General features: G+C 42.5%; 2 protein-coding genes across 2 annotated transcripts in view; both read left to right on the plus strand.

Moving 5' to 3' along the window:
* The first annotated feature begins 2,801 nt into the window (after positions 1 to 2,801).
* Positions 2,802 to 60,562, plus strand: tcirg1b (T cell immune regulator 1, ATPase H+ transporting V0 subunit a3b). The gene is made up of 20 exons (XM_028812280.2): positions 2,802 to 2,972; positions 7,609 to 7,732; positions 13,987 to 14,065; positions 16,315 to 16,562; positions 16,672 to 16,760; positions 23,772 to 23,898; positions 27,663 to 27,745; positions 32,623 to 32,716; positions 32,796 to 33,008; positions 37,042 to 37,192; positions 42,442 to 42,581; positions 42,997 to 43,154; positions 48,338 to 48,428; positions 48,526 to 48,644; positions 51,200 to 51,413; positions 53,745 to 53,855; positions 55,681 to 55,788; positions 55,872 to 55,989; positions 56,944 to 57,115; positions 60,315 to 60,562. Exons 2-20 carry the CDS (start codon positions 7,616 to 7,618, stop codon positions 60,409 to 60,411), a joined length of 2,529 nt encoding a protein of 842 aa, XP_028668113.1. The 5' UTR covers positions 2,802 to 2,972; positions 7,609 to 7,615; the 3' UTR covers positions 60,412 to 60,562.
* Positions 60,563 to 65,863: 5,301 nt separating this feature from the next.
* Positions 65,864 to 72,089, plus strand: part of mrpl18 (mitochondrial ribosomal protein L18) — an 8,542-nt gene continuing 2,316 nt past the window's right edge. The window contains exons 1-2 of the mRNA XM_028812283.2: positions 65,864 to 66,112; positions 69,255 to 69,444. Of these exons, the coding sequence (XP_028668116.1) occupies positions 66,034 to 66,112; positions 69,255 to 69,444 (269 nt within the window). The 5' untranslated portion in view covers positions 65,864 to 66,033. The remainder of the gene's footprint in view (positions 66,113 to 69,254; positions 69,445 to 72,089) is intronic.

Raw genomic sequence — 72,089 nt, forward strand, 5'->3', positions numbered from 1 at the left:
TCAAAACATAAGGTAAACCACCACAGTTATGCAGATGGCGCACAGCTTTACATATCTATAACATCTGATGTCCCTGAGGCTCTGGCCTCCCTGATCCAATGCCTCATTTGTATTTTTGAATGGATGAGTAGTCATTTTCTCAAGTTAAATAAGGAAAAACCAGAAATCTTAGTGGTTGGCAAAAATGGAAATAGTGAAGGTCTTAGAAATAAACTTGATTCTTTAATCTTAAAAGTCAAGGCGGAAGTAAAAAACGTAGGTGTAATTATGTCCTAAACTTGAAATCGCACATTAACCAGATTACTAGGACTGCATTTTTCCATTTAAGGAACATGTAAAAAATTAAACCTCGTATACTGTAACATTGCAAGTTGCAGAAAAATTAATTCACACTTTGTTTTTAGTCAATTAGATTACTGTAGTGGACTAATAAGAAAGTCATGTAATCCTTGTAGTTCGTTAAGAATACAACAGCAAGAATCTTAACCAGAAAAGGAAAATGTGATCACATCTCATCAGTCTTAGCATCGTTACATCAGTTACCCGTGTCCTTTAGAACTGACTTTAAAATACGACCCTATCCCAAACCCCACTTTCTAAGTCATAACCTTAGATCTTCTATCAGTGATCTGCTTACAATTCCAAGAGCTAGACGTAAAATAAGTGGTGAGGCGGACTTTTGCTGTTAAGCACCAAAAATTTGGGGTGCTTCACCAATAGAGATGCTCTGGGCTAACACTGTCGATCATTTTAATAAAATCTTAGAAACACTCTTTTTTAATTTGTTTTTTTTGTAGCTACATTTTAGTTAGACTATACATGCATAGAATTATTGTATTCCATATTGATCTGCACTCATCGTTAACCTCTACTTTTCTCTGTTTTCTTTTCCTGTTGTCAGTGGTGGCATTTTGCACCACCACTTGATCTGCACACTGTGTGGCTGCCTGTGATGCTTGTATAAAAGCAGATACCCCTACTTCCCATGAGGTCCACTTCATCAAATCCCATAAGACGAAAAAAAGCAATAAGGGATGACTTGGGTTCATTCATTTTTGGTAGAACTCTCCGTGAAGGGTTGGTGGGCTGTTTCATTTTGACCTTGAACCCCAGCAGATTTTTTTTTTTTTTTTATCCTCCAGCATCTCGCCCCTGGAGTTTATTTTTTATTTTTTCTGTCCACCCCAGCCATCTTACCTTATCATCAGACTCATCTTTAGAGGCGTAGAAAGTAATTTGATCTTTATATATAATATGCTACCATGGCTGTTTGTTTGTCTGTCCAGGATTTTAAATCACCTGTACCTTGCAAACTGTTTGACCTATTGACCTGAAATTTGGTACACATATACTACGTGACGTCTACGATCCACTTTCAGGGTGATGATTGACCTCCAAGGTTATTCCTCTTTTTATTTTTATTTTATTTTATTGTAGAATCAGCTCTCAGTAGCAGCCAGCAGGGCAGGCCATGTGGCGCATGCGTACAGGCGCCGTTCTCATTCCCTACCACCTTCGCCGTCACTTCCTCTACATTTTCATATCCTAAATCATTCTTGATCAGACTGAAAACCTATGTGCCAGCTTAAGTGAAAAATTAAAGAAAACTAAGCAATTGTAACACAAACACTGACTTAATCAGTTTTAACGCAAAAAGATGCTGACGAAAGAAGAGAAGAAGCGGGCCGCTAGGGTGGAGAAAAGAAGAGCTGCTCAGGAAGCAGCAAGTGCATCAACCTCTGAGCAAACGAATGGTAAACGTACAGAGAAAAAGGAGGAAAACTAGGAGTGCTCAAGTCAAGTGTATTCACTGCACGTTATCGTGCTGTGCACCGTTACTGGTATATAATAACTACTTTTCTTTTAATTACAAATCTGTTTTGTGTGATTGGGTATTGATTTGTTTTTTTTTGTAAGTTATTATTCATTATTATTCTTATCCAATTGAATTTGTTTTCCTGCATCTGTTTCTTTGACATCTTGTAAAGCAGTAAGGTAATACTGTACAGTATGAAAGTGTCCTATACAGGGCCGGATTAAGAGCTTTGGGGGCCCGTAGCACATTTCAAATTTGGGGGCCCTTTTGGTCTGCATCATCTGAAGTTTAGATTCTGAACAGTTCAAACCGGACTAAATAATTATTTTACTCTCGATTATAATAAGAATCTTATAATATTTATGTGAATTTTATGTGTTGGGCCCCTAAAGTTTTGTTGTGTAAGAAATTTACAGTTTAAAAACGTAAAGATAATATTTTTAAAGACCAGTTTTTCAATGCTACACTTTTTCATTAAATATTGGGTCCACCATTAGGGGGGCCCCCGAAATTGCGGGGCCCGTAGCATATGCTACATGTGCCTATTGGTTAATCCGGCAGTGGTCCTATAGAAATAAATGCTGTTGTTGCCTAATGTCCTCTGGATAATACTATAACATGAAATTCTTATTTAAATAGGTTGGATGAAATAGGTTGTTAAAAGAATTACATATGAGTTTATTTGAAAGAACACTGTTGTTAAAATCAGGTCATTGAATTAATAATAAATTAATTTTTAAAAGTACAATACTTAGAACTGAAAATGGAATCGCCTTAATGATCAAAGGGTCTTCTTTTAGACTAACATTAAAAGTATATTTCAAACAGAAATCTTGAAAAGCAATAGATTGCCTTTGTTATCCGATAAGTTCACTACAGACCAAATTTCCTGCTCGATCCCGCAGAAGATGAATAATTAACACCACTACGAGGCAACTGTACGGGGCAGGGAGGCGGGGGCAGACGTCATGTGATACGAGCACATGACCGTTTCTTGACAGCGCCAGACTTTCCAGGAAGTTGCGCCCCGCGCTTCAGTTAAAACACTGACTGGCGGTGGGGCGGACGTGCAGTTTGCTTTCGTACCGGCGGCTCTTCTCTCTCTCTCTCAACAGGAAGCCGATATTGACCGAGTGGCGGGGGCAGAGCCGGGCAGGTAGGCACCCGCCGACATTTACTTAACAACTAACTGTTCAGCAGTAGCGTACTCGTAGGTAACGTTCACGCTGCCGTGCGCGCAAACTTATTGAAGTTGTACATTTCAGCCCGTCAGACGTCCACAGACGCTCAAGTAAAAGTTGCAGCCCTTAAGTATAGATGTGATGGTGTCGGCGGTCTAGATGTCCAGGCTGGCTGGCTGGAACGCTCGCTCGTTGTTGGGTGTCTGGATTTGTTCACAGGCACCGACCGGCTAGTGGGTCACATGGCATTATGTAGACACGGTAGAGATAGACTGGCTCATAAGCTTCACACCCTCAAACACCCCCCTATCACCCCCCCCCCCCCCCCCCCCCCTCAACCTAAAGAACAGTTGCGAGATATGTTCGTAGATGTCCGTTTAGAGTAGACAATGATAGCTGAGTTCCAGTCATCGTGGCACTCGAACGATTGACGCCGATCAGACTGGCCAAGGTAATTTAAACGGCTCGGGTGCGATTCGATTGACTAGACCGACAAGCGGCATACAGCAGACCAGACTGACGCATTGGCTTGGGTTTTAGCTGCAAGTAATCAGGTAGGAGCGTCTGCTTGGAGGTCGGGAATTGAACACGGACAACGACCGAGGCAAACCGAAACGTTAGTGGTCGCCAACCTGGCAGACTGACGCCCGTGCCCGAACAACATATCAGTAATTACCTGGGAAATCTATAAATGAATTGATTGTCACATGTATTGGGGGAAACAAAGTAAAATCAATATCTGACAGTTCTGTCAGACATAACTTTAAATAACTTCCCTTTGTATTAAAAAATACGTATTTATTGTCTGTTTAAAAGTCTTATGTTATAAACATTACATTACAGTAATAGAGAACACACAACAAATAGATAACATGCCAGAGTTGCATTAGGAGGATATTACACAAAAACATTAAAAAGTTTAGAAATACTAATAGTTTTTAAAGCTCAACAATTTGAAGTTGAAGTATTTCCTTTTCAAATACAAGAAACAAAGGTGTCTTTTAATAACGTTTAGTTTTAGGAATATGAAATTGTGCCAATAGAGTAAGAGTAAGTAATTTTCTTTCTCCTTCTTTTAAACTTCTAAAAAAATGTATTTGAAGTTGTAATGGTCTTAACACACAATTTAACTTAATTTTCAAATACAGTATAAGAAACCGACATTAACGTTGGATTTATGAATAAGAAATTGTGCTGATAAAATAAGATTAGATAATATTTGTTCTCTTTGCATCTTATGAGAATCCCATAGTTTTAAAAGCTTTCCATTTATTTGAAGCTGAAATGTTCCTAACATACAATTCAACTTCATTTTCAAATATAAGAAACAAAAGATTTCTGATTGTTAGCATTTGATTTATGACTATGAAATTGTGCCATCTTTACATCTTTTAAACTTATAAAAACCCATAAACCCATTTTTTTTTTAACTTTAGTTACTTGAAGTTGAAATGCTCTTAACTTACAATTTAGCATCATTTTCAGATATAATAATAATAAATAATAATGCATTTTATTTATTCGTAGGTGCCTTTCTAAACACTCAAAGACACCGAACAATAGATGAAACACACATTAAATACAGAACTAAAATACAAAAATTAAAATCAGACAGAGCAATTGTAATTAAAGAGAAAAAGCAGTCTTAAACTAATGACTTTTAAGTTAATATTTGAAAAGTGAAAATGATTTAATATTTCTAAACTGAGATGGTAGTGAGTTCCAGAGCTGGGGAGCAGAGCAACTGAGAAACAAAGGTGTCTGATAATGTTAAGAGTTATGAATATGAAAAGGTCTTATAAATCTTTTAAACATATAAAATAATTTATAAGACTTTACAGTTATTTGAATTTGAAATGTTAACATAAAATTTAACTTTGTTTTTGAATATAAGAAATAAAGGAGTCTGATTGACAGCGTTAGATTTATGAATATGAAATTGTGCCAATATGATACGTGTAGATAATATTCTTTCTCTTGTTTTAGACTTACAAATACTGTATTAGGTTACTAAAGATTTCTCTTTATTTTGTAAAGATATCCTTTCTTTTGACAACTTGAGTGTAGGATGAGGCCCAAAATAAATGTAAAGACATTTCTTTGCAGATCTTACAAAAGGAGCCACTTCAGTCAATATCTTTTTAAAATGGAGTCATGTGCTTGGTAGGATAATACATATGGAATAATTTAAAGCCAATTTCTGTAACATGTTTGTAATTAGATACTTAAATGGGATGATTTATACTTTCGGCAAGGCAATATCTGCAGTAAAATTCTCCCATTGAGACAGTACATAGGAAATGGTTACACTATTGCTTGTATTTTTTAATAAGTGTAAGCCATATACCGGTGTCATCATCTGCCACAGTGATTTACAGCAGATTTGCCACCGATTCCAGGAAGTGGACCATAATATAATTTTCCAGGTCTTTTCTTCAGTCCAGTGTTGTGCTCTTTCACTCATATTAAGCTTTTCTTTGTATTTGCCAGTTGCAGATTGGCCTCCTCTAAGACCAGCATCCCACAATCCTCTTCTCTCTGTTGCCCATGACACAGCTTTCACAATAAACATGGCGCTCTATTGAGGTTTTTTTTTTTGCAGAATGAAGAGTATTCCATGTGACAGACTGTGTGAAGTCTTCAGTTTCTTGGTAAAGGTGTCTATTATTGTTACAAGAGAAAGTAGGCAAACTGGAGAGAAAAAGAAGGGGAAGGCTCTTCCCGCAACCATCTTTTACTCTGTTGCAAGTGACACTGGAGTTTGGTGTAAATTTAAGGAAGAAGCCAACTGAGGAGCTGTCAGGCAGTTGTCTCTCAAAATACAGCCTCTGATGTTCTTCTCCTCTTATGCAGTTCCCTTTCTTTTTCTATCCTGGTCAGATCCAGTATGCCCTCTTTTGTCAAGACGGCAACAGGCACCTTTGTATAAAATCTTCAGTTTCTTGGCAGTCTTGTCACATGAAATATCCTTCATTCTATCAAAAAAAAAAAAAAAATCAACAGAACGAGATGTTTCTTGAATAAGCTGCTTCATTTTGGCCGTGTGTGAACCCAGAACTGAACTTTAGTAATGCCAGGACCTGGCCACCCAAGGTTTCAACGGTGCTGACGCAGTTAGAAAGGTCTCAAAAATAACCAATTAGAATGTAAACTCAACTAATTAAAGTCAGTAAGGGAGGTGACCAATAGGACACTGAAGGAATGGCTGCTAAGAATGAGGCTTGGAAGTCGTATGTTAATAATAAATTACAAATCGGTCATTTCAAGCAATAATAGCCTATAGAAACAGTAGTACTGTATTGTCTGTATTTTTTTTTTTATCAACTAGGGGGCTATGCCCCCTGTTCACTTTGCTCGCCCACCCCCTTACCCCCCTAGGGTGCGCCACACGCCATCCACTTTGCATCTCTGCCGCTCACATTGTGAAGGGGGGGGCCGAACACACGCTAAGCAGATGCAGACGGATCAGCTGCTGGCTTTCTGCTGCTGCTGCCGAGCTGTGTGTTCCTCTTTAAAAGCCTGTGCGGCAACTGTCCTTTTGTCTCACTGCCTTGTCTTGCAGGACGTTAAAGTGTCTCTGAGAAAATCGCGTATCGTCTTTCCAAGATTTTTTTTTTTTATAATAGAGAGATGTAATGGTATCTTGATTAAAAAAAGGTGTCAATTCCTATGAAAAACATTAACATTTCTGAATGTGTCCAGACTTTTTGCTAATAATTGTAATAATTATTAATAAAAATAATTGTGAATTTCCCCTTGGGGATTAATAAAGTTATCTATCTATCTATCTATCTATCTATCTATCTATCTATCTATCTATCTATCTATCTATCTATCTATCTATCTATCTATCTATCTAATAGTGTATATATTTAATTAATATGTATGCTCTCAGTTTACTTTATACACCTTTTTTTTCTTCATTGTTGACTTGACACAGTGCTTTTTTCTTGTATTTATGAATTTTGTTACTATATTAACTAGGGGATGCACAAACCAGTGTGTTTCTTCGTGCCGGTCCCAAGCCCAGATAAATGTCAGGAAGGGCATCTGGTGTAAAATTTTGCTAAATCAATATGCGGACAACAAAGATGATCCACTGTGGCAACCCCTAACTGGAGCAGCCGAAAGAAGAAGAAGTTGCATATTAACTATCCATCCATCCATTTTCCAACCCGCTGAATCCAAACACAGGGTCACGGGGGTCTGCTGGAGCCAATCCCAGCCAACACAGGGCACAAGGCAGGAACCAATCCCGGGCAGGGTGCCAACCCACCGCAGGACGCATATTAACTATGATTTTTTTTTTCCATTACTATCTTTTTCTATTGTATTATTATTTTCAGCTGCTCATAGTTGTTTGACTCTTCAGTTCCCTGCTTGTTCCTGTTCACTCTATGATGCTTTTCTATATTTACCTATGGACACTGAGCAAGCTCTGCCACCCGATGATTTATAAGCCCATCAGTTACTTGTGTGTGTTTTTCTGCAGTTGCTTCAGGTTCCTCTTCCTTTTTCACATCCCCTTTCTCACTGTGCTCTTCCCTTCCCCCAGTTTGTCACCTTCCTTTTTGGATGTACTAACTGCTTTGTTTTCTCTGTGCCCACCAGGTGTGAAATGGGGTCCATTTTCCGCAGTGAGGAGGTCTGTCTCACCCAACTCTTCTTACAGTCTGCATCAGCCTATGGTTGTGTCAGTGAACTCGGAGAGATCGGATTAGTGGAATTCAGAGATGTAAGCACAAACCTCATTTGCTTGCCATATAAACACACACAATTTTGTTTTAAACTTGCACTTCACTGCAATGGCACAGAAAGTGGGGTGTATGTACAGTGGCTATAAAAAGTATTCACCTCTTGAACGTCTTCACATTTTATTGTTATACATCATTGAATCCCAGTGGATTTAATTTGGCTTTTTTGATACTGAATAACCACAACTGATTGTTTAATGTCCAAGTGAAAACAAATCTCTGCAAAGCAATTTAAATTAATTAGTATTATAAAACTCAAAATAAGTCGTCCTCTTTAATATCCATCCATCCATTATCCATCCCGCTATATCCTAACTACAGGGTCACAGGGGTCTGCTGGAGCCAATCCTAGCCAACACAGGGCGCAAGGCAGGAAACAAACCCCGGGCAGGGTGCCAGCCCACTGCAGGGCACACACACACACACCAAGCACACACTAGGGACAATTTAGGATCGCCAATGCACCTAACCTGCATGTCTTTGGACTGTGGGAGGAAACCCACGCAGACACTGGGAGAACATGCAAACTCCATGCAGGGAGGACCCGGGAAGTGAATCCGGGTCTCCTAACTGCGAGGCAGCAGTGCTACCACTGCGCCACCGTGCCCCCTCTTTAATATGACATATCTAAATCATCACTGGTGCAGGCAGTTGGCTTTAGAAATCATAGAATTAGTTCAATGGAGGTCACCTGCCTGGGGTTTCAATTGACTGTAGTATAAAATGCATCTGTGCGTGGAAGGAACAACTTGTGGTGATTCAGTGCAGTGGCCTAAACCAGGGGTCGCCAACTCCGGTCCTGGAGGACCACCGTGGCTGCAGGTTTTCATTCCAACCCTTTTCTTAACGAGTGACCTGTTTTTGCTGCTAATTATCATCTTTTGAACTAATTTTAATTGACTTGCTCTTGAAGACTCAGACCCCTTAATCGTTTCTTTTTCCTTAATTAGCAGCCAAACAATAATCCATCCATCCATTCTCTTCAGCTTATCCGAGGTCAGGTCGCAGGGGTAGCAGCTTGAGCAGAGATGCCCAGATTTCCTTCTCCTCGGCCACTTCTTCTAGCTCTTCCGGGAGAATCCCAAGGTGTTCCCAGGCCAGTCGAGAGACATAGTCCCTCCAGCGTGTCCTGGGTCTTCCCCGGGGCGTCCTCCCGGTTAGACGTGCCCGGAACACCTCACCAGGGAGGCGTCCAGGAGGCATCCTGATCAGATGCCCGAGCCACCTCATCTGACTCCTCTCGATGCGGAGGAGCAGCGGCTCTACTCTGAGCCCCTCCCGGATGACTGAGCTTCTCACCCTATCTTTAAGAGAAAGCCCAGACACCCTGCGGAGGAAACTCATTTCAGCCGCTTGTATTTGCGATCTCGTTCTTTCGGTCACTACCCATAGCTCATGACCATAGGTGAGGGTAGGAACATAGATCGACTGGTAAATTGAGAGCTTCGCCTTGCGGCTCAGCTCCTTTTTCACCACGACAGACCGATGCAGCGCCCGCATTACTGCAGATGCCGCACCGATCCGCCTGTCAATCTCACGCTCCATTCTTCCCTCACTCGTGAACAAGACCCCGAGATACTTGAACTTCTCCACTTGAGGCAGGATCTCTCTACCAACCCTGAGAGGGCACTCCACCCTTTTCCGGCTGAGGACCATGGTCTTGGATTTGGAGGTGCTGATTCTCATCCCAGCCGCTTCACACTCGGCTGCGAACCGATCCAGAGAGAGCTGAAGATCACAGCCTGATGAAGCAAACAGGACAACATCATCTGCAAAAAGCAGTGACCCAATCCTGAGCCCACCAAACCGGACCCCCTCAACACTCTGGCTGCGCCTAGAAATTCTGTCCATAAAAGTTATTAACAGAATCGGTGACAAAGGGCAGCCCTGGCGGAGTCCAACTCTCACTGGAAACGGGTTCGACTTACTGCCGGCAATGCGGACCAAGCTCTGGCACCGATCGTACAGGGACCGAACAGCCCTTATCAGGGGGTCCGGTACCCCATACTCTCGGAGTACCCCCCACAGGATTCCCCGAGGGACACGGTCGAATGATTTTTCCAAGTCCACAAAACACATGTAGATTGGTTGGGCTAACTCCCATGTACCCTCCAGGACTCTGCTAAGGGTGTAGAGCTGGTTCACTGTTCTGCGACCAGGACGAAAACCACACTGTTCCTCCTGAATCCGAGGCTCGACTATCCGACGGACGGAGGGTCTCCAGAACCCCCTAATAGACTTTTCCAGGGAGGCTGAGGAGTGTGATCCCTCTGTAGTGTGATCTCCAAACAATAATGAGATATAAAATGAGCCAAAACAACTGGTGTCCATCATACAATATCTGAAAATAAAGAAAGATGAAGGTCTCGGGATGCCCAAAACATTTTACCAGTGCTCTTAGAAAGATAAAATCAACAGTTTCACAAATGTCTGCTTATGCACCACGAGAGCAGCAACAAGCCATGAATTAAAGAACGGGTTTAATTAACAAGAATCAGCACCTCATTAAGCAACTGGTTGGAGTGAAATTGGTTGGAGTTTGAGGCCCTGACTTAGTTGGTCTTCTGTTGGCTCACTCACTTCACATTTCATGTCTGTTTGGGTGCCATTTAAGGAAAGAAATGAAGCAACTCAGAGGAACGATGAAGAAATTCAGGGGAACAAATCTTAAAAATGCAGTTCAATTAAAATGAATTCACAAGAAGTTAATTAGCAACACAAACAGGGCACTCTTTTAAAAAAGGGTTAAAATGGGAACCTGCAGCTTCAGTGGTCCTCCAGGACCGGAGTTGGCAACCCATGGCCTAAACTACTGTCCTCCTGGCATTGCAAGCAATCTTTGCTTCCATTTGGGAGACTGGCATCATCCCAACTGACTGGAAAACGGGACTTGTCATCCCTATCTGGAAAGGGAATGGTGATCGCCTGGATTGTAGCAACTACAGGGGGATAACGCTGCTGTCAGTGCTGGGTAAGGTCCTTGCTAGGGTCATCCTCAATAGGATCCGTGATCACTTGCTCACCTACCAGCGACCGGAACAGTCTGGTTTTATGCCTAAGAAGTCTACAATCGACCGCATCCTGGCACTGAGGGTTCTCATTCAGCGCAAACGCAAATATCCGCAGAGTTTCTTTGCAGCCTTTGTTGATTTTCGCAAAGAGTTCGACTCAGTTGATCGAGCTGCCCTGTGGGACGTCCTGAGGATTTACAAGATCCCCTCAAGGTTGATGGATATCATGGCCGGCCTGTACACTGGTACTGTGAGTGCTGTGCGGAGTGGAGGCAGGACCTTTGTGTTTTTCCCAGTTGATTCTGGGGTTTGTCAGGGGTGTGTTCTTGATCCTACTCTGTTCAATGCTTGTATGGACTGGGTGTTGGGAAAGATAGATAGATAGATAGATAGATACGGGTCGTGGGGTCCAGCGGCTGTGGGGCATCTGTTGGTGAAGAAAGGTTCACGGATCTTGAATTTGCTGACGATGCTGTGATCTTCGCGGAGTCAATGGAGGTTCTGATCGGGGTGCTCGAGAGACTGAGTGAGGAGTCTGAGTGTCTGGGCTTGCGAGGGTCCTGGATAAAAACCAAGATCCAGGCCTTTAATGACCGCTTGGGCACGGCCATCAGCAGTGTGTCTGTCTGCGGAGAGAGTGTTGACCTTATTGAGAAGTTTACTTACCTTGGCAGTGACATTCATGTCTCTGGTGACTCTTCCTATGAAGTCAGTAGATGTATTGGGAGAGCATGGGGGGTCATGAGGTCACTGGAAAGGGGTGTGTGGCGCTCCTGATATCTATGCAAAAGGACGAAGGTCCAAATCTTTAGAGTCCTGGTGCTTCCTGTCTTGCTATATGGTTGCGAGACATGGACACTATCCAGTGACCTGAGACAAAGACTGGACTCCTTTGGTACTGTGTCTCTCCGGAAAATCCTTGAGTACCGTTGGTCTGACTTTGTGTTGCTCATGGAGTCCCAAATGAGGCACATTACCTGCATTGTGAGGGAGTGTCAGTTATGGCACTACGGCCATGTGGCGCATTTCCTTCAGTGTGACCCGGCTCGTAAGATCCTCATTGTTGGGGACCCGAGTGGCTGGACCAGACCAGGGGGTCGCCCAGGTAACACTTGGCTGCGGCAGATAGAGGGTCATTTCTGGAGGGTGGGACTGGACCACGTGTCTGTCTGGATGGTGCAAACCGGGATCCTGAGTTGTTTCGTTGTGTAGTGGGTGCAGCAATACACTGTACCAGTGCATGCTCCCCAACTTGACTTGACTTGACTTTATATTTGTAATTAATTTAGGTCACTTTGCAGAGATCTATTTTCATTTTGACATTAGTCGTTTTTCTGTTGATGAATGTCACAATAGCCAAATTGCATCCAATGTGATGTCAGTGTTGTGTAACAATAAAATATGAAAATTTCTAAATGGGTGAAAACTTCCTGTAGGGTCTGTATACCACGCATTTATGGCTAACATGTTTGGAACATACTTTTCCTATATTTAAAATGTATCACATTATAAAATTGTACTACTTTCATTATAAAGTACAGGTAAAATTCCGTTACAACGAACTGCCAGGGACCTAAAAAATATTTTGTTGTAATGAAAATTTCGTAGTAATGAGATTCTGTATTTGTCACTATAGTGCTTCCTTTAACTTGTGTCCAGGTGTCTGCGATCATTTCAATAGCTTCTTTTGCGTTAATTTTACTCTTCTCCTGTCTACAAGTTATGCTGACAAGAATTTTTCTCAGCATTTCCTTGCGATAACACACTTTCAGGGTGCGAATGATGAACAAATGCAATGCCTGAAGCACTGCTGTGCAATTGGGTGGGAGGAATTCAACGTGAACATTATCTAAAAGTGGAAGCATGTTGTGGGCAGCACAGTTATCAATCAGAAGCCGAATCATCCTTTTCGTCTTCTTCATATTGTGAGGTTTCTGAACTCTTTTGGGACCATACTCCCCACCCAACGGGAATGACACACTGAAGTGCGTCCCGAAGCGCGATTGCCACGTCTGTGGAAGATTATTTGTCTGTTGTGAGTTTTGAAACCTCACATTTTCTTGAATGAGTGCCGCATTAATAGGAGTGTTTCACATATAAAAATGGCTTTTTCGACGTCTTGAAATGCAGCAGTTCGCATATGTTTGCAACCCAAGATTTTTCTTCTTTTTTTTGCTCGGTCTTTGAAGAAAGTTGACAGTGTCGATGGTGAAATTCTGAATTCACTGGCAACATCTTTTTGCCGCAATCGAGAGCTGCAAAAATGTAGTTTTTTTTTTTTTCTAATATGAACTGTTACCGTTTTTTCGTGTCTGCCGTTTCTATAGGAGGGTGACAATGAGTTAAATTCCAATGGAAGTTTTTCAAATTTTGACGAGCAATAAGCAAAAGGTATCGCTGAAAACCACCGAAAACAAAAACAGCAAAAAAAAAAAAAAAAACAGTACGAGGAAAGTCTGAAGAAAGAAAAAAAAACAATTAGTGTTTCTGTTTGGGGATCGTTGTGCACAACTGAACTGCAACCACAGAACTAACTGCTCTGTGGATGCTTCATTCAGGCATTTCAAGGTCTTTTGGGCACTTCGTTGTAATGAAAGTACAGTATCTGCTGAATGGGCTTCGTAGTAGCGAGACTTCTGTAGTGTCATATGGGGAAACTGTCAGGACCATTTTATTGTAATTAAAATTTCGTTGTAACGGAATTTTACCTTTATATATTATCCATCCATCCTTTGTGAAACCCACCTAATCCAGTTTAGGGCTGGGGGTGTGGGAACTTCTGCCAGCAGTATTGTGTGCACCCCTGGATGGGGTAATAGCTCTCCCGCTCACCCTAAAACAGTCGTGTGCACATTTTTAGATTTTTCTGGTCTGCTGGGGTTGTGGTTTTGTTAGAGAGACATGAAGTAGATGGAATGGCTACTGTGTAATTAAAAATTCTATAGGTAAATAATGTGGGAGCATTGATGCGCTTTCCATAAAGTGTTTCCCAGAAAAGGAGCTAAACGTTTCCCTTCACCTTGATTTTGCCTAGTGACTTTGCACTCCAGAGTGTTTCACTTTCCAAGGCTGCTTCTATTATTTATTCTCCCCAAAAGTGGGTACGTAATATGGCTGTACGAAAAAAAAAAGCCGAAGGGGTGAAGTGCAGTGTTATCATGGCAAACGGGCACATTGATGACAGTTGTGTGTTGACAACAATGCTTTGTATCTTGTTTTTGCAGCTCAACCCCAATGTAAATGCCTTCCAGAGGAGATTTGTGGCTGACGTGCGCCGATGTGAGGAGATGGAGAAGACCTTTGGTGAGTGGAGGAACTGTGTTGTGGTATGCTCACTCTCACAGATCACGTCAAAGCATGTTACCTCATTTCCTCATATCTGATTGGGAAAGAAGTGATAGTCCTATCATACCCCACCCCATCACCATTTTGTAGATAAAACGTTGTCTTTGACAAGGTTGAAAATATGCAAGACAGGATAATCTTTTAGTGGTGGCCTCTCCTGACTTTTAGCAAATATTTCCACAAACGCTTCTAAAGTATGTATGCTTGTTTACCACATTCTGATCAACTATCATAGACCCGTAGATTTGGTGACATACAGTGGGTACGGAAAGTATTCAGACCCCCTTCAATTTTTCACTCTTTGTTATATTGCAGCCATTTGCTAAAATCATTTAAATTAATTTTTTTCCTCATTAATGTACACACAGCACCCCATATTGACAGACAAAAAAAAGAATTTTTGAAATTGTTGCAGATTTATTAAAAAAGAAAAACTGAAATATCACATGGTCCTAAGTATTCAGACCCTTTGCTGTGACACTCCTATATTTAACTCTGGTGCTTTCCATTTCTTCTGATCATCCTTGAGATCACCTTCATTTGAGTCCAGCTGTGTTTGATTATACTGATTGGACTTGATTAGGAAAGCCACACACCTGTCTATATAAGACCTTACAGCTCACAATGCATGTCAGAGCAAATGAGAATCATGAGGTCAAAGGAACTGCCTGAAGAGCTCAGAGACAGAATTGTGGCAAGGCACAGATCTGGCCAAGGTTACAAAAAAATTTCTGCTGCACTTAAGGTTCCCAAGAGCACAGTGGCCTCCATAATCCTTAAATGGAAGACGTTTGGGACGACCAGAACCCTTCCTAGAGCTGGCTGTCCGGCCAAGCTGAGCTACTGGGGGAGAAGAGCCTTGGTGAGAGAGGTAAAGAAGAACCCAAAGATCACTTTGGCTGAGCTCCAGAGATGCAGTCAGGAGATGGGAGAAAGTTGTAGAAAGTCAACCATCACTGCAGCCCTCCACCAGTCAGGGCTTTATGGCAGAGTGGCCTGTCGGAAGCCTCTCCTCAGTGCAAGACACATGACAGCCGGCATGGAGTTTGCTAAAAGACACCTGAAGGACTCTGAGATGGTGAGAAATAAGATTCTCTGGTCTGATGAGACCAAGATAGAACTTTTTGGCCTTAATTCTAAGCAGTATGTGTGGAGACAACCAGGCACTGCTCATCACTTGTCCAATACAGTCCCCACAGTGAAGCATGGCAGTGGCAGCATCATGCTGTGGGGGTGTTTTTCAGCTGCAGGGACAGGATGACTGGTTGCAATTGAGGGAAAGATGAATGCGGCCAAGTACAGGGATATTCTGGACAAAAACCTTCTCCAGAGTGCTAAGGACCTCAGACTGGGCCGAAGGTTTACCTTCCAACAAGACAATGACCCTAAGCACACAGCTAAAATAATGAAGGAGTGGCTTCACAACAACTCTGTGACTGTTCTTGAATGGCCCAGCCAGAGCCCTGACTTAAACCCAATTGAGCATCTCTGGAGAGACCTAAAAATGGCTGTCCACCAACGTTTACCATCCAACCTGACAGAACTGGAGAGGATCTGCAAGGAGGAATGGCAGAGGATCCCCAAATCCAGGTGTGAAAAACTTGTTGCATCTTTCCCAAGAAGACTCATGGCTGTATTAGCTCAAAAGGGTGCTTCTCCTAAATACTGAGCAAAGGGTCTGAATACTTAGGACCATGTGATATTTCAGTTTTTCTTTTTTAATAAATCTGCAACAATTTCAAAAATTCTTTTTTTTGTCTGTCAATATGGGGTGCTGTGTGTACATTAATGAGGAAAAAAATTAATTTAAATGATTTTAGCAAATGGCTGCAATATAACAAAGAGTGAAAAATTGAAGGGGGTCTGAATACTTTCTGTACCCCCTGTATATGAGGGTTCTTATTGACTCATGGAATGATGCATTAGTAGTCCCCCATCTGCAAAAGACATCTTTTTGTATCATTTGTGATTCTGACTTGGGGAAAGTGATTTGTCCCTTAGCTTCCTAGTTAGTGCCACTCTGGGGAACATCCTTAGGAATGGCTGATCTTAAAAGTGTTGTGCCCACCATCTCCTCTGTGTCTGTGGTATTGGCTCGGTTGGTCTAATTGAGACTTTGTTGTTTAATGGTGACTCTTACCTGAGATTAAATAAGCTAAATCAATGACCCTAATGGCCCTCTGTTGTGCCAATTGTGCTTGCTGCAGTGTTTTTGGAGAACGAGGTGAAAAGGGCAGGTTTGGAACTTCCACTACTCCTTCTGGACAGGCCAGCTGAAGTTTCTGCACCAGCCCCTTCTATCCGTGAGGCCAACCGTATACAGGAGGATTCAGAAAAGCTGGCCCAGGAGATCCGAGAAGTTACCAAAAATAGAGACTCCTTACGAAGTCAACTGCGGGAAATGAATGAGTACCGAAATATGCTGATCGAGACCGAGAGGTTCACCAGCCTTGGGGTAAGTAGTGATTTAAGAGCCGCAAATTTAATTTGTATTCGGCTGATATAAACGCTGACCTTGTTAAGTTTCAGAAGTCTGTGTTGTGAAGAATGTGTCTCCTCTGCAGGTTCCCAGCTCTCCACATTTAGCCTCACGGTCAAGCCAAGTTCTGGATTTGTCCCAGTCCTTGCCCCCTACTCTGGATGCAAGGCTCAGGTAGGTAAAGAAGTACCTGCATTCCTCCTTCATCAGCAGCTTTCCCTTCAGGACCAGGCTCTTGTCTTCTGCAGTCTTTTTCCCTTTTACTTTCATGTTGACGGACCACCACTAAAAGCCTTGTGACCGTCTAGAAATTCTGTACTAACTAGCTTTATTGAAAGTCTGCATTATAGTTCTCAAAGTTTTTTAATGAATGCCTGTGTGGTATAGCGGGTCTGCGGCTTTAAAATATAAGGGCCAGGTTTTAATTCCGTATAGCCGTGTCGTTCTCCGTGGGCGCAATTGCACGACCACGGGGAATCAATGGGGTAGTTGGAACGAGTCGCACCTGCACGTGTGGGTGCGATCATTCTCAATTGCTTCATTGGCTTCCTGCAGCCATGGAGGCACGGCGGTATGTATATATACGAGTGAACACCAGGAAAGGGGGATATAGATGGATCAAGGAAAAGAGGAAAAAAAAAAAGGTTAAAGGACGGGAAAGAGCAGTCTTAGCTGGAGGATCTGGCCATCTGTAAGGAGGAGACAGCACGAGCTGGGGCCCCGCGAACGAGTGTTTGTTGGTAGCACTCCAGGGGCTAGTTCACCCCACTGAATGTTCTGTTGGAGTGAGCAAGGCAGGCGTCCTCCCGAGGGATCTGAGGAGCGACTGCGTGAGCGCAAAGGATGAAGGGAGGACAGCCGACCTCGGACGGGGTGGCAGTGATGTCCGTAAGGAAGCCAAGACGGAGGTCGGCTGGAAGGAGCTCGTGGCTGTTGGGTCTCTGCCGGCTGCGGGAGCAATGGGTGAGCCGGGGAGAATGAGAGACGGAGGTGGGCTGAGATCGTAATAAGAGAGACTGCATTTTAACTTCTGATTTTAACCTCGGATTTTAATGGATTTATTTATTGATAATTGTTTTTATCCCCACTTTGCACTGTTTTTATGGAATATTTATTGAAACTATGATGGATGCACTGCACTTTTTGTTTGGGCACTGTTGTTTTGAAATAAAAGCACATTGGCACTTTTGGAAATATCCCCTGGCGTCATTTGAGAATTGTCCTCATATGTCAGCTCATCTCGGTGACATTACCGACGGTGTCGGGTTAAGAGCTCCCAGCAGTGAGATGGGAGCGTGGAGCGGACCTCCATCGTCACAGCCTGCCTGCCCTCTGTATACAGAGACAGCACCGAGTCTGATTTGCAATGTCCTTTCATCTCCTTCTGTTCAGATAGCAGCCTTTTTATACAGTGCTGCCAGCTGCTTGCGTTAAAAGTCTCTAGGGCAGCACTTTAGTGCAGTTAGTAGTTCCGCCATCTCACACATCCAGTGTCATAGGTTTGAATATTGCGGTTACATGTTGTCTGTGTGCAGCCTGCACATTCTTAGCGTGTCTGTGTGGATTTTCCTTTCACCTTTCTAAAAGCATGCATGTTTATGTGAACCGGTGATTCCAGATTTATCCCGTGTGAATGTGAGGAGTGTGTTGGTGTGTAAGCAGGCCCTATGACCACCCTAAAATGATGCATGCATTGTGACATGTGATGTTATCCTGCTGGAAGTATTCATCTAAAACAGATGTGGCCTTAAAGAGATAGATGCACATGGTCGGCAGCAATGCTTAGATAGGTTATGGCATTCAAGTGATTTGCAGTTTTAGTAAATGGCCTACTATACACATTCACTTTCACATTCATTTATGTAGGTAGAATGCTCAGTGGGGGGCTGGGTGGTCTCGTGGCCTCGGAGCCCCTGCAGATTTTGTTTGTTTTTTTTTCTTTTCTTCAACCCTCTGGAGTTTGTTTTTTCTGTTCTCCTGGCCATCGGACTGTATTTATACTTTGTTAATTAGTACAGTGGAACCTCGGTTTGCGAGCATAATTCGTTCCGGAAACGTGCTCGTAGTCCAAAGCACTCGTATATCAAAGTGAATTTCCCCATAAGAAATAATGGAAACTCAGATGATTTGTTCCACAACCCAAAACTTTTCATATAAAAATGATTAATACAAAATATAAAGTAAAAAATACATAAAACAAATTAACTTGCACTTTACCTTTGAAAAGAATCATGGCCGGTGTGAGTTTCTAAACTCTTGTGGGATTGCACCCAACTGGACGACACGCAGAAGAGCGTCCCAAAGCAATCGCAGTCTCCCAGTGCTGTAGCAGTTCTCCGTAAAAGCGAATCCGAAAAGATCGCGGACATGCTATAAGCGCCTGTCGTCAATGGGTGATACAAGGAACATTATAAATGCGCAGGGCCCTGCCTGACTGCTGTGTCTGTGTATAAATAACCGCGCTGTTGCTGTTTCAAGCTGAATAAAGCTGGTGTTGCTAAAGTACTGAGACTCCGCTTCGTGTTTTAGGGTGCAAGACGAGGACTCGCACGTCACAGCACACACGCACACGCAAGCACACACACACACACACACACACACACATTCACAATGCTAATGCTGTAGTAAACACTATACGCTCGTTGACTGTATGAGTGAGGCACGCCGACTCAGACGGAGAATAGGAGACGATTGCCCACAATCCCGCAGTGAGAGAGAGAGAAGAACCATCAGCTCAGTTGTGATCACATGACGCTCAGCAGAAAAACTACTCGTACTGCAAGACCTCGCTCGTTTATCAAGTGAAAATTTATTAAAACACTCGTAAACCAAGTTACTCACAAACCGAGGTTCCACTGTATTGCCTTATTTTATTTTTAATAAACTTTCTTCATCTTGTAAAGCACTTTGAGCTACATCATTTGTATGAAAATGTGCTATAGAAATAAATGCTGCCGGTGCCTCCAGGTTAGGTTCTGGCCACTCTTGAATTGGATTCATGGAATAATTCACCCACAAATTAGATTTTATAAATATGTTTCTTACTGCCTGTAGTTTGTAGTGATAGCTGAAGAAGGTTTTCAATCATGGTTTGAATAGGCATCTATGATGACCAACACTGGACCGTATCAAAACCTTCCATGAAAAAAATCTTATGTTACTCATGTCACATAATGTACATGTTAGGGCATCCACTTGTATGTTCACAACATCCCAAACACGTGTATTTTTCATAGAATTTTGCTAAATCAACCACTTTGAGAAAAAACTCACGTGAACAAAAAATTTAAATGTGCTGAGACACACACAAGCTTTATTTGAGTTGTAGGCCCACATCTCGTTGTTACATTTATAATCATATCAATGATTTTAATAAGAGCACCATTGCTCCTTGTTGTTTAAAATCACTGCCCCTACTGCGAGCTCCACCTTCATGTGGCGTTGGGATTGATTTAGAAATGTGACACTCCGTGAACTTTCTAATTGTTCCTTTTAAGTACAATTCTCTCCTAGTTGTCTCCGGACGTTTGTATTACAGTTGACCCTTGATATACGACCGGCCTGACATGCGAACAACTTGATTTACGACCAAAATTTTTGTTTTGATTTACGACCAACATCTTGCGTTACGACCCGAATGTGGTCACGTGTATCCGCTTGTGCGATTTTAAACAAACAGCTGAGAGCATTTGTAAGTGTCAGTCAGAGCCCAGATACATGTGTTTGTGGACGTAATTTCGGTCAGTGCAGTGATTTATATAATTTTTTTCGATAATTGCTAAGGAAGGAAGAGAAAGTAACGAATGTAAAGAAAGCGATCACAATCGAAACGAAGAAGGAAATTGTGCGGAAATATGAGAGTGGTGTTCATGTGAACGGTCTCGCTAATATGTACAGCATGTCGAAATCCACCATCTCGACAATTTTACAAAGAAAAGATTTGTATAAGGAGGCTCCTTCCAAACAATAACCACCTTCCATTTCATTCTCCTCCTCCTCCCTTCCTGCAGCCCAAAGATGTCAAATTAAATGGTGAGTACAGTATGAAATTGTTGTTTCTGGTAGGCTAGGCACTTTTTATAACTTTTTGGTTAGTACATTAGAAACATTATTGGTGTTTTGGTAAATTATGCACATTATACAACCCTTTTTTATTATGAAAAGGTTAAGTAAGTGTTGCTGTGGGAGGTTCGGAACGCATTGTGGGTATTTCCATTATTTCTTATGGGAAAAATAGTCTTGACTTACAACCAACTTGAGTTACCGCCAGCCCTCGCAAACGAATTGAGTTCGTAAGTCACTGTATACATCTGGCTCTTTTAGGCTAATGGGAGTGTTATCTTAGCAGCATTAGTCTCTCAAAGGACAACTAGTTTTAAACACATCTTTAGAATATGGAATTAAGCTGGAACTCCGGGAGAAGGCTTCTTGTTATATGGTAATATAGTAGTTGGGTGTTGTACTGTGTTAGCCATTATGGATGCAATGAGACGTCAAGCAAAGTGAAGAAGGGGACTGAGCTTCCTCAAAAACTTGCATATTGTAACCTGCTCAGTTAGCAAACACAAGGTGTCATTTTGCTTGGCTTCTCATGGCAAAACAGTGTAAACTTCACACAGAAAGTGATTCGGCTATGAATTGAACTGTGCTCTTTACAGATCGGAGTCCATAGTGGTTGTTTCAGTTTACCACTATGCTATGCCACTGCTGATCACCTTATTAAAGAGCATCAGAATGGCTCAAGGCTGAGTGACGTGAATAAGATATTCCATTAGAAGTTCCTTTAGAGAAGGAAACGTTCAATGTGCTGTTTACAGTGTTTAGAGCAGGGGTCTCCAACCTTTCTTCCCCTGAGAGCTACTTTTACAAAATGAAAATGGCTGAGAGCTACTCAGGTTTTCTAACGTTTATTCTCATAGCTTATTTCAACCCAAACAAACTGAATAAACTTGTTTTGCCTGAACATTTACACAATGTTGGTGTCCACAACTCACATTTTGCATTAAAACATCACAAAAAATATTGAGTTCACCTGCAAGTGCATTTTGAATGTCTGTATGCATTTTCTAGTGTATCTCACACTATTGAATTAAAACATGAATGCTGTCAAAACAAAACAATGCAATTCCAAATTCACAGATATGACTTATTCATCTGTCATTTTGTTCCATGTCACTGTGTCACTTTATTCACATGTGATGTGTTTTTTAGTTAGTCAGATGACTGGCACTGAGGTGTATGGTGGAGTGGAGCCCCTGAGGTTCACTCTTATGGCGTCATTTCAATGTTCGTCTGTCAGTTTTGTTGTGAACTTTGATTTCATGACATTCACGTCAGACTCAAAGGTATGGAGACCCAAACAAAGCAGACATTTTCAGAGCTGCTTGGTGAAGATTCTTCTAGTTATCTGGCTGTACTAAGCTCCAGAAATGCTGAGAATGCTGTTGAGACTTTAACTGCACATTATTTTGAAGGTTTACTAATATATAAATATATAAAATCCAATGTCTGTCTGTCTGTATGTCTGTCTGCTTTTCACGAGAGAAATACTTAACGGATTTAGATCGGGTTTTTTTCTACAATTTGCTTGAACATTCCAGTTGATTTTGCAACTTCTCTCATTTCGTTATGTATCAGTTTGCTTGCAGTATCAATTTATTTGCACGAATCTGAGAAACACACAACGGGCCGAGGGGAGGGGGTTGAGGGGCCTTCCTCACTTACTCGCCAGCTTTGGGGCGTGTTCCTTAACTCCGCTTAGCTAGTGAACAAGAGAACAATTGAATTCAACTTTGTTTGAGATTTAAAGTAAAGTGTTACTTAGGTCTTGATGAGTTTGAGTCCAGATATTCTCTTAAGTGTACGCCACATTGAAAAGATAGATTGCAATTCAGATTGTGGATCGTGATTTTGTGTTAAAAGGATCGTGATACGATTTTGTGGAAAGATCGCCCACCCCTAATTTGACTAATCAAGTTTTCAAATTTATGTTGGATTCATTAACCCTTGGAAAGAGGTTGTGAGCTATCCGGTAGCTCGCGAGTGATGTGTTGGAGAGCCCTGGTTTAGTGGTACCTAAGGTTCCATGATGTTTCAGTTTTTGTGTTACCTGGCAGGCAGATGCGTTTTTGTTTGTGAGCAAAGTCTCTCACAAAGCACTTGACAAAAGCTGAAAATTACAGTTTTCTAAGACATAAGGTTGTAGCGGGACTACATAGTAGTAATAGTGTTGTCAGTGTTAGTACCATGTGCGTCTTGTTTCCATCATCCCGTTTGCTGTTTGTGTGTCAGTGAATGTCGTCCCTGAAAAGGGGGACGGATAATGGGAGGAGACCGCAACCCCAATCCTGCAAAACCACCTGTTTGCTATTATTCAATTACATCCATCTCAGGACTATTTAAGTAATCAGGGAGAGAAGAGGAGGAGAGAAGAGGAAGGAAAGGAGATTTTTTCACATTCATGACCACGAGCCATCTGTACCTGTTGTATTCCACATCGCGCATTTCCATCCAGTTTGTTTTTCTATCCGCCGGACTTGCTTCAAGAACCTCATCACGAGAGACCCCGGGGTTGGAATTCATCATCCACCACGCGCCGAGGATTCACGGTGAGGCTGCTCCATTTTGTCCGGGAAAATCAAACGACTCATTTTTCGCTAGTTCAGTCAACCGCATTCAGGATAGTGTTTATAACCGGACTCAAGTTCACAATCATTTCCGTATCTCATTCAGTTTATGTTATTCGTATTGTTTGTTATATGCTACAGGGGCAAGGGAGGGTTTATTGTGTGTGTGTGTACATATATATATGGTGTTGTTGCTTTGGTGGAGGGATATATATATATATTTATTGTGCATCTTGCTTCTTGTTGTTGCTCGTTTAATATAATTACGTACCTATTTTACATATCATCTGTTTTTGTGAGCTTGATTAAACCGTCGATTGTGGGGAAAATTTTTATTTGTTAGAGGTACGGCTTGATATTTAGATTCAGCTCAGTAATTTATCCAGGCCACAGGTCTTGGAGGTGTAGCTGCCGGCCGGGTTAGGGGTTGGCCGTTACAAGGTGTCCGGAAATGAGCTGGGTATATGCAGGCAAACCAAATTTAATACTGTATGTCATGCTGGTTTTGAGTCTGAGTAACCTTTTTACAATGTGCTTTTCTTTTTTTTTTTTATTTCAGCTTTACTGCTGGTGTGATCCATCCTTGGAAGGCCAACGCTTTTGAGCGGCTCCTCTGGAGAGCCTGCCGCGGCTACATGATTGTCAACTTTGTGGAGATGCCTGAACCAATGGAGGATCCAGCCACGGTGAGAAAATGTTTTTACTTGTTTTACATGGCAAGGCATTTTATATCTTCTTATTACTGACACTTGATACTAAAAAGAAGAAAGTTGTGAAATTCAGAATAGCTCAAATCAAGTGAAATTCTGGTGTACTTGTTAATTCCCTGAAAAAGCTAATTTCCCTTTAGATTTTTAAGGAGGCAATGTGATTTACTTGTCATTAAACAAAGTTCTGCAGCAGAAAAACAGAGTTCCTTTTTTGTTACAACAATGTTCAGACCTCTAACTTGGGTTGCCTAACATTTTTTGTAACCTTCTTTGTTCCTCATTTAGTTTTTCATTCACATTTATAATTTGCTAAAGGTCTGAATCAGTGTCAAGATGACTGTTAGTCACACTTAAGTTGTGCCAACTGCGGAAAGAAAAATTAGGAAGCGATGCTTCCTTTATGGAAGACACAGATAAAAGGTGACGGGAAATGAAACACTGTGGTCGAAAGAGGGAGCCTTGTACTGTCATTCTGTGGTACGTTTTCAAACCCAGATTACTCGACCTGTGAGATGTCAGCATCATCTACTGCACAAGTGTGCTTCTCTCTCACATTTTAAAATGAGCATTATCACTAGACATGTAGAGCATTATATTTAAAAAGTTTGCAATCTGGCCAAACATAGTTGGAAAGACTGTGCAAATCAGTCTGTAGGTTTTCTGTGTTTAGGTAGGTAGGCTTTGAAATTTGCATTTTGCTTAGCAGTTGTTCTTGAGTGGGTTGGATTTCAATTCAAGAGTGTGCTTCAATCACACCAAAACTGGGTATTTGATTATATTCAATCAGCATTAGGGGCAAAGGGGAAGCAACAGGCTTATTTATTTATATATATATATACGAGGGGGGACCCAAAAATAACCGGAAATATCTTTAAAACGTGTTTAATTTAATTTTCTGTACAAACTACAATTAGTCTCCTTCAAAGTACTCTCCATTGGCGGAAATACACTTATCTAACCGCTTGTTCCATTGTTCGAAACATTTTTTAAATTCGTCTGAAGTAATGCCCATTAATGCTCTGGTTGTTTCTTGTTTTACCTCTTCGACGTCAGCAAAATGCCTTTTTTTCAAGTCTTTTTTCATCTGAGGGAACAAAAAGAAATCACACGGAGCTAAATCCGGTGAGTAGGGTGGGTGGTTCAGGGTTGTCATACCGTTTCTAACAATAGTTTCTGCAACACTTTTTTCAAGAAGAAAACAAAATTTCACTGCCGCGCGTTGCTCACGATAATCGGCCATCGTAAAAAAACGACGCTTGCACAAAACTACTTTTACAAAAAAATTCACTGAACACAAGCACAACCTTCCAGACTGATGGCATTTGGCAGACTGACTTGTGAGGAGTGTAACTAGATCACCCTAGCGGCCCAACCACGTACTACAAGTACCAACCTAACAACAACAAAATTCCGGTTATTTTTGGGTCCCCCCTCGTGTGTGTATATATATATATATATATATATATAAATATATATACACACACACACATATACAGTAAGACCCTGCTTAAAGCAGGCGATACGTTCCAAGAAATCCCAGCGCTAAACGAAACAGCATTAAATGAGGTCATCTTAACACGTAAATAATAGGGATAGGTGAAACAGGCCAGAGAATAAAAAAGTTTATCATATTTTTTTTTTGTTTTATTTTGTAACATGTATAATTATATACATTAATTATAGACATTTTTTATTGCTAATATCGATTTTTATTCATAAATCATTCATGAAAATCAAAAATATTCGATTAAATACATAATTTATGTTTGTGATGGCTCTTAATGTCGCTGGAAATGCAGCAGCAGCTTCTGTATCTCCATTTGCCGCTCCTCCAGTAATCTCTATGTTATGAAGAATGTTTCTGTTTTTAAATCGATGGGACCATCCTCGGCTAGGTATGAAATTCTCACTGGTGTTGCCTTTTTCATTCTGAATGTGGTTAAAAATTAATTTCGCTTTTTCCATTATGATTGCTTGACTTAATGGCATATTGCGTTTGACTTCATCATCAATCCAGTCACATTGCTTCTGGAATGGGTAATTTTTGTTGCAGAAGTCGTTGTGGTTATAGTTACTGATGTTACGATTTTCTCTTTATTTGTTTAAAATTGTCCGTATTGTTGAAGTTGGCAAATTTAATGCAGTGCCGCTGTCAATTTGGTATTTACCAGCATCTAATCGTCTGAGCACACCTGCATTTTAGTTTCCAGTGAAATTATTTTTTCTTGTCACTTTCTTTTTCTTTGCAACCACTCTTTTTAAAACTAGAAAGGGATAATTGTTATTTATTACAGTAAAATAAAATGGTATGTTTATATCTTTACACAATAACGTTGATGACAAATCATAAATGAACAGTGATGTAGCAGGCATACATAATGTACTGTACTGCACTGATATGAAACATGCCATGAGACTGCATGCGTGTATCGAATCAAGTCGTGCGATTGCATGAAAACTGACATTTTCGCTGAAAACCGCACTTTTATGTGACGACAAAGTGAATCAATGAAAAATTACATTAAAAAAAAAAAAAACGCATAATACTGAAACAGCGGTAAACAGAGCAGCGTTAAGTGGGGTCTTACTGTATATATATTTATAAATATATATATATATTTATTTATATTTATACTAACTATCCCCCGTGGCTCCACCCATGTAGTAGTGTAACAGGACAAACTTTAAAAATCAATAAAAAAAAATGTAATTCTGGCCAAACAGAAGGTAGGTACGCTCTAACGTCAAATGTTGGCACTGTATCTAATCGTGTTCAGCTCATGGCTGTGATATCTCTGCCAGTGGGCAGCTCCCCTCTAAAACACACGTAGCCCTGATCTCTCTCTCAAAAACATCAAATGTTACTCCTTAACAATCTTTAGATGATGATGTCTGCTGAACAAACTGATATAACTAGCTAAGCGAAGGTAAGGTACTCTCCAAACATGGCGAGAGGGAGACCAATTCGAATGGAGGTTGGTGCGTAAGTGAGGAGGGCCCCACCCACCGCCCCCCTCCCTCAGCCCACAACCCCTTTCTCTCGGAGTCGTGCAAATCAATCAGTACTGCAGGCGAACTGTGATATTTAGTGCATTGAGAGAAGTCGCAAAATCAACTGGAATATGCAACCAAATTACAGAAAAAAAAATCTGATCTAAATCTGTTAAAAGCAGACAGACAGACGGTGTATTTTATATATCTTGTTACTGGTTTAAGTCAGTAAATATACAGAATTTAAAATCAACCTATAGCAGCCCTTTAAAATTATACTCAAGAGTGTGTTAAACTCTGGACTCCAAATCCCATTTTAAACGGTTTAAGGAGATTCCATTTAAATGAAGGCTAAAGGTCTGGGTGTCCTGATTACTGGCTGTTTACTCAGGTGACCTCAGGTTAGTCCGTGTTACGTTTCTAATATTCTATCTTAGCTACACAGTCAGCGTTTAATTGTAAACTGCTTAGTTAATTCTTGTGAGTCTGAACATTACATTTTTCATATGGATTATTTATATGCCACATACCCACCATCACAGCCTACTGTGTTACATTTTGCAATATGATTCATTTCTAAAATGTGGAGAAATAGTGTGAACTATAATCTGTGTTCTACTAAAATAGAAAGATGCAAAAGTGAACAGAGTGGAGGTGAAAGTATTAGTACTTTCTGCAAATTAACAGTTCTTGCATTAAAATCTGTTTTTCTTTGTCTTTTTTTTTTTCTATTTATTTACCTGATTTAGGGAGAGATGGTGAATTGGGTTGCATTTCTTATATCTTATTGGGGTGGCCAGATTGGTCAGAAAGTGAAGAAGATCTGTGATTGGTGAGTGAATCAGAGTCCTATGGTGACTTTTAGGTCAGGTGTCCTATTCCCATGTTAATAGCGCTTTTATACTCTGCATTAATGCTGTTGGATTAGTGCTGAGTAGGGACCAGATTATGACACTGATGCTAGTCAAGGGGCCTTTTTTTCTGGAAGCTAAACAAAATCGTAACTTTTCAGTATTTTTTTATTATTATCACCACGCTTCTATTAACTTCACCTGTTTGTTGTCTGGTACAAATCTTGTTATCAATATTTAACCCACTTCCTATTGTCCAAATGACTTGAAATTTTGCACGCTTAACTCATTTCCGATGACAATACATGAATCAATAATCGGTTTCACTAATTGATCAATTAATCCACATTAAGAAATGAAATTTTCATATGAAGAATAGTTCAAGATTTCACCAATAGATGGTGCTAGTAACTGATAGAACTAAAGCAAACCCAAGACTAAAAAGTTGAAAATGATATATACTTTTATTTTTTTATATACTTTTGCCAAGGTTTTAAGAAGTGTTTTTTGAAAGCGCCCACACTTTTATTTTTTTACGAGTGCTGTATGAGAGACTTTATTTTTTACTTTTTAGTACACTTTTTACCTTAATATAAGTGTGGTTTTTAAAAAGTATTTTTTTATATATACAGTATATTAGTTTTAGTTACTTTTGTAATTGCAAAGGAGTTAAACTTACTCCGGAGTAAATTAAGCCTTGAAAGTTGATGCAAACAGTTTCTGCAGGTGTCCCAAGTTTTATTTATTACTACAAACTCTCTGTCTGCATAAAGCAGTGTTAACAAACTGTGTTGCTACAGTCACTGAAGTGTAATTTGGGCCTGTAGGAATTGTTTGCATTAACCTTTAAGGCTTCATTAATTTCCATTGGTACAGAAAAGCTGTTGTTAATTCATTACTTGTTCTCTAAAAAAAAAAAGTCCTTTTTGCATAACTCTGAAAATTCAGTTATTTTTCAGTTTTTGATAACCTATTTCTTTACTGGAGTTCAATAAAAAGTGGGGAAAAAACAACTCCAAACAAAAAAGAAACAAAAATCTATGACTTTAATAACAAAACATAAATATGTGATATAGGGGAACATCAAAGTACAACAGAAAATAATAAACACATCTGCACCCCCGTGGCCTAACGAAGCAGTAGTACAACAACAACAAATTATTTCTTTTATACTTCTAAATCACACGAGGAATGCCTCGGTCACATTTAACAGGCCCTGCTTTTTGACAACACCCCAGCCTTGAACCCCTAACAAGACGTAAAAGCCCCCCCCCCCCCAAAAAAAAATCATCGGGGGAGATAAAAACAATGTAAGAATTCTTGGGGAGGACAATTCAGAGAGAGAGACCCCCTTCCAGGTAGGTTCAGTGTGCAATGGGTATCAAAGCATGGAGTAAATACAACACACAAAACAGAACACAAGTGATCCTCTTCACAGAGCTAGATGGCCAATCTATCATGGCCACCTCAGAAAATACATTAAAACAGTACTAAATACTTCATTCTTGCATGGCGCTCCACACCAAGTGCAGACGCAGTGCCGTCACAACTCTCAACAAGGCAGAATGCAACAACAGATGATACCACTCACTAAATACGGAACTATCACACAACCCCTGGCTACTCTTTTACATGTTTCCTCTGCTCACCTTCCTCCCTCTGACCAGCTGAGGTCTTGTTGCCAGCTGCCTCCCAACTCTAAGCTCTCTCTGAGCAAAGGAAGCAAGGCCCTTTAATATCGTGCCCCAACCACCTTCTGAGCAGGATCTAACTGTAGACCTCCATAGCTCCACGATCGAGGAGGTACTCTGAACAAACTTTTGGACAGCAGGTTTATGTCACTTGGTTTACTTGACAGTTGTCATTATTTGAGTCAGATAAACTTCCCACAATCCTAAGCTTAACCATAGTGTAACATCACTGAGGTAAAATGCAAAGAGACAACCTCCTCAACAGAGTGAAGTTCTGGAGGTCTGCAGATAGTCTGTGTTGCACCTTCCAGGTACTCTTGTCTTTAAGCACTTCTGGGGTCACATATGTAGAGACCCCACCCAACCAACAGCACCAGAGATTTTTTTTCACTTTAGCCTCACTACAGACATGTACTGGAGAATGCCAGATTGGTTGTCTTCCCCAGAATGCTTGTGAGACTACAACACATCGCCCCACAGTGGTTTGGTGACCTTCAGATGTTGCAGTAGGTCTTCTACGATCACCTATGGCAGTTTTCCTCAGGTTGTGGGCTGCCATCGGTGTGTCGTGTGTTCCTATCTTACATATAAACATTTATGTGTGGAAGTGTGTGTGTGTGTGTGTCAGTCTGTCAAGCCCGGAAGTGCGAAGTGGCCCAGAAGGGCAAGGCTACAGCAGTGAAGCTCAAAGAGCTGGCAAGGTGGCCCCAACTTAATGAGTCGGAGACAAACTTTCTTGCCTGCTGGTAGACAAGGGGGGCGAGCACGTCCGTAAAACAAAACCGCTGACTCTGCATTTCAATTTTCTTTCTGACGATATCAATAGTTTCTAGGAGCCCGGGCCTTTTACAGCACGGCCTTTGTTCCTTTTAGGGGGCGATACCTCCCTAGTTGGAATAAGTACTTTTGTAATTGCGGCGTTTTAAGTAACTGAAAACTATATAGATATGATATTAAAAGGCAATACCTCTCCCATAGTGATACGGCAGTAAAAATCACATAAGAGAAAATATCTTCGCTTTCTTTAATGACGATTTATGCGGCATAACAGACGAGGAAAGCCTATAGCAAGACAATACCAAGGTGGGATCTTGATCTATACAGTCTGCCATTTTTCGTCGCTGCGCTGGAAGGCTTTTCAGGACGGATGACATTATCACCCATCCGTCTGTCGGCTTCAAAGTGTTTGGCTGCTGTCCAGGTCTTTTTATACTGTCTTCACCACGTGCAGGCCCTTAATTTGGTTCCAAACAAGGGAAGGAGAGGATTCCATTTGATCTCTAACATACAGAATTAGTACAAGGCCCATTTTTGTAGTTGTACCTTCTCTCTTCAAATGCTTGCCTAGCAGTTCTAAATGCTGAGAGCCCCTGTGTGCTAACTTTGGCCTGGCCTGTACATGGAGTGGATTTATAAAATAATTTTTGTACAGAGTTCAGTGACATTAAACTTATATTCTTATCACAGCCTTACACAGCTAGTTCTTTATAATGGTAGTGTATCGCAGTGGGATGGCTAAGTGATCCACGTTTCTGCGTGATATACAGTAATCCCTCACTTATCGCGGGAGATAGGTTCCAAGGCCGACTGCGATAACTGAATTTCCGCGAAGTAGGGACACCATATTTATTTAATTATTTAACGTGTATTTGGACGTTTTTAAACCCTCCCTGTATTGTTTACAACCCACCCTTTACTCTATTAATAACAGGGACAACTGCTAAGCAATATGAAATCGGTAGATAAGTTTACACTTACTGTATAGCGAAGTACACGTAGCAGCTTGTAGGCGGTCGTGACGTCGTCGACCTTGTTGCAAAGATTCCTAAAGCAGATTCCATCCAGACTACTGCCTTATCACGTCCACTTGCAACTCGTTTTGCGCCCTGGTTAAAGGACACTGCGGCCGTAGATCTTATATGCTTTTCCTCCTTTTTAAATAAAAAGAATCGTGGACTCATTGATGCTGTAATGGTGTCCTGCAGCGGTGTAGCTGTTCCCTTCCTTCGACATATCCAAAACTTTTACCTTTTCTGCAATCATTTGCATCTTCTGTTGGTGCTTGGACACGGCCCCTGAAGCAGTAGCAGGAGCACGTTAATGCTGAATGAGTGAGATGAGACTTCCTGGTTAATGCAACACTCCGTCGCCGAGCCAATCAGCAGCACACAGGAACTTAACTGCATGCTCTGATTGGGTAGCTTCTCAGCCATCCGCCAATAGCATCTCTTGTATGAAATCAACTGGGCAAACCAACTGAGGAAGCAAGTACCAGAAGTAAAAAGACTCATTGTCCGCAGAAACCCGCGAAGCAGCAAAAATTCCGTGTTATATATTTAGATATGCTTACATGTAAAATCCACGAAGTCGTGAATCCGCGAAAAGTGAACCGCGAAGTAGCGAGGGATTACTGTATTTCCATTCCCAGCTCTGACACTTTCATTCAGTTCACCAAAGGGGGAGCAATCAGCCCCGCCATCCTCTTCCTCCCACTCTTAGATTCATTAAAGGGGTTGGAGGGGGACAACCCCACTACTCCAGGTCTAATGATCATCTTCTATTTACCAAGGGGGATACATACCACCACCACCACCACCAAAGGTCTGCAAAGACACAAACATGTGGAAAAGTTGGTGGCGACATCAAAAATGTTTCAGAAACACTGACCTATGGGATCTAGCATGACCTCCAGCTGTGATCGTAACGTCTTCTGCTGGTTAAGAAGCTCCTATTTACCCAGAATCACTTCACAGTGATAAATCTCCGTATATGTCCATATGTATTAGTAATGACTGTGTGTACGTATTAGTCAATTATTCTGACAGAGTCAAAATTGTGATTTTTGAGTTTAACAGTGTTACACAGTGAAGGCACCCCTGAACACAACACTTTATGAACACAAAGCTCTCATTCCGAATGAAATTTGGCACAGCTACTACCACTGTAAAATGCTAAAAGCCTGTTGATTTTTGAGCAAGACTGCTTCAACAGTTTCCTTCTACAGGGATTATGATTTTGCACGTTTTGTACACATTAGCATGCAGTAATTTCCTGCAAAAATTTACAGCTTTCAATGAGATGTTGTTTTTTTTTTCTTCTTCTTTTAAACACGTTCAGTAAAGGAGTACACCATCAATTATTGCACTTCTTTTTGTATTTTTCACCAGTTATCACACCCATGTCTACGTCTATCCAGATAGCCAAAGCGAGAGAAAGGAGATTATCCAAGGACTAGAGACACGGATTCAAGAAATCCAGTTGGTCAGTGTTCATCTCTCCTTAGCTGCTTGGAAGTGGGCTATTCCTTCTCGGGTTTCTGACGCTGAGCTGTCTCTTGCAGATTTTGACACAAACCGAAACATTTCTTCACCAAGTTTTGCTGAAAGCTGTAGAGAACCTGCCTACTTGGATTGTTCAGATCAAGAAGAGCAAAGCCATCTATCTGGTGCTCAACATGTGCAGCTTCGATGTGACAGAGAAATGTTTGATTGCTGAGGTTTGGTGTCCGGTCCAGGACTTGCCTCTGCTTAGACAGGCCCTGAGTGACGGATCAGTAAGTATTAGTTAATGCTTTATCAGCAGTGCCTTTTTTATGAAAAGTGTTATATTAAAACAAAAGTACATAACAATTTTTATATCGAATAGAAATCAACTGACTCTTTACAGCACAAATGCAGAAATTATTGGCAGTCCACCTGGTTTTCGTAAATATAACATTAGCTTCCACTGTTATGCTGATGACCCCCAGCTCTGTCTCACTAGCAAACCTACGGTTTCCTGTCCACCCTCCTCACTTACTGACTGCATAGCAGAAATCAAATCCTGGTTTTCTTCAAATTTTCTTAAATTAAATAACAAAGTGACAAAACTGAGGTTCTCCTCATTGGTACAAAATCAACATTATCCAAAACTGATCGCTTTTCATTTGTTATTGATAATTCCTCTGTCTCCCCTTCCCCACAGGTGTCATCCTTGACAGTACTTTATCTTTTCGGTCCCACATCAATAACATCTCCCGGTCTGCATATTTCCAACTACGTAACGTTAATCGTATTCTTCCCTCCCTCACTCCCCACATCATTGCCTTGTCACTTCTCGTCTGGATTATTGCAATTCCCTTTTCTTTGGTCTTTCTCACAAATCTCTTTATAAGCTTCAACTGATCCAGAATTCAGCTGCCCGCCCATATCATTACTAGAACCCCCTTCTATTCACCATGTCACTCCCATATTGCAGCAGCTTCACTGGCTTCTGGTTAAGTTCCGCATTCAATTCAAAATTCTTCTGTTAACTTTTAAGGCTCTCCACAGCCTCGCCCCTCCATATCTGTCTGACCTCCTCCATGTTGTTGTACCCTCCCGTACCTTTAGATCTTCTTCCTCCATCCACTTGACTGTCCCCTTCGTCTGTCTTACCACTATGGCAGCGTTTCTCAACCTTTAAGTATTTGCGACCCGAGTTTTCATAACAGTTTTAATCGTGCCCCCGTAACGTTTTTTTTGAAATCCTAATAAAATTTATTCCTATATTTTTTGCTGCCGATACACCGCTACAAGTTTAAAATTTCCCTACAAATAGCGAAATTACTCCACATATGGCAACATTCGCGCCCCCTTTTTTGTTACTTCGGTGCGCCCCACAGTTTGAGAATCGCTGCACTATGGAGGGGTGCAGAGCATTCAGTTGCTCTGCTCCCCAGCTCTGGAACTCACTGCCATCTGAGCTTAGAAATATTGAGAATCATTTTCACTTTTCAAATCTAAACTTAAAACTCATTTGTTTAAGACTGCTTTTTCTCTTTGATTACAATTGCTCTGATTTTAAGTTTTGTATGATGTGTGTTTTATCTATTGTTCGGTGTCCTTGAGTGTTTAAAAAGGCGCCTATGAATAAATAAAAGGGTGGCACGGTGGCGCAGTGGGTAGCGCTGCTGCCTCACAGTTGGGAGACCTGAGGTTCGCTCCCCGGGTCCTCCCTGTGTGGAGTTTGCATGTTGTCCCCGTGTCTGCGTGGGTTTCCTCCGGGCGCTCCGGTTTCCTCCCACTGTCCAAAGACATGCTGGTTAGGTGGATTGGCGATTCTAAATTGGCTCTAGTGTGTGCTTGGTGTGTGGGTGTGTTTGTGTGTGTCCTGCGGTGGGTTGGCACCCTGCCCGGGATTGGTTCCTGCCTTGTGCCCTGTGTTGGCTGGAATTGGCTCCATCAGACCCCCGTGACCCTGTGTTCGGATTCAGCGGGTTGGAAAATGGATGGATGGATGAATAAATAAAATGTAGTTTTAGTTAGGTGTTCTCAGATTCCGTTTTCACACGGTTAGACAAAGCAGCCCAGAGGGTTCGGTCTTAGTGCAGAGATCTTCAGTCGTGGCCCTTCAAATTTTAGTTTCATCCAGCTTCTTAGTAGGAACCAATTTATTTAATTCTAAACCAGTGTGTTTTTTGGGCTAAATGCTGGTCAACTTAACCCTTAATTGTTTGACAGTTTTAAATACCTTAGCTGAATTTTGGTTTTATTAATTTCCTATTTTCTTAATAAGCCACTAGTTAATAATATGAGGTGGAAGAATAAGGATCTATCAGTTCTTCTACCAAATTGGATCTGTTTAACACTAGAATCCCTGAAGTCTACGAAAAACCTGTGTGTTGCTTCCAAACGGTGCCATCTTTCGCCTTTACGCCTGGTGCAGGTGCGTTGTTCTTATGTGTGACTGGACGTTTCTTGCAGGGAGGGCTTCTGTTCTCTTTCTCTGATGTAGAACCCTCATCCTCATCTGAGGTCACCTCTGTTATAGCACGTCTTCATTTGAAAACAGCAGTGTCAGATTGGGGGGGAACGTGAATATGACTATGAAAAAAAAAATTGCTAACCTTTACAAGCAATGTTCCCTCAAAGCTAAGCGCGTGAGCAATCGCTCACACGAATTTAGAGCGTCGCTCATACTTCCCGCACGATCGCTCATTCCGATGGCGTCGCTCGTACTTATCGCACGATTGCTCACTCCGACCGTCGGAGTTGGTGCTCATAAATTTTTGGCTTAAACAAAATGTCGCTCATAAACAATGTTTTTTGCTCACTATATGCTACTCCTTAGAGGGAACATTGTTTACAAGTACCATAAATATACGTCGGCTGTTACAGACTCAAATCAAATGTGTGTTTTTATTGTATAATAGTAACAAGAAGAGCAGCTCACTACTCAAAACGGTAATTTTGGGAAGCGCCTGGAATTGAACCCGCAATCTCTTGATTAGGAGTCGGCAGTTCTTACTGCTGCACCACCCAAGTGGTCATGTCAGCGTTGTACCCCAACCCGATTTCTTTTTCTTCGGTTATATTCTTGAATAAAAGCGCACTTGTTTTGTTATACGTGTACCTTTAGTGAAAGTTTGATATTTGCACTTTAGTCTTGACACATTACACACTTCATGTCAAAATGTTGTCATTAGTACTACAACATGAAAAAAGTTTCTGTTTTACTTATGTGTTCAACATTTTTTGCCTCGCATTTCCTGTCGTCCTACATTTACACTGACTGTTGTAGACGCGGAACACACATGAAATGGATGTGTTCCAAATAACAATATATTGTTTACTCTCTAAAACTCCAGGCACCTCACACCCAGATAAATAGGCTGAAAAACGTTTTGCCTGAGTTGAGCTGCGGCAGTTGTGGAGATGGGATAGCAGGCTGCTTGTGCTGATCGACACATTTACAAGACAAAAATCTAGTGTTAACTCTGTGTACCGCATGTGCATCATGAAGTTCCTGTGTTAATTAAAAGTTTGAAATTAATGAGAGGGTAAGCAGAATGGCTTAGAAGTACAAATCCGTTCAGGTTGACAAAAAATTATGGGTAATATTCTCAGAAAAGGACAATTTACAATGTGGAATGATGAAAGTACTAACAGGCCATATAATTTACAAGTGAATGCCAGGCCTTCTTATCAGCAAGTACTCGCTTCAAATTAGAAAACTGGTTTGACGCAGAAACTTCCAGCCACTGTGGCCCTCCAGAGCAGTAATTGAAGACCCCTGCCTTGATTTTAAAGCTTATTTATTTATTTAATGGTTGTTCAACTACCAGTTCAGCATTGTAACAGGGTTGTACTGCAGCTTGTAAATCTGCAACAAAATGGCCCAACTTGTGCCCATTAAAGTTTGGTATTTTTCAAGTCAGTTAGTTGTTCACAAACATGGCTTATATGCAGTTGCCACATGAAATTGTGTTCCAGAGTTAAGTGTATTCTACGTATAAATTAAAAAAAATATTTCACCCTCACTGGCACATGGGGCACCACCAGAAAAGTAAAAACCTAAAAACTTACTGTGGCAAAATATTTTACATAAGAAAACACGTCTTCTGTGTTTGTGACCGCAAAAGAGATTGCATGTTCCTGGTGCTTTTAAAGGGTGACGTTGTTGGCTTTAAAAAAAAAAAAAAAATATAGTTATAAAAAATAGAAATTGGACCCCTGACTGCTTAATGAACACTAAGCTGCTTATTCACAGTGATACGCCCCACCATTATTGAGAGGAGAGAGTCTTGTCAGTGTATGTTAATTTCCCTTCAATGTCGGTTTTTGCAGAGAAAAAGTGGCACCGATGTGGAGTCCTTCTTCAACCGCATTCCAGCCAATGACACCCCTCCAACGCTCTTCCGGACCAACAAGTTTACATCTGGCTTTCAGAGCATTGTTGATGCCTATGGTGTGGCCAGCTATCAAGAAGTTAATCCAGGTGGGTTCTATGCATAGGGAGGAGAAGGCATTTTTCTCTAAGTAATTGAAAAGGAGTTTAATGAAGGGGTACCACAAAGCTGATTAAATCTACGCTCACACTTTAGTTACAAACGAGACTATGTGGAGAGTCCTACATATTCTGGCCAGTTTCTTAATGGTGTTGCTCATTTACAGAATGGACATCTTGACCTAGGGTTGGTCAATTTGGTTATCAGTTCATGTCATCTGCCAGTGTGACTAGGGGTGGGCGGTATGGCGGAAAAATTATATCACGATATAAGTCAAAATAATCATGGTAACGGTGTATATAATGTTGTAATCTATGTGGCTGTTCTTTTCAGACTTAATCCAGTTTAGGTACTTCTGTTGGCCCAATTTCATAGGTTGACAGTGGGTAGCTCTCCTGTGATGTTTCTTTTCATAAGGACCATCTTAATCAACTGAAGTAATTCCAAAATATCTCTAGTGTGCAAAATAAGGAATAAAGGAATAAACATATTGTACATGGATTTTAAGACACGCAATATTGGAAAATATGTGGTAGTATATATCAACATGTATGTGTATGTACAGTGCATCCAGAAAGTATTCACAGCGCATCACTTTTTCCACATTTTGTTATGTTACAGCCTTATTCCAAAATGGATTAAATTCATTTTTTTCCTCAGAATTCTACACACAACACCCCATAATGACAACGTGAAAAAGTTTGAGGTTTTTGCAAATTTATTAAAAATAAAAAAATTGAGAAATCCCATGTACATAAGTATTCACAGCCTTTGCTCAATACTTTGTCGATGCCCCTTTGGCAGTAATTACAGCCTCAAGTCTTTTTGAATATGATGCCACAAGCTTGGCACACCTATCCTTGGCCAGTTTGGCCCATTCCTCTTTGCAGCACCTCTCAAGCTCCATCAGGTTGGATGGGAAGCGTCGGTGCACAGCCATTTTAAGATCTCTCCAGAGATGTTCAATCGGATTCAAGTCTGGGCTCTGGCTGGGCCACTCAAGAACATTCACAGAGTTGTCCTGAAGCCACTCCTTTGATATCTTGGCTGTGTGCTTAGGGTCGTTGTCCTGCTGAAAGATGAACCGTTGCCCCAGTCTGAGGTCAAGAGTGCTCTGGAGCAGGTTTTCATCCAGAATGTCTCTGTACATTGCTGCAGTCATCTTTCCCTTTATCCTGACTAGTCTCCCAGTCCCTGCCACTGAAAAACATCCCCACAGCATGATGCTTCCACCACCATGCTTCACTGTAGGGATGGTGCCAGGTTTCTCCCAAATGTGACGCCTGGCATTCACACCAAAGAGTTCAATCTTTGTCTCATCAGACCAGAGAATTTTCTTTCTCATGGTCTGAGAGTCCTTCAGGTGCCTTTTGGCAAACTCCAGGCGGGCTGCCATGTGCCTTTTACTAAGGAGTGGCTTCCGTCTGGCCACTCTACCATACAGGCCTGATTGGTGGATTGCTGCAGAGATGGTTGTCCTTCTGGAAGGTTCTCCTGTCTCCACAGAGGACCTCTGGAGCTCTGACAGAGTGACCATCGGGGTTCTTGGTCACCTCCCTGACTAAGGCCCTTCTCCCCCGATTGCTCAGTTTAGATGGCCGGCCAGCTCTATGAAGAGTCCTGGTGGTTTTGAACTTCTTCCACTTACGGATGATGGAGGCCACTGTGCTCATTGGGACCTTCAAAGCAGGAGAAATTTTTCTGTAACCTTCCCCAGATTTGTGCCTCGAGACAATCCTGTCTCTGAGGTCTACAGACAATTCCTTTGACTTCATGCTTGGTTTGTGCTCTGACATGAACTGTCAACTGTGGACCTTCTATAGACAGGTGTGTGCCTTTCCAAATCATGTCCAGTCAACTGAATTTACCACAGGTGGACTACAATGAAGCTGCAGAAACATCTCAAGGATGATCAGGGAAACAGGAGGCACCTGAGCTCAATTTCGAGCTTCATGGCAAAGGCTGTGAATACTTATGTACATGTGCTTTCTCAATTTTTTTTATTTTTAGAAAATTTGCAAAAATCTCAAGTAAACTTTTTTCACGTTATCATTAATGGGGTGTTGTGTGAAGAATTCTGAGGAATAAAATGAATTTAATCCATTTTGGAATAAGGCTGTAACATAAGAAAATGTGGAAAAAGTGATGCGCTGTGAATACTTTCTGGATGCACTGTATATGTGTATATACGGATCGTGAGCCTTCTCACCGCTCCAGCCACATTGTTTCCTTTGCTGAGTCCAAGTCAGACACTTTGACCTGACACGCTCTTCATCGCACATCACTCCTTCAACATGCACGGCTTTGCCTTCCCCCTGGAGAGAGTGTCCTGCCCCTTAGCTCACAGGTCAAGTTTCTACATTAACAACACAGGATACAAATTTTAACAAAAGTAGCTGGAGCTGCAGAAGGTGGCATGGCTCTACCTAACTATCAGTTTTATTACTGGGCAGTAAAACATACAAACTATAAAAACCTGGACACAAATAGATGAACAGACACAGGCTTGGGGCACAATAGAAATAAAGTCCTGCAGTACTTCTCTATATTCCCTGCTTTGTGCCCCAATAAGTGCAAGTTATCACCGATACACTAACAACCCAAATGTGCTTCACTCACTCAGAATATGGAACCAGTGTAGGAAGCATTTTAAGATGGAGAAGCTTTTATCTGCTGCGCCTCTGCATGAGAAACACCTTTTTCAACCCTTGCAAACATGCAGTTTTTAATATCTGGAAAACATTTGGGATTAAATTACTTAGAGATCTGTACATAAACAATATCTTTGCATCCTATGAACAATTACATTCCAAATTTAACTTTCCAGCAACACATTTCTTTCACTATTTTCAAATTAGGAACTTTGTTAAACAGAACCTGCCCGATTTTCCTCATCTCGCACCTTCCTGTATGCTGGAAAAAATATTGCTCAGTTTTGAGGACTCGGACAGCATTTCTGCAATATATAAAATTATTTTACAGTCCCTCCCTTTCAAAGATCCAAGAGGACAGCAGGAAAAGGATCTCTCACTCGAAATCTCAGAAAAGTAGTGGAAGGTAGCAATGCAGAGAATTCACTCGAGCTCCATATGTGCAAAGCATACAATTATTCAACTCAAAATTATTTATCAAGCACATCTGTCTCGCTTGAAATTGTCCACAATGTTCCAGGGCGAGATCCAACCTGCGAACGCTGCAATCGAGCTCCAGCCTCACTGGGTCACATGTTCTGGGCCTTCACCAAATTAACATCATTCTGGACAAAAATTTGAAGTGCCTTTCAGACAGCCTTGGTGTCACAATCCCTCCTAATGCACTAACAGCTGTGTGTGGTGGGCTCACAGAGGGGCTTAAAGTGGAGAAGGACAAACAAACTGTGATGGCCTTCACTACACTGTTAGCACGCAGACTTATTTTGCTAAACTGGAAGAATCCTAACTCTCCTCTAAGTCAGTGGGTAACTGATGTTTTATATTATTTGAAATAGGAAAAAATCAAATTCTCACTTAGAGGATCTGTGCAGAACTTCTTCAAAACCTGGCAGGATCTGATCAATAATACAGTGGAACCTCGGTTTGCGAGCATAATTCGTTCCGCAAACGTGCTCGTAGTCCAAAACACTCGTATATCAAAGTGAATTTCCCCATAAGAAATAATGGAAACTCAGATGATTTGTTCCACAACCCAAAACTATTCATATAAAAATGATTTAATACAAAATATAAAGTAAAAATACATAAAACAAATTAACTTGCAGTTTACCTTTGAAAAGAATCATGGCTGGTGTGAGTGAGTTTCTAAACTCTTTTGGGATTGCACCCAACGGGACGACACGCGGAAGAGCATCCCAAAGCAATCGCAGTCTCCCAGCGCTGTAGCAGTTCACCGTAAAAGCGAATCTGAAAAGATCGCGGCCATGCTATAAGCGCCTGCCATCGATGGGTGATACAAGGAACATTATAAATGTGCAGGACCCTGCCTGACTGCTGTGTCTGTGTATAAATAACCGCGCTGTGTCTGTTTCAAGCTGAATAAAGCTGGTGTTGCTAAAGTACTGAGACTCAGCTTCGTGTTTTAGGGTGCAAGATGGGGACTCGCACGTCACAGCACACACACACACACACGAGCGCGCGTGTGCACACATATATACATACACACACACACACACACGCGTGCGCGCACACGCACAGTCACAATGCTAATGCCGTAGTAAACACTATACACTCGTACGGATGTTGACTATATGAGTGAGGCACGCCGACTCAGACGGAGAATAGGAGATGATTACCCACAATCCCGCAGTGAGAGATAGAGAGAGAAGAACCGTCAGCTCAGTTGTGATCACATGACACTCAGCAGACAAAGCGTATACATACTACTCGTACTGCAAGACCTCGCTCGTTTATCAAGTCAAAATGTATTAAAAAATTTTGCTCGTCTTGCAAAGCACTCGTAAACCAAGTTACTCGCAAACCGAGGTTCCACTGTATTTTAGAATACGCTCTTAAAGCACAGAGGAAGTAGAGTCTCCTCTCATTTCTTTTTCTTCATTTATCTTTTTCCGCCTATTAAACTCATCAATTTATTTATTTTTACTAGCTTTAAGTTTTACTCCATTGGCTATGCTCTCTTTCTCAGGGTTGATTTGTTTTCAATCCTATTTTTTTGTAAACATTCATCTATTTGTATGGAATGATTACAATAAAATAAAAAAAAAAAACTAGCTGGAGCTCTACTGCCATCTAAATCCACTGTCCATGATTATTATTATTATTATTATAATGTGCATTTTCTGTAATACACGCGTGTTTCTGTAAATGCAGTCGCTGAAACAAACACGTTACCAGTTTTTGGACCTGTTGGTTAAACTCTACTCAGTTGCAATTGAACATTGACATTTAGCTAAAGCAAGTTTCCACGTGTGTGCAGGTTCATCTCCACAGCTCTACCAGTGTGTGTGTCAGAAGGACAAGTAACTAGGGGGCTTCCTGATATGTTCAATCACAAACATGTCTACCAATGTCTCGGTCCTACTAGATGTGACCATCAGTTAATCACTTTAACCTTCCTGTTTTCAAAGCACACTACTTTCTTATCTGTACACATGAAGAGTCTTGGGAACTTGCTTGCCATAAAAGAGGTCATTAAGTAAATGTATCTTCTGCCGTGTTTGTTGGATAAGAAGATTTCTCCCATAACGCCTGTGGCCTCAGCCTTTTGTGTTGTGCTGTTTTTTTAGCTCCCTATACTATAATCACCTTCCCATTCCTGTTTGCGGTTATGTTTGGAGATGTTGGACACGGGATAATTATGTTCCTGTTTGGACTGTGGATGGTTATCGGTGAGAAAGACCCAAAGATGAAACACAGTAACAACGAGGTATGTATTTGCATCAGTCATTCCACTCATAGCTGTAATCTGATGGCGTTACCATTTTAAATAAGAAAATCACAAATGGAGAGGAGATGCTGTTAATTCAAAGCAGGCAACTGATTCAGATGGATATCTGTAGGAAATAAAGTACTTCTTGGACAATGAGAGCTCACAGGATGCAAGGACCCTCGCGTTGTCTTCTCCACCCAGTCCCACTCACACTTCCACCCTCCTTGCAGTGGACCCTAAAGCTAAACTTGACCCTGCGTGTTTCTCTCACACCACAGCTACTGACCATCCTTATTTGTCCCAACCTCTTGAACTATCCATTTTGACATCCCCTTCTTTATGTTGTATAAAACCGAATGTCTAGCCGAGCATTCCAAGCCAAAAAAAACTAATGTTATGCTTTTGTTTGCAGATCTGGCAGACCTTCTTTGGGGGGCGCTATCTCATCCTGCTCATGGGTGCTTTTTCCGTATACACTGGCGCCATCTATAATGAATGCTTCAGTGTGGCCATGACCACGTTTCCATCAGGGTGGAGTGTCAAAGCCATGTTTGACAATGGCATCTGGAGGTGAGATGTGGACGGGCGACAGACCTTAAGTTGGTGCCCCTTTTTCTAAATACAGACTTGACCGTTTCCTATGCAGAGGAGGGGGGTACTTGTTTCTGAAGATGTGATTAAGTTATTGTTTGGGGGTGTGATCTGTTATGCCTTTAGCTGTTCACCAAGGTGCTCTAATTACTGCAAAAAAAAATGAAAACATAAATCATATATGAGTTAAATTATTGACTGAGACCTTCTGAATGTTGGTATTCAGGCTGCTCCTTTTGGGATTGCCTAGTTGAATATAACCCACCTGAGAACAGGACATTATACCAAAAAAAAAAAAATGTTGCGCAATATCTTCTGTGATGGATGTTGTATATTTTTAGATGTAGAATTTTGATGTACCTTTCATGACTGGACCTGGTTGAGTTTTTCCTATTGCAGCCTTCGGTATAGAATTTGCATGCTCTACCAGTCCTTACATTGTTTTCCTCCTACCCTACAATGATATGTTGCTTTGTAACTTACTTTAAATTGAGAATGGATGCCTGCGTGCCCTGTGATGGACTGGCATTCCACCTATAGCTCCTCCTGCTGTTACAGTGCATCCAGAAAGTATTCACAGCACATCACTTTTTCCACATTTTGTTATGTTACAGCCTTATTCCAAAATGGACTAAATTCATTTTTTTCCTCAGAATAACACAACACCCCATAATGACAACATGAAAAAAGTTTACTTGAGGTTTTTGCAAATTTATCCATCCATCCATCCATCCATCCATCCATTGTCTCCCGCTTATCCGAGGTCGGGTCGCGGGGGCAGCAGCTTGAGCAGAGATGCCCAGACTTCCCTCTCCCCGGCCACTTCTTCTAGCTCTTCCGGGAGAATCCCAAGGCGTTCCCAGGCCAGTCGAGAGACATAGTCCCTCCAGCGTGTCCTGGGTCTTCCCCGGGGTCTCCTCCCGGTTAGACGTGCCCGGAACACCTCACCAGGGAGGCGTCCAGGAGGTATCCTGATCAGATGCCCGAGCCACCTCATCTGACTCCTCTCGATGCGGAGGAGCAGCGGCTCTACTCTGAGCCCCTCCCGGATGACTGAGCTTCTCACCCTATCTTTAAGGGAAAGCTCAGACACCCCGCGGAGGAAACTCATTTCAGCCGCTTGTATTCGCGATCTCGTTCTTTCGGTCACTACCCATAGCTCATGACCATAGGTGAGGGTAGGAACATAGATCGACTGGTAAATTGAGAGCTTCGCCTTGCCGCTCAGCTCCTTTTTCACCACGACAGACCGATGCAGCGCCCGCATTACTGCGGATGCCGCACCGATCCGCCTGTCGATCTCACGCTCCATTCTTCCCTCACTCGTGAACAAGACCCCGAGATACTTGAACTCCTCCACTTGGGGCAGGATCTCGCTACCAACCCTGAGAGGGCACTCCACCCTTTTCCGGCTGAGGACCATGGTCTTGGATTTGGAGGTGCTGATTCTCATCCCAGCCGCTTCACACTCGGCTGCGAACCGATCCAGAGAGAGCTGAAGATCACGGCCTGATGAAGCAAACAGGACAATATCATCTGCAAAAAGCAGTGACCCAATCCTGAGCCCACCAAACCGGACCCCCTCAACGCCCTGGCTGCGCCTAGAAATTCTGTCCATAAAAGTTATGAACAGAATCGGTGACAAAGTGCAGCCCTGGCGGAGTCCAACTCTCACTGGAAACGGGTTCGACTTACTGCCGGCAATGCGGACCAAGCTCTGGCACCGATCGTACAGGGACCGAACAGCCCTTATCAGGGGGGCCGGTACCCCATACTCTCGGAGTGCCCCCCACAGGATTCCCCGAGGGACACGGTCGAATGCCTTTTCCAAGTCCACAAAACACATGTAGACTGGTTGGGCAAACTCCCATGCACCTTCCAGGACCCTGCTAAGGGTATAGAGCTGGTCCACTGTTCCGTGACCAGGACGAAAACCACACTGTTCCTCCTGAATCCGAGGCTCGACTATCCGACGGACCCTCCTCTCCAGGACCCCTGAATAGACTTTTCCAGGGAGGCTGAGGAGTGTGATCCCTCTGTAGTTGGAACACACCCTCCGATCCCCCTTCTTAAAGAGGGGGACCACCACCCCGGTCTACCAATCCAGAGGCACTGTCCCTGATGTCCATGCGATGTTGCAGAGGCGTGTCAACCAAGACAGTCTTACAACATCCAGAGCCTTGAGGAACTCCGGGCGTATCTCATCCACCCCTGGGGCCCTGCCACCAAGAAGTTTTTTGACCGCCTCGGTGACCTCAGTCCCAGAGATGGGGGAGCCCACCTCTGAGTCCCCAGGCTCTGCTTCCTCATTGGAAGGCATGTTAATGGGATTGAGGAGGTCTTCGAAGTACTCCCCCCACCGACCCACAACGTCCCGAGTCGAGGTCAGCAGCGCACCGTCCCCACCATATACAGTGTTGACACTGCACTGCTTCCCCTTCCTGAGACGCCGGATGGTGGACCAGAATCTCCTCGAAGCCGTCCGAAAGTCGTTCTCCGTGGCCTCCCCAAACTCCTCCCACGCCCAAGTTTTTGCCTCAGCAACCACCAAAGCCGCATTCCGCTTGGCCTGCCGGTACCTATCAGCTGCCTCCAGGGTCCCACAGGACAAAAGGGTCCCGTAGGACTCCTTCTTCAGCTTGACGGCATCCTTCACCGCCGGGGTCCACCAACGGGTTTGGGGATTGCCGCCACGACAGGCACCGACCACCTTACGGCCACAGCTCCGATCAGCTGCCTCAACAATAGAGGCACGGAACATGGCCCATTCGGACTCAATGTCCCCCACCTCCCTCGGGATGTGGTCGAAGTTCTGCCGGAGGTGGGAGCTGAAGCTACTTCTGACAGGGGGCTCTGCCAGACGTTCCCAGCAGACCCTCACAACACGTTTGGGCCTACCACGCCTGACCGGCATCCTCCCCCACCATCGAAGCCAACTCACCACCAGGTGGTGATCAGTTGACAGCTCCGCCCCTCTCTTCACCCGAGTGTCCAAGACATGTGGCCGCAAGTCCGACGACACGCCCACAAAGTCGATCATCGAACTGAGGCCTAGGGTGTCCTGGTGCCAAGTGCACATATGAACACCCCTATGCTTGAACATGGTGTTCGTTATGGACAATCCGTGACGAGCACAGAAGTCCAATAACAAAACACCACTCGGGTTTATTAAAAACAAAAAAACTGAGAAATCCCATGTCCATAAGTATTCACAGCCTTTGCTCAATACTTTGTCGATGCACCTTTGGCACCAATTCCAGCCTCAAGTCTTGTTGAATATGATGCCACAAGCTTGGCACACCTATCCTTGGCCAGTTTCGCCCATTCCTCTTTGCAACACCTCTCAAGCTCCATCAGGTTGGATTGGAAGTGTTGGTGCACAGCCATTTTAAGATCTCTCAAGAGATGTTCAATCGGATTCAAGTCTGGGCTCTGGCTGGGCCACTCAAGGACATTCACAGAGTTGTCCTGAAGCCACTCCTTTGATATCTTGGCTGTGTGCTTAGGGTCGTTGTCCTGCTGAAAGATGAACCGTCGCCCCAGTATGAGGTCAAGAGCGCTCTGGAGCAGGTTTTCATCCAGGATGTCTCTGTACATTGCTGCAGTCATCTTTCCCTTTATCCTGACTAGTCTCCCAGTCCCTGCCACTGAAAAACATCCCCATAGCATGATGCTACCACCACCATGCTTCACTGTATGGATAGTATTGGCCTGGTGTTGAGCGGTGCCAGGTTTCCTCCAAACGTGACGCCTGGCATTCACACCAAAGAGTTCAATCTTTGTCTCATCAGACCAGAGAATTTTCTTTCTCATGGTCTGAGAGTCCTTCAGGTGCCTTTTGGCAAACTCCAGGTGGGCTGCCATGTGCCTTTTACTAAGGAGTGGCTTCCATCTGGCCACTCTACCATACAGGCCTGATTGGTGGATTGCTGCAGAGATGGATGTCCTTGTGGAAGGTTCTCCTCTCTCCACAGAGGACCTCTGGAGCTCTGACAGAGTGACCGTGGGGTTCTTGGGTCACCTCCCTGACTAAGGCCCTTCTCCCCCGATCGCTCAGTTTAGATGGCCGGCCAGCTCTAGGTGGAGTCCTGGTGGTTTCGAACTTCTTCCACTTACGGATGATGGAGGCCATTGTGCTCATTGGGACCTTCAAAGCAGCAGAATTTTTTCTGTAACCTTCCCCAGATTTGTGCCTCGAGACAATCCTGTCTCAGAGGTCTACAGACAATTCCTTTGACTTCATGCTTGGTTTGTGCTCTGAACTGTCAACTGTGGGACCTTCTATAGACAGGTGTGTGCCTTTCCAAATCATGTCCAATCAACTGAATTTACCAGAGGTGGACTCCAATGAAGCTGCAGAAACATCTCAAGGATGATCAGGGGAAACAGGATGGACCTGAACTCAATTTTGAGCTTCATGGCAAAGGCTGTGAATACTTATGTACATGTGCATTCTCAATTTTTTTATTTTTAATAAATTTGCAAAAACCTCAAGTAAACTTTTTTCACGTTGTCATTATGGGGTGTTGTGTGTAGAATTCTGAGGAAAAAAATGAATTTAATCCATTTTGGAATAAGGCAGTAACATAACAAAAGGTGGAAAAAGTGATGCGCTGTGAATACTTTCTGGATGCACTGTATATACTGCAAACGCTGCCGTTCTTTATTATATTCTGTAAGTGCCTTGAGCGTGGGAAAGGCGCTATATGAATAAAATGTATTATTATTATCTCTATTTTATGGAGGTTGTAGCACAGAGACTGTATTTGCATGTCACAAAAGGAGTTACTGAAAGTACTAAATGTTGCACTGTGATGATCTTTGAAGTGTTTCCTCCTCATTACATGTTTTTATTTGCCATACACCTCCATTAATAGCAACTTAAAAATTAAGCTGTTAGGTTAAAAAATGTATATATTTAAAACAAATCATAAGCATTGGTTGCTATTAGGTTGCGAGAAATGGACGCTAACTAGTGACCTGAGACAAAGACTGGGCTCCTTCGGTTCTGTGTCTCTTCAGAGAACCCTTGGGTCCCGCTGGTTTGACTTTGTGTTGCTCACCGAGTCCCAAATGAGGCACATGACCTGCCTTGTGAAGGAGTGTCACTTACTTTTTTCCATCGATCCATTTATATTGACCTTTTTGTTGTTTTTTTGTAGAATGGAGGATTTGGACGGTAATCCATTTCTAAGCTTAGATCCTAATAAGACGGGCGTCTTCCAAAATGTTTATCCTTTTGGAATTGATCCCGTGAGTACTTTGCACTTAACCTTCAGTGCTTTTCATTCTCGTCTTAGCTGTGTGGCGACCTCACTTGCTAAATGAGTGCCTTGATCGTTTTTTGCAGGTATGGAGTATGTCCAACAACCATTTAAACTTCCTTAACTCCTATAAGATGAAGATGTCTGTCATAATTGGCATCATCCACATGACCTTTGGAGTGTGCCTGAGTGTCTTTAATTACAGGTAAGAAGTAAGTCGCCATCTTTTAGCCTGAAAATACACATCCAATAACAGCTTCCCTTGGTAATTGTTTTAGGGTCCTAAGGTGGCCCCGTTCTCCCCTTTCTGTTCTTTGCTACTTAGACCTTCACATCTTATTCTCTTACCACACTGTCAGGTACTGTAGTTCAGCACGTCCCCCTTTCTGTTACATCTTTAACACCCAGGAGTTTAGATAAAGTGCAAGAACTGGCTGGAGAAAAATGTTACAAATGTATTCATGTATCATAGATGATACGCCCTAAATGAGACCGAGCAGAGTGCAAATGTTGGAAAGATAATAATATCACCCGATACGTGTTAAGCATCCAATATGTTTTAAATTCCCAAATGGCTGTCCATCTTAGTCTGTGGTCTGGTATGGCCCTTGATTATCCAGCATGCCGTCTGCATAGGGCAGTAGAAATGACCTCTCCTAAGGATGGCAAATCACAGAGACGGCATGGCCCTCCACATGGGTGAATCAGAGAGACATTTTGGCTTTCTCTTAGCCGTTAATGTATGGTCTGTGACACAAGTCATGGTCAGGTGCACTCGGTCCCCATCCAATCCTGTCCCATTCATGTCCTTTCATCTTACCCACCTGTATTCCCCCAGGCTAGCTGGCCAGTTCCCAAGGATGCACAAATGTAATTTCAGATAAAACAAGAACAAAAGCGTATACAGTGGAACCTCGGTTCACGAACGCCTCGGTACACGTACAACTCAGTTTACGACCAAAAAGTTCGCCAAACTTTTGCCTCGGTTCACGACCACACACTCGGTATACGAACAAGCCAGTTTCCTAACGGTTTGTGCGTGCTGATGATTTCCGCACGTGTTGCATTGTTCTCGGTCAGACATGAACTGCTGCAATGTGAGAGAGAGAGAGAGAGAGAGAGCAGGCAGGCTCGTGTGCTGATGAGAGAGAGAGAGAGAGAGAGAGAGAGAGAGAGAGAGAGCAGGCAGGCTCGTGTGCTGATGAGAGAGAGAGAGAGAGAGAGAGAGAGAGCAGGCAGGCTCGTGTGCTGATGAGAGAGAGAGAGAGAGAGAGAGAGAGAGAGAGAGCAGGCAGGCTCGTGTGCTGATGAGAGAGAGAGAGAGAGAGCAGGCAGGCTCGTGTGCTGATGAGAGAGAGAGAGAGAGAGAGAGAGAGAGAGAGAGAGAGAGAGAGAGAGAGAGAGAGCAGGCAGGCTCGTGTGCTGATGAGAGAGAGAGAGCGCGTGCAGCTGAGAGCGAGCCTGTACGTGCAGCTGAGCAGGGATCCTGGGTGTTTGTCAGTGTTATTCAATGTTTTTACATTAGTTTACTATTACACTGTGCATTCTATGGTGTAATTAACTATATTTGTGCTTAAAAATATTTAAAAAAATATATTTACATACAGTTCGTACGGTCTGGAACGGATTAATTGTATTTACATACAATCCTATGGGGGAAATTGCTTCGGTTCACGACCAAATTGGTTTACGACCAGAGGTTTGGTCGTGAACGGAGGTTCCACTGTATACAGGCGATTGTTTCATAGTGTGCCTTTTTCAACATGCTTCTCTCATGGAGTTTTCGGGAAATGTCTTGTAAAAATGTAGTGTTCCTGCACACCTGGCCAACTCCTAACCCTGAAAAGGTCTTAGCTGATCTGATAGGTAAAGTCCCTGAGCATGGAACTGGCTCCTATAAAGCTTCCCTGCTTTAAAAATGAGACATTATTATATATAAATAAAAAAATGTTTAACCTATATGCTAGATATCATTATATTATCATTATACATGCTCTGCCAGCTGAAGTCCAGATGGCTACAACGTTTGATCTTTTTCTCATGTGATCTGATATTTGGAACATTTAGCTTGCTACTCATATTCTTGTAAGGTGAACTTAAGCTGGAGGCACATTACACGACTTCTAATTAGAGGGGGAGATCAAACACGACTGCATTTGCTAATCTCGTCTCCTGAGTATGTCAGATGACATGACCAGGAATCGCAGGGCATGATAAATCTGATAAGACAACTCCATGATGATTTTCCGGCACAGCTTGACATTTCCAAAGTATCGCAAGCTCGCCCCTTTTTCTGAAAGATAGAAACATGCAGCCTGACAAAGCGAGTTCATCTGCAATCTTGGCCCTGTTTTTCATTCTATCGTGGTATGTAAAATGCAAGACACATGAGGCTGTGTTCTGTTTTCAAGGTCCACAACACGGTCCTTATTCCTTGTAACTGCATTATATGCGCTGTATTTCTGGCTGAGCGCTCATTGGTTTGCAAGTCTCACGCGCACAGACCCCGTGACAAGATCAGATCAGTTTGATTTGTTCAGGGTGAGTTGCAGTGTTTGCAACAAGTTTATGGGTATGTCAGATGACACAACTTGAGGTCACAGCGCCCCGTCACAAATACGAATGCAAATGAAGTCTGTGACTGATACTCGCATATTGTGACGTGGCCTTTACTTGCTGTGTCCCACTATCAGGCTGAAAGTGGCACTGCTTCACGACTGGTTCTTCTGTAATGGTGCTTCTGCTTTCCTCTTCCTCCAGACATTTTAAGAAGCTCTACAGCATCATCCTGGTCTTCATTCCTGAGGTCATCTTCATGCTTGGTCTCTTTGGCTACCTGGTCTTCTTGATCATCTTTAAGTGGATCGTTTATGGTCCACTCACCTCAAATGTGGCTCCCAGCATCCTGCTACACTTTATTGACATGTTCATGTTCACAGAAAACAAAGGCAACGAGGATTTGTATGAAGGGCAGGTGAGTGACCACATGGGAACCGATCATTCTGTCCTCCTTGGGTATTGCAGTCTGTGATCCAAGAGTAAGTTGATCCTTATTTTACAGATGTGGCTGAAAATATTGGTACCCTTTCACTAAAAAAACAACAAAAATTGACACTTTTGTTCATGCTAAGCTGAAATTTGGTATCTACAATTCTTTATAACAAATTTAATTGAACAGAAACTTTGCTTTTGATTTATGACTGAACATATTATCTTGTATAATACAGTACTGTGGCTGTTCATTTGTCTGTCCAGGATTTTCAACCACCTGTAGCTCGCAAACCTCGTTTGTCCCATTGACCTGAAATTTGGTACACATATACTACATGACGTCTACTACCCGCTTTCGGGGTGATGATTGACCTCCGAGGTTATTCCTCTTTTTATTTTATTCAATTGTAGAATCAACTCTCGGCAGCGGCCGTCCTCATCCCTACCACCTTCGTCGTCACTTCCCCAACCTCCTCATATCTTAAATCATTCTTGAGGCAGATTGAAGACTTAAGTGACAGCTTAAGTGAAAAATTAAGGAAAATGTACTAAGTAATTGCAACATAAACACTGACTTAATCAGTTTTAACGCAAAAATTTGCCGACAAAAGAAGAGAACAAGCAGGCCACTAGGGTGGAGACAAGAAGAGCTGCTCAGGAACCAGCAAGCGCATCAACCTCTGAGCAAACGAATGCTAAACGTACAGAGAAAGAGGATTCATAACAAATTTAATTGAACAGAAACCTTGCTTTTGATTTATATCCGAACATATCTTCTTATATAATACACTACCGTGGCTGTCCGTTTGTCTGTCCAGGATTTTAAATCGCCTGTAGCTGGTAAACCGTTTGACCTACTGACCTGAAATTCAGTACACACATACTACATGACGTCTACTGTCCGCTTTCAGGGTGGTGATTGTCCTCCAGGGTAAAAAAAAACCTGTAGCCTGAAATTTGGTACAATATACTATGCCGAAACTCTGCACTACAGCTTTATATTAAAAGCGAAGAGTTTTGGAATTATTACACTTTTTAGTTTTTATGTTATTGTAGAATCGACTCTCGGCAGCGGCCAGCAGGGTGGTGCATGCGTACGGGCGCCATTCTCATCCCTACCACCTTCACCGTCACTTCCCCTACCTCTTCATATCTTAAATCAGATTGAAGACTTAAGTGCCAGCTTAATATTTTCGTACTAAGTAATTGCAACAGAAAAAGTGACTTGATTAGTTTTAACACGAAAAGATGCCGATCAAGTCAAGAGTATTCACGGCACGTTATCGTGCAGTACGCCGTTACTGGTTTTTTAAAGAAATAAAAATGGCTTGGACAAAAACCATCAGCGTCCTTAACCTAATGTTTAGTAACACCACCGATGGAGACGATAAAATTACATTTAAAATTACAAATCAAACTGTTCAGACATCTTAATACATAATTCGCCAGCCTCCTCACTCACTCACGTCCGTCCGAAGCCAAATGTGCAGCTGCCTGAAAAACCTTACGAGACCGACATTGCGGCAGGCGGCGGATTTACGGCCGCGAAAATTCAAAGAGAAAGGCAACTTCAATTAAAGCTCTAGAGGCCGGAAAGGCGATTTCAACTACAGCTCGAGACCTAATTACGCATTCATTCAATACACCTATATCAGGTTTGTGGTGCTTGTACTTATTACTATTCCACTCGTGCCCGTCTCATCTAACGTTGTCGAAACGGGCTCTTTGTCTAGTTATAATTAAAGTGCACATTGCAGATTTTCATTGAAGGGGATTTGCATACATTTTGGTCACACAACACTTTTTTATGCGGTCCTCTCAGTAAGATATATGGAGTGAGGAGATCTTAACCATCTAGTACAATTCTGTGGTGTGTGCAGTGTGTTGTTGTAAACAGCACCAGGTTAGTCGCAGAATTCTAAGCAACTTATTATCAAAGTAGGAAACCAGTGTAGACAAATCAGTTGAATAGTTGGGTCAAGTCATCAATGTTAGGAATCTACTGATGCATAAGCCAGGCAGTTGTTACCATAAGAACTTAAGAGTTGGAATCATTAAAACATTAGCTGAATAAGCTGAGAAGAAAGGACAAGTTCGGGAGGTTCAGGCAGAAAGTGTGGATTTGAGGTTAGATAGAAATTAGAGAGATCAAAAGAGTGCCACATTTGGCTTTCTAAAAATCTTGCAAAGTAGTAGTCATCTGTTGGGACAGGACCATGTTCTACCTCATCTCCATTTGGTAATCGTGGCATCTCCCATTTTGGGGTACTTCATCAGTTCATCTCAGTTTTTCTTTCTGTCTCTGCCTCTCTAGCAAATTGTCCAGATGGTGTTGTTAATTGTTGCAGTATGCGCCGTGCCAGTCCTGCTGTTCGGCAAGCCTTTCTACCTGCTCTATCAGCACTACTGTAGACCTTCAAGAAAGGTAAGGGCAACTCTGGTGCTTTCATTTGGCAGCCATTCTTTTGACACAGTGTGTAAATTAGAGCAGTGGATGCAAACCTGGGGGGGTCCAAAGTAAACTTCCACAGGAGATGCAGGATGACTGAAAATAATTATGAAATAGCTGTTGTCACGATTATTACATTTTTATGTATTGGATGCATTTTTTCTTTATGGTATTGTATGGATTTCTGATGGTTTTTAACAAAAGGCTTCAGGGATCTGTGGTATCTGGGGTGAACTTCTCCAGGCTGGTAGTAAGGCTGTCCTCCTGGCATTCCAAGCAATCTTTGCTTCCATTTGGGAGACTGGCATCATCCCAACTGACTGGAAAACGGGACTTGTCGTCCCTATCTGGAAAGGGAAGGGTGGTCGCCTGGATTGCAGCAACTACAGGGGGATAACACTGCTCCCGGTGCCGGGTAAGGTCCTTGCTAGGGAAGTCCTCAATAGGATCCGTGATCACTTGCTCACCCACCAGCGACCAGGACAGTCTGGTTTTACGCCTAAGAAGTCTCGACCGCATCCTGGCACTGAGGGTTCTCATGGAGTGCAAACGCGAATATTGGCAGAGTTTCTTTACAGCCTTTGTCGATTTTCACAAAGAGTTCGACTCGGTTGATCGAGCTGCCCTGTGAGATATCCTGAGTGTTCACGGGATCTCCTCGAGGATGCTGGATATCATGGCCGGCCTGTACACTGGTACTGTGAGTGCTGTGCAGAGTGGAGGTAGAACCTTTGTGTTTTTCCCAGTTGATTCTGGGGTTCATCAGGGGTGTGTTCTGCTCCTACTCTGTTCAATGCTTGGGTGTTGGGCAAGGTCGTGGGGTATCTGTTGGTGAAGAAAGATTCATGGATCTTGACTTTGCTGACGATGCTGTGATCTTTGCAGAGTCAATGGAGGCTCTGATCAGGGCGCTTGAGAGACTGAGCGAGGAGTCAGAATGTCTGAGCTTGCGAGTGTCCTGATAAAAACCAAAGATCCAGGCCTTTAATGACCTCTTGGGCATGGCCAGCAGCAGTGTGTCTGTCTGTGGAGAGAGTGTCGACCTTGTTGAGAGGTCATCTATGCAAAAGGACAAAGGTCCAAGTCTTTAGAGTCCTGGTGTTTCCTGTCTTGCTATATGGTTGCGAGACATGGACACTATCCAGTGACCTGAGACGACGACTGGAATCCTTTGGTACTGTGTCTCTCCGGAAAATCCTTGGGTACCACTGGTTTGACTTTGTGTTGCTCATGGAGTCTCAAATCAGGCACATTACCTGCACTGTGAGGGAGCGTCAGTTACGGCACTACGGCCATCTGGCGCGTTTCCCCCAAGGGTGATCTGGCTTGTAAGATTCTCATTGTTGGGGACCCGAGTGGCTGGACCAGGCCAAGGGGTTGCCCACGTAACACCTGGCTGTGGCAGATAGAGGGTCATTTCTGGAGGGTGGGATTGGACTGTGTGTCTGCCTGGGGAGTTGCTGACCAGGATCCTGAGTTGTTTCATCGTGTGGTAGGTGCGGCAACGTGCTGTACCAGTGCATGCTCCCCAACTTGACTTGATTTTAGAGGGATGAGTGAGACCCAATGCATTTATTAGTTAACATCTTAACATTAATTAGCTGGATTAAGAAGGTCTATGCTTTTCATCATAAAAATACTAAATAACTTCCAGATACTCACCCCAGGAGGCTTCTTTTGATTTGTATGCATGGAAAGGTTCTTGTCTTTAAATGGCAGGGGTCTAACACCGGTGTTGCTAACTCATGAATTGACTGACCATCTTAACATTGCTGTAATGCTACTGATGTTGCATCATCAGAGTGCAAAGAGAGAAGATCTGCAAAGGCTGTTGACAGAGGAACCCGACAGCTCGGTTAACACAGCAGATGGTGACGTGGAAAAGGGAGAGTCCCACAAGGACAGTGAGGTACCAGCCATATACACGTCTCGGATTAAGAAGGTGTCCTCCGCTCTCTCTGCAAATTTTTTTTTTTTTTTGTACCTTTGCAGTTCGATTTCGCAGACGTCTTCATGCATCAGGCGATCCACACCATTGAGTACTGCTTGGGCTGCATTTCCAACACTGCCTCCTACTTGCGATTGTGGGCACTGAGCCTGGCACATGCCCGTAAGTATCTCTCCAAAAGGATGTCTACAATTCACAGCCGGTAGGTTCTTTCCACCTGCCCCTCCACAAAGATGCCTTGTGAGTCCGTTTGTATGCGTTTAGCTGCTGGTTAAGGGTTTTGAACTTTAAAGAGGATGTTAGTTAAAATGAAAGCAAAAAAAGTAAAGTCCATTAGCCGTAATTGATTATAATTAGTGCCCTACTGCCAGTGGGGCCCTGTAAGATCTGAGTTTGACACCCCAACTTACATGAAGACCAGCACCCATATTTATCAAGAATCTCCGAGTAGGAAAACGGTCTTAACTGGCTCAAAGATCTCTGAGTGACGGAACACCGTTATTGGCTTTACTCTCATTTGGTGTGTATGTGTGTGTGTGTCTCGGTCTTTCCATATCTATACTCGTTAGTGTTATCGCTGATGTTGTTTCAAAGTGTCCCAGTTCAATGGATGGCTTCATTAGGGTAACATAAACCTTTTATTTGAACGTAATTCTGTCCCTTTGAATATGATTATTGTTATCATTATGTTTGTGGTGAAGCCTTAGCATTAACTACAAAGCGTCATCATGACTTCGAAGGGAACTACAAAACGCTGTCATAAGTGCCACCTTTCAACTTGGGGTGCTGTAAAATCATGACGTCATTCACTGTCACTCGCAAACTCCTACTCCTCGCTGCCAGAGGGTGTAGCACACTTCATATCTACTGCTCATGTCCTATTGGGCTATTTTTTTATCCGAGGCAGACTTTTAGTGCAATTCCTAAGAGTAAGCCTGAGACGCGCTCATTTATTTTTTTTATCGTGACATTTTAAAATAAAATCGACAGGAAGGTAACCAAAAAACAGAATCTGCTATGCAGACTTAAACTAACCCAACAGCACAAGTGCAGCAGTTCTGGTCAGCGTAGTTCCCTTTTTAAATTTCTGTCTTGTCATTTTCCACCCCTCTACAGAGCTTTCGGAGGTGCTATGGGACATGGTCATGAGCAAAGGACTAAGGTGGGCCGACTACTATGGCAGTGCCTTCCTTTTCTTGTCCTTTGCTGCCTTTGCTGTGCTTACAATCGGGATCCTGCTGGTAATGGAAGGGCTCTCCGCGTTCCTGCACGCACTCCGGTTGCACTGGTGAGTAGAGGTTTGGGTTTAGTTTTCCAAAATTTGGCATAAACATAGAAAGCAAGAAGTCAGAATGCAAGGAATATTGGATTAATTGATGTTAAAAATGGGGGGGGGGGGGGGGGCCTCCCTCCATAAATCAATGTTGTTCATTTTAATTTACAGTGCATACGGACAGTATTCACAGCGCATCACTTTTTCCACATTTTGTTATGTTTCAGCCTTATTCCAAAATGGATTAAATTCATTGTTTTCCTCAGAATTCTGCACACAACACCCCATAATGACAACGTGATAAAAGTTTACTTGAGGTTTTTGCAAATTTATTAAAAATAATTAAAACTGAGAAATCCCATGTACATAAGTATTCACAGCCTTTCCTCAATACTTTGTTGATGCCCCTTTGGCAGCAATTCCAGCCTCAAGTCTTGTTGAATATGATGCCACAAGCTTGGCACACCTATCCTTGGCCAGTTTCACCCATTCCTCTTTGCAGCACCTCTCAAGCTCCATCAGGTTGGATGGGAAGCATCGGTGCACAGCCATTTTAAGATCTCTCCAGAGATGTTCAATCAGATTCAAGGCTGGGCTCTGGTTGGGCCACTCAAGGACATTCACAGAGTTGTCCTGAAGCCACTCCTTTGATATCTTGGCTGTGTGCTTAGGGTCGTTGTCCTGCTGAAAGATGAACCGTCGCCCCAGTCTGAGGTCAAGAGTGCTCTGGAGCAGGTTTTCATCCAGGATGTCTCTGTACATTGCTGCAGTCATCTTTCCCTTTATCCTGACTAGTCTCCCAGTCCCTGCCGCTGAAAAACATCCCCACAGCATGATGCTGCCACCACCATGCTTCACTGTAGGGATGGTATTGGCCTGGTGATGAGCGGTGCCAGGTTTCCCCCAAATGTGACACCTGGCATTCACACCAAAGAGTTCAATCTTTGTGTCATCAGACCAGAGAATTTTCTTTCTCATGGTCTGAGAGTCCTTCAGGTGCCTTTTGGCAAACTCCAGGCGGGCTGCCATGTGCCTTTTACTAAGGAGTGGCTTCCGTCTGGCCACTCTACCATACAGGCCTGATTGGTGGATTGCTACAGAGATGGTTGTCCTTCTGGAAGGTTCTCCTCTCTCCACAGAGGACCTCTGGAGCTCTGACAGAGTGATCACTGGGTTCTTGGTCACCTCCCTGACTAAGGCCCTTCTCCCCCGATCGCTCAGTTTAGATGGCTGGCCAGTGAAGAGTCCTGGTGGTTTCAAACTTCTTCCACTTACGGATGATGGAGGCCACTGTGCTCACTGGGACCTTCAAAGCAGCAGAAATTTTTCTGTAACCTTCCCCAGATTTGTGCCTCGAGACAATCCTGTCTCGGAGGTCTACAGACAATTCCTTTGACTTCATGCTTGGTTTGTGCTCTGACATGAACTGTCAGCTGTGGGACCTTCTATAGACAGGTGTGTGCCTTTCCAAATCATGTCCAGTCAACTGAATTTACCACAGGTGGACTCCAATGAAGCTGCAGAAACATCTCAAGGATGATCAGGGGAAACAGGATGCACCTGAGCTCAATTTTGAGCTTCATGGCAAAGGCTGTGAATACTTATGTACAGGTGCTTTCTCAGTTTTTTTATTTTTAATAAATTTGCAAAAACCTCAAGTAAACATTTTCACGTTGTCATTATGGGGTGTTGTGTGTAGTATTCTGAGGAAAAAATGAATTTAATCCATTTTGGAATAAGGCTGTAAGATAACAAAATGTGGAAAAGTGATGCGCTGTGAATACTTTCCGGATGCACTGTATATAAATGTTCAGTATATGAATGTAACTACAATTTTGTGGTACCACTACACTAGATGGATTGGCCTCCAGTTTCAATATTAAGATGTTTCACAATCAAGAGGAGTCCATTTGGTTTGGTAATAGTGAGGTTGTCCCAGTAATAATTTATAAATTAGATCTGGACAAAGGTCCGAATTGGGCAAATACGCCATGTGGCACATGGTTTAATGTAAACGTTTTACACTTGTGAAACAAAAATTACAAAGGCTGATTTGAAAATCTGTCTGTCCTCCTACATCTGACGGTTCATCGTGGAGTTCCTGTTCCATTTCCTTTTGGCAATTTTCTATCCTTCAGATTTTCTAGGTAAAGCATCACATTGCATTAAAATATCTACTGAATCCAGTTAGTAAATTATTTAATTGTACAGTTATACAAGAGGTAAAAAAAAACAAAAAAAACGTCGTTGTGTTCTTAACATGAATACAATGCGGCTCCGGACCTCATAGTGTCTGAAGTGCTGAATCTGTCGGAGGCCTAAAACTGTCCTGACTGTAGCTGGATACTTCTCCACACCCATGACTGGCAGTTATTTAGTTTGACATCCCCAGCTTCTCAGTCCAACCAGTCTGCGTAATAAAACACAGGATTACAAATGTTTGCGATGTGCCACCTGTTGGAATGATAAATGCAATACATATGTTTGTGTTTTATGCCATTTGGTATGGGACTTGTAAAAGCAGTGTTAATGTTTGCGATGTGCCATCTGTGATTCATTTGTGTAAACCTGGAGATTGCAAAGTACAGAGGATTAAAAACTTCTGTAAACACTAACTGGGTTTTTCTTCTCAAGTTAGATATCTACAGAAAATGGCTTATTTGGACTTGTATTGTTATAGCATAAGAGTTCATATTCAAAATATTGAATGGATAAATTTGTTGACATATCTTTTGTCATGCAGAAAATGAGGATGACTTTCAAGGGGGTTGAATACTTTTGCATGCCACTGTATGCATGTGCCATGCAAAACTGTTCAAAATGTAAGCACTTTCTATAAATAGAAATAAAGTTTTGCCCACACTGGTGCTTTAGAATGGAAGTTATGGGGTAGGAAGGAAAAGCTTGATTACTTAAACAAATCCGTCCATTTTTCAAGTCCAGGCATCTGATGGTGTAATCCTTAGCACACTCTGAATCAGAGAAGACAGATTTGCAAACATTGTGCTGATTGGCCCCGATTTGTGGTGATAAAGGTGGGGTGTGAAACGGGAAGTGGGCGGCAGATGGCACTACAAGCAAGGCTGTCTGGTTTGGTGTCGTTACCCAGTTTGTGAATGAATGATCTTGTTTGATGCCAGTGCCAAACTGTTCATTCTGCGTTTTGATAAAATGGCACCATATGGGAGCGGTTCATTCTTTCTCTTTTCGGCAGGGTTGAGTTTCAGAACAAGTTCTACACGGGCGCCGGCTACAAGCTCAACCCCTTCTCCTTCAAGGCAGTCCTGGAGAGCTTGGTGAGCCCTGCTTGATGAGAGAACCTGCGTCTCGGGAGGACTCGCAATTCTTTTTTTCTTTAATTGATACACCTGCTTGAAAGATCATATTTAATATTTTATCATGGACTAATTCTTCTAAACCATTTTGTAATAATAAAGTATTTGCTCACAGCAGCTTTTTAAAGTTTTTGCTCCCCGTTTCATTTCTCTCTCAACTATATTTATGACATGGTAGGCCTACTCTGTTCCTGCTTGTTTTTGTATATTGGTTAAGTGACCATCTGTCTATATCAAAACCATTGTTTCTTAAACTAAGGGTCTTGGGCAGGAGCAGCAGGAGAGGGGGTCCAGGCAAAGTACTTGGACTGCACTTTGATCGCATCTCCTGGCTGGTAACGGGCAGGATGCGTCACTACTGGCAGACCTTGGATGTGGGTTGAGGAAATGGTGTGGTGCCTCTAGCCCTGGGTAAGCGCACAAAGGAACAAAGCAGCTGCGCGCACATAGTGCTGCCTAACGTCAGGGTAGTGGGGTGTTATAAGCTATTTGCTATGGGATTTGTAAAAGCGGTATTAATGTTTGTGATGTGCCATCGGTTGGAATGACACTATCACTTTAGACCAGGGGTGGGCAAAGTCATTCCTGGAGGGCCGCAGGTTTTTGTTCCAACCCAATTGCTTAATAAGAAGCACTTATTGCTCTAGAAACACTTCTGCTTCATTTTAGTTATCTCCCTCGTTAAGATTATGAACCCTTATTGCTTATTTAAGTCTTAAACAGCTGCATTCTTGGTTTTTAATTGCTCCTTATTAGCAATAAGATGCAAATGACAAAAGAAACCAGCAGTTATCCATTTTGCTTGTTACCCTTTACACCTGTGTGTATTTATCTTGCACTATTTGGTTTAATTAAATACTTGGAAGGAAAGAGAAGAGAAAAAAGTGAAGGATTGAGAACTACCCATCCGTTTTACACTTCAAAATATTAGGATGATATACTTAGAATGGAAAAAAAAATCTCGGATATGAAAATGACTTGACATAGCAGAGTTAAAGCACTAACACGCCATGAAATGTAATTATTGGCAAGGATTGTTTTCTAATTAAGCAACTGGGTTGGAACAAAAACCCACGGCCCTCCAGGAATGACTTTGCCCAACCCTGCTGTAGACAAAATGTGGGTATTCTTCAGGCTCCTGATACTGTAGGGCATAATGGGTAAACCAGTCTAGAGCTTTTACTGGTCCATAAACTGGTCATTGCAGATACCCATTGTTGGTGAAGTTATGTCAATGCGAGTGTCATTTTTCATGCATTATGAAATACATGAAGTTTACTGATTGTGATGAAGTTGAAACTGTCAGATATGTATCAGGCGAACATTAATGCAGAAAGTTTATGTTCCCGATCGTGACAGAAGTATTGAAAGTCTCGAGGGTTACAAGTGAAGGCCGTCATCAATACAGTACATCAAATTTCCGTATGATGCTTCTGGAAGTCGATCCTTGTATACCACTTGGTCCCTCGACCGGTGTACAGTCAATACGATTGTGCAGCTCAGGCAATGACATGCTAGCAACAGAAGAAACATTACAACAAAGTTTTTCAATGTCTGCTTGAACGGTGCCTTTGTAAGTTGATGACTGTATCAAAATAAATCACGTAAAGGACGTATACTAAATCTGCCTTACCTACTGTGATTATGTTGCCATTTTGGTATTTATATGTTTCTGTCACACATTGTATTTTTTTGCTGTTGAACAAACCAAACACTTCTGGCTCATCTTTGAGAGGATAAACACAACACTAAGGAGGCTACGAGACACGTTACAATCACTCTCGGCTCTGAAAAGTATTCTTTTCCCGTCTTGTTGACAGATTTGTCCTTGCCTGAGACCTTCTGTCAAAGTTTCAGGTAAAATTTCCTCCTCTTGTTCTTCTTCTCCTTCTTCACCACCATCATTAAAATGAGAAGTCGGCCAGTCCGAGATTGGTGGTCTACGGAGGTGCCTGGCTGAACTGAATGTCTTATTTATGTGTGCAGACTCGTCAGTGTGACATTAGTCTTCTTCAGCTCCAGGCGTTTCCTGCGTTGAGTTTGCATGTTTTCTCCGTGTATGTGTGGGGTTTCCTACCACAGTTCAGTGGCGTAGCTAAATTGGCATGAGAGAGTGTGCTCGGCCTCTGATGGGCCGACACCCTGTTCAGGGTGTTGTCCCTGCCTTGTGGATTACTAAAAATTACTAGGAAAGGCTTGTAGGACAAAGGGGGCATTGCCCGCTTTGCTAGTCTTTTAGTGGCTCACAAGGCCTGTTAAGATGGCAAACTTAAAGATGCAGAATTCCAGCTTAATGCCCAAACTGCATTCCTGAGAAAATGGCTGACCTGCAGCTCTTACCATACCAGGATCAGCCCTGGACTTCATCTGGTAACAAAGGTGTAAATCAGAGTTGAGCCAACACCTTGGTGTAGAGGACATTAATCTTGGACTTGTGACCCAAAACTGAACTTGTCCAGATGTGATGGGCTCAGTAACACTCCTACAAGCAGACCCTGGATCTGTAACTGGAGGGGACTTTAACCTGATCACCAGAGGTTGTACCTTCCTTTAAAACTAGCTGCATTCATCTTTTTCTTTCTTTCTTTCTTTCTTTCTTTCTTTCTTTCTTTCTTTCTTTCTTTCTTTCTTTCTTTCTTTCTTTCTTTCTTTCTCTATCACTCTCTTTGGGGCTGAGGAGCCACCCACTCTTCTGTCTCAAAGCTTATGAACTGCTCTCTCTCTCTCTCTCTTTGTGGACCAGAAAGCTGAGATCCACTCTGCCAAGTCAAGCTCTAGTGCCAGTGACGGAGCCCAGTCTGAGAAGACTTAAGAAGCAGCCATTACATCAAGAGGGAGCACTCCAGCAATATCAACTCTTGTGCAGCAGAAGACACGACAAAGAGCCTAAAAGATAAAAGCACAGCATACAACCACGAACAAAGGACCACACTGCAGAGAGAAAGAGGGCACTTCAATGCAAGAACGTCGTCCACTGGACGTCTGAGCAACACCTCCACGCAACATCAGACATCATCCTTAAGGTCCTGGTACTGTGTCAAGATAAATCAGAACTCCAGATAACCAGCAGACATGCAGCCTCCTCTGTGTTACATGGTTGTCTGTCTTTTGTCGTCTTATATGTCAGTATTTACACCAATAGGCCACAACATTAAAACCATCGATGGGTGAACTGAACACCATGGATGATCTCGTCACAATGGCACCAGTCAAGGGGTGGGATGTATTAGGCAGTAAGTGAACTGTCAGTGCTTGGAGACGATGTGTTGGAAGTAGGAAAAAGAGGCAAGTGTAAGGATCTGAGCAAAATCTGACAAGGACCAAATTGTGATGGCCATATGACTGGGTCAGAGTATCTCCAAAATGGCACGTCGTGTACGGTGTACCCAGTATGCACACCAAAAATAGTCCAAGGCAGGACAATCGGTGAACTGCCAACAGGGTCAAGGGAGCACAAGGGACATTGTCTGGTCCGATCCCACAGGAGAGCTACTGTAGCACAAACTGCTGATAAACTTATTCTGGCCTTGAGAGGAAGGTGTCAGGACACACAGCACATTACAGCTTGCTGCGTAGCTGTACACTGGTCAGAGTGCCCATGCTGACCCTCGCTGCTGCTGAAAGCACCTACAATGGGCACATCGGTGTCACAACTGGCCCATGGCACAATGGAAGAGGGTAACCTGGGCTGATGAATCATGTTTTTTTTTAGATCATGTGGACAGCTGGGTGGGTATGTGTGAGTGTGGTTTACCGGAGGAAAAGATGGCATCAGAATGCATTATGGGAAGAAGGAAAGCTGGTGGAAGCAGCGCAATGCCCTGAGTAATGTTCAGCTTGGAAACCTTGGGTCCTGGCATTTATGTGGCTGTTGCTTTGACATGTACCACCTACCTAAAGATTGTTGCAGACCCCGTACACCCCTTCATGGCAGTGGCCTCTTTCAGCAGGATAATGTGCTCTGCAAAAACTGTGCAGGAATGATCTGAGGAACGTGACAAATAGTGCAAGGTGTGGATTTGGCCTCCAATTTCATCAGATCTCAATCCAATTGATTGTCTGTGGGGATGTACTGGAAAAACAAGTCCAGTCCATGGAGGCCCCATCTCTCAACTTACAGGACCTGCTGCACCAGATCCCACAGGACACCTTCAGAGGTCTAGTGGAGTCCATTCTTCGACAGTTCACAGCTGCTTTGGCAGCAGAAAGCGGACCCACTCAGTACTAGGCAGGTGTTTGATGTTGTGGCTGATCGGTGTATGTTGGTTGTATATTTTCCTTTTAAAAGTTGATGATAGATCTGTTCTATAACAATTTAGAACATCTGGCCATGAGGAAGCAGCGATCCTAAAACATATCAGCCTGAAGGACATGATGATGTTCAAACCTAGACACCTTCTCATAGAAGTCCATGCCTCAACAGGTCAGACCTAATTTGGCGGCACGAGGGAGGACTACACCATATCAGTCAGGTGGTTTTAAAGTTGCTGCTTATTAGTGTACGCAGGTATCATATTTCTACAATCTTTCTGTTCATAAATGGTATTATTCTGTTTCTTAAAATGAGTGCGTTTCAGTTACCTTGTACTAGGCTGTTGCACCGTGTTAGCCATTATGGATGTAGTGAGAAGTTAAGCAAAATGACACCTTTTATTGGCTAACTAGAATGATTATAATATGCAAGCTTTCGAGGCAACTCTGGCCTCTTCTTCAGGCAAGATGTAATCATCATAAAAGGTGCCATTTTGATTAATTTCTCAGTAGTTACGTTGTAATAAGTCTAATGGCTGGAGACCCCCTCCTTCTGTGAAAGGCAGGTCCGGATTTTCCAATAGGCTAACTAGGCTTCAGCCTAGGGCCTCAAGATCAAGAGGGGCCTACATTCAAATTGTTAGCAAAATTTTATTATCTCTCATGTAATTTACAAACTTAAAAATGGAAGGTGAAAGGGCCTCATAAGTGGAATTGCCTAGGGCCTCTTTTCATATAAATCCGGCCCTGGTGAAAGGTAAGGAAAATAAGTGTGAGCCTTACCAAATTATTTAATTACCGTGATTGCATAAGGCAAAACTTATAATTACTTAACGGAGTTAAAAAAATTTTCCTACTGACTCCGGCTGCCCGCTCACCACCGACCCTGCCTTCGATAAAGACGTTAAGAAAACGAAAGGACTTATATACTCAACTAAAAAAAAAATCTTCGAAGATTTCATATCTTTGCACTTTGTGGAAGCATACTATACCATACGAATCACAGGAATGAATTCCCTTCTTATCTGCAGCAGCTCCTTCCTCCGCGGTGGTTGTTGTGAAAGTGTGGAGACGCGCGCGCTGCCACTCAGAAAAGGCGCCGACCTCGGAGGTGAACGCGAGGGTGTCACGTGGGCAACGTCGTAATTGGCTCCGCCCCACCGTTTTCTCCGCCCGCACTTCCATCACTTAAGATGGCTGCGCTCATGTGTTGCATGTCCGGGAGTTCGCAGTGAATGTCAGCATCGACTCTGGGAATTAATGCCCGTCTCCGCTGCAAGGTATTGGTCTCGTTAAGGATTAACAGGACAGCCGCTCTTCTTTGAAGCTTTTCAACGGTTACGGACGATGTCTGTTTTGAGCAGCATTCCTATACAGGGCAGATTTTTGGCAGGTCTCCTGCTGAAGGACGCGCCGCGGTGTGCAGGTAAAAATGTCACCGATTTCGCCTGTGTGTCGAATTCAGTTTTATAAAGGGGTTTGTACTACAGAGTACGGGGGGGGGATATCGAGAGCATTCACGGTGTTGGTGGCTTCAAGAAGACGGTTATGAAAGAGAGCGATTACGAACGGAGGGTACCGTGCTGGGAAGGACGAGAAACCCTGCAGAGGCGAGCGAAAAGCGCAAGTCGGCGGCTCGATCCACGTCTGACGGTCACTGAATCCTTTTGAAATTATTAAATTTCTAAACATTAACAGCAGCAAAAGGAAAAAAGAGAGAGGCAGGATAAAACCAAATAAAATCGTTTCAACTTTTTTTCCCATAAAGCGTTAAGCAGGATAAAGCGCGCATTGCTGTTGTTTTGACATCCTAAAAATGTCGGTAGGTGCGCTTAACGTCCCATTTAAAAACAAAAGCACAGGTGAGATTGCAGACCTTTTCAGTTTGTGTGTATAATAACGAGCTATTATCATAATTAAGTTAATTATAAACTTTTTTTCCCAATGGGGTTATAGTTTTAACATGTTTTGCCAAAAGATATCCATATTAGTCTCATTAATGCAAGTTTGTAACTGTAATAATAAGATAAGCAGAGCTTAAGATAAACATTAATAATGAATTAAAGTTAAATAATAATAATAATGCTTAACATTTATAACGCTTCTCTCGCTACTCAAGCCGCTCTCCACACAGGGAGGACCCTGGAAGCGAACCCACAATCTCCTTTCTGTAAAGCGGCACAGCTAACATAACACGAGAACACTCACATAAACTGAACACAAGAATCATAATTCAATAAACTAAATAGTAGATGGTAGGGGGTGAATGGAGAAGCAGTGCAAAAATACAGGAAACACCTAAGATATCCACCTTAATAAAAGGACAAGTGTCTGTGTAGCTGTGCCTCTGTCGCTCCAACAGGTGGCACACCACAAACATTTGTAGTAATGCATGTTTTTAAGACAATTAACTTTGTCAATTCTGCAATATATGTGTATATAAAAATGTGTGTGTGTATATATAGTATAGGACAGAGTAGTGTATAGTAGTACTATATGCCATTTGATTGCCACTGTTGTATGCCATTTGATATGGGATTTGTAAAAGCAGGGTTAATGTTTGTGATTACTAAACGTGCTTGTGCTGTGCCATCTGTTAGAATGGTAGTCGTAAAGTGCCCTCCATAATGTTTAGGACAAAGACGCATTTTCCCTTAATTCACTCCTCCACTCCATGCTTTAAAATCACAATATAAACCATTCCGTCCTGATTAAAGTGCCCATTGCAGACTTTTCATTGAAGGGGATTTGCAAACATTTTGGTCAAACAACACTTTTTCTAAGTGGTCCCTCTATTTTATGCCCCCATAATGTTTGGGACACAGTCATGGCAGATCCATTAAAGCCGTGTCATATTTAGGACTTTGTCACATATCTCTCACATGTGATGACTACTTGAAGTCTGCGATTCACAGACATCACCAGGTGCTGAGGGTCTTCTCTGGTGCTGCTCTGCCAAGCCTCTAATTCTGTCATCATATTCTGAGGTCTTGTCCCCTTAGGTTTTTCCCTTCAGCATAAAGAAGGCCTGCTCAGTTGGATTTAAATTGAGTGACTGGCTTGGTCATTCAATGATTTTCAATTTTTTAGCTCAGATAAACTCCTGTGTCCCCTCAGCAGTGTGTTTTGCTCATCATCTCGCAGGATGAAGTGCCATCCAGTGTGTTTGGAGGCCTTTACTGGAACTTGAGCAGATCAGAGGTTTCTCCACACCTCAGAATTCATTGTGCTGTCAGCAGTCACATCATCAATGAAGAGAAGTGTGCCAGGACCTGTGGCAGCCATACATGCCCAAGCTATAACACCCCCAACACCGCCATGTTTAACAGATGAGGTGGTCTGCTTTGGATCTCGGGCAGCTCCTTTTCATCTCCACACTTTGCTCTCATCATCACTCTGATGAGGTTCATCTTCGTCTCGTCTGTCCACAAGACCTTTTCCCAGAATGCTGCAGGCTCTTTGAAGTCCTTTTTTCACAAACTGATCTGGCCATCCTGTCCTTGTGGTCTGCATCTTGCAGTGTGTCTTCAGTGTTTCTGTTCATGAAATCTTCTGCTGATAGTCATCTCTGACACACACACACATCGGCCGCCTGAAGTCTGCTTCTGGCGTTGGGGGATTTTTCTTGACCAAAAGAAAATGTGAATTTCCCCTTGGGATTAATAAAGTATCTATCTATCAAAATGAGGATTCTTCTTTTTCTCCTCAGCAGTGGAGGTCTGCCTTGGCCTACCAGTCCCTTTGTGATTACTGAGCCCACCAGTGTGTTCTTTCTTCTTCATAATATTCCAGTTGATGTGGTCATCCTAAGGTTCTACTGATGTCTCTGATGGTTTCATTCTTGTTCTTCAGCCTCATAATGGCTTCTTTGACTTGACACAGCTCTTGTCCTCATGTTGAACAACGGCAAGTGGAGACTCCAAAGGGTAGAAGCAGGCTGAGGTATCTTATGAAGCCATGAAACCCACCTGAGGAATCACAAACACCTGGGACACCAATTGTCCCAAACATTATGGTTCCCTGAAATGGGGGTGGGAAAGAACGAAGTGGAAAAAGTGCTGTGTGACTAAAATGTCTGCAGATCTTCTTAAGTGAAAGTATGCAGTGTGCACTTTAATATTGACGTTTGATTTGTCATTTCAAACTGCGGAGCAGAGGGGCAAATCAAGGAAATATGTGTCTGTCCCTCCCACATGTTATGGAGGGCACTGTGCTGTGATTAGCACGGGAATAGAAACTTTATTCATCCCAAAGAAAACTGCACCCTTGATGAATAAACATTCAAACAGAGAGAGAAAACAAACACAGGCTGGCAGATGCAGGCAGAACATACAATGGAGACATAAAATAAATTCTGTACAGGAGATCTAAAATGTTTAGGGAAAAAAAAAACAACCTGTTCTATGAGCAGATCTTCAGTCTGTAAGGTGTTTAGAGAACAGACCAAGAACTATCTTGGGTCAGCTTTATAACGGCATCTCGCCCACCCTAGATTGCCGTATTGCTCTTTTCATGCATTTGCCTGATCCACAACCTCCTTGACATGGCTACTTCTTGTCTTTTTCCAGATGTTCGGTTTTCTTCCACGGCTGCTGTACGCAGTGCTGCAGAACCTTGCCAAGAAGCTTCTCCCAATGACAGTTACGTTGTAAATCCCAACTTCATCAACAGAAACCCTCGGAACCTGGAACGTCTGGCTTTAGCGGTCAAAGACCGGGGCTGGGCAACTGTTTGGCCCAGTCATCATTTTTGGCACAGGTCAGTCTAACGTGGTGATGTCTTAGTTGGTCAAGTATGCCCACTACCGTAAAGTGGCACCAGCACATCTTTATTTATATATAATGTACTGGATATGCATTCTCTCACACACACACACACACACACACACACACACACACACACTGCCCCCTGCTCGGTTCTCTTGGCAACCCCCGGGCCGGGCGCTACACACGTAACACTTCACAGATCTGCTCCTTGCGTGTGGGGAAGTGGATGTATAATTTAAACAGATTATTATTTTCATGAGAATTGTTACATATGCATAATAGACCAAACTATTTTACATTACAGCGAGTAATAACCATAGTAAAAAGTAATACATTTGAAGAATATTGTTTCATGTTGCATTGAGTTATGTGTTGAGTTACACGTTTTTGTTCTGTTTGGCTTTGAAATTAACACTCAAACTTACACTTTTACTCTAAAACTTCAGTAAAAACAATTTTTGAAGTAACTTTTCATCAATATCACTTTGAAATTTGATTCTCTGTTTGGACTTACATTGTGACAATGTAACATATAACTGCCCGTGAGTGAATTTCATTTCTTTCTCTCTAATAAATAAACCAACTTTTTCGATTGTTTGTTTATCCCAGTGATTTAAGTTTCCTGTTAGAGTAGCTTTTGCAAAAACAATTAACATTTTAATACGAATGGCATATCAAGATCTCCTTTGGTATGTAATGTTATCTACAGAATATGTACTACATTACCTTTCTTGCTGCCTTTTAAAATTTTACATGTCATTTGCCGTGTAATCGATCAACAGTTTTTGTGTTAATTCGTTTGACTTCATCGTTCCTCTGTGCTAGGATTGCCCGTGTACTCATTTCTTCTGTTGATAACCCTTTGGGATGAAATTCTTCAATAAGATTTGGACATAATATGTCTTCTTTAATTGGGAACTTAAAGTGAGAGAAATGTTATAATTTATAAGAGCTGACAAAGCAAGAACTGTGTCTGACAAAAGCATTCACACGAATGAGAGGTGAGAGGACTGCAGGCGTATTTGAGAGGAGGGTGGGACTTAAAAAAAATCTCTTAGAAAATCTTAAGATGAGACTATTGCCATCTATAGATATATCTATATGGATAGATAGAGATATACAGGTGCTGGCCATAAAATTAGAATATCATGACAAAGTTGATTTATTTCAGTAATTCCATTCAAAAAGTGAAACTTGTATATTAGATTCATTCATTATACACAGACTGATGTATTTCAAATGTTTATTTCTTTTAATGTTGATGATTATAACTGACAACTAATGAAAGTCCCAAATTCAGTATCTCGGAAAATTAGAATATCAATTAAGACCAATGCAAAAAAAGGATTTTTAGAAATGTTGGCCAACTGAAAGGTATGAACATGAAAAGTATGAGCATGTACAGCACTCAGTATTTAGTTGGGGCTCCTTTGGCCTGGATTACTGCAGCAATGCGGCGTGGCATATAGTCGATCAGTCTGTGGCACTGCTCAGGTGTTAGGAGAGCCCATGTTGCTCTGATAGTGGCCTTCATCTCTTCTGAATTGTTGGGTCTGGCGTATTGCATCTTCCTCTTCACAATACCCCATAGATTTTCTATGGGGTTAAGGTCAGGTGAGTTTGCTGGCCAATTAACAACAGGGATACCATGGTCCTTAAACCAGGTACTGGTAGCTTTGGCACTGTGTGCAGGTGCCAGGTCCTGTTGGAAAATGAAATCTGCATCTCCATAAAGTTTGTCAGCAGCAGGAAGCATGAAGTGCTCTAAAACTTCCTGGTACACGGCTGCGTTGACCTTGGACCTCAGAAAACACAATGGACCAACACCAGCAGATGACATGTCACCCCAAACCATCACTGACTGTGGAAACTTTACACTGGACCTCACGCAACGTGGATTCTGTGCCTCTCCTCTCTTCCTCCAGACTCTGGGACCTTGATTTCCAAAGGAAATGCAAAATTTACTTTCATCAGAGAACATAACTTTGGACCACTCAGCAGCAGTCCAATCCTTTTTGTCTTTAGCCCAGGCGAGACGCTTCTGCCGCTGTCTCTTGTTCAAGAGTGGCTTGACACAAGGAATGCGACAGCTGAAACCCATGTCTTGCATACGTCTGTGTGTGGTGGTTCTTGAAGCACTGACTCCAGCTGCAGTCCACTCTTTGTGAATCTCCCCCACATTTTTGAATGGGTTTTGTTTCACAATCCTCTCCAGGGTGCGGTTATCCCTATTGCTTGTCCACTTTTTTCTACCACATCTTGTCCTTCCCTTCGCCTCTCTATTAATGTGCTTGGACACAGAGCTCTGTGAACAGCCAGCCTCTTTAGTAATGACCTTTTGTGTCTTGCCCTCCTTGGGCAAGGTGTCAATGGTCGTCTTTTGGACAACTGTCAAGTCAGCAGTCTTCCCCATGATTGTGTAGCCTACAGAACTAGACTGGGAGACCATTTAAAGGCTTTTGAGTTAATTAGCTGATTAGAGTGTGGCACCAGGTGTCTTCAATATTGAACCTTGTCACAATATTCTAATTTTCCGAGACACTGAATTTGGGACTTTCATTAGTTGTCAGTTATAATCATCAACATTAAAAGAAATAAACATTTGAAATCCATCAGTCTGTGTGTAATGAATGAATC

Source organism: Erpetoichthys calabaricus, chromosome 10 (genome assembly GCF_900747795.2).
Source record: "Erpetoichthys calabaricus chromosome 10, fErpCal1.3, whole genome shotgun sequence".
Lineage (NCBI taxonomy): Eukaryota > Metazoa > Chordata > Cladistia > Polypteriformes > Polypteridae > Erpetoichthys > Erpetoichthys calabaricus.

Excerpts from the sequence above, each read along its gene's own strand:
- tcirg1b (XM_028812280.2), top strand. The coding sequence starts at position 7,616 with ATGGGGTCCATTTTCCGCAGTGAGGAGGTCTGTCTCACCCAACTCTTC. Across the intron at positions 27,746-32,622 it reads GTGAAGAAGATCTGTGATTG|TTATCACACCCATGTCTACG; the intron begins GTGAGTGAATCA and ends ATTTTTCACCAG. Across the intron at positions 43,155-48,337 it reads TTTGACAATGGCATCTGGAG|AATGGAGGATTTGGACGGTA; the intron begins GTGAGATGTGGA and ends GTTTTTTTGTAG.